At 33.2% G+C, this 72,089-nt stretch overlaps 5 protein-coding genes, 1 long non-coding RNA gene and 1 pseudogene across 10 annotated transcripts; 6 read left to right on the top strand and 1 right to left on the bottom strand.

Annotated features, from left to right (window-relative positions):
• Positions 1-3,363: 3,363 nt before the first annotated feature.
• LOC108469673 (protein transport protein SEC16B homolog) lies at positions 3,364-11,007 on the top strand. Of its 4 annotated transcripts, none has more exons than XM_053018298.1 (15): positions 3,364-3,690; positions 3,840-4,007; positions 4,132-5,717; positions 5,992-6,312; positions 6,617-6,736; positions 6,821-6,943; positions 7,071-7,226; positions 7,588-7,713; positions 7,828-7,962; positions 8,357-8,484; positions 8,568-8,676; positions 8,752-9,075; positions 9,179-9,325; positions 9,461-9,759; positions 10,132-11,007. In XM_053018298.1, exons 3-15 carry the CDS (start codon positions 4,416-4,418, stop codon positions 10,592-10,594), a joined length of 3,753 nt encoding a protein of 1,250 aa, XP_052874258.1. In that variant the 5' UTR covers positions 3,364-3,690; positions 3,840-4,007; positions 4,132-4,415; the 3' UTR covers positions 10,595-11,007. The 4 variants fall into 4 exon arrangements, with proteins under 4 accessions (XP_052874258.1, XP_017626140.1, XP_052874257.1 ...); XM_053018297.1 differs by having other exon boundaries at positions 3,369-3,690; positions 3,832-4,007; XM_017770651.2 differs by having other exon boundaries at positions 3,366-3,690; positions 3,840-5,717.
• A 1,098-nt stretch (positions 11,008-12,105) lies between these two features.
• LOC108467795 (peroxisome biogenesis protein 19-2-like) lies at positions 12,106-15,174 on the top strand. Its single transcript, XM_017768570.2, has 5 exons — positions 12,106-12,406; positions 12,510-12,558; positions 12,764-13,049; positions 14,223-14,539; positions 14,903-15,174. Exons 1-5 carry the CDS (start codon positions 12,367-12,369, stop codon positions 14,946-14,948), a joined length of 738 nt encoding a protein of 245 aa, XP_017624059.1. The 5' UTR covers positions 12,106-12,366; the 3' UTR covers positions 14,949-15,174.
• A 41-nt stretch (positions 15,175-15,215) lies between these two features.
• On the bottom strand, positions 15,216-17,385 carry LOC108468767 (putative glucuronosyltransferase PGSIP8). The gene is given in 7 exon segments (XM_017769624.2): positions 15,216-15,645; positions 15,647-15,787; positions 15,887-16,034; positions 16,134-16,335; positions 16,406-16,515; positions 16,518-16,642; positions 16,769-17,385. Coding segments are annotated over 7 exon segments (1,341 nt in total). The 5' UTR covers positions 17,056-17,385; the 3' UTR covers positions 15,216-15,317.
• Positions 17,386-35,452: 18,067 nt separating this feature from the next.
• Positions 35,453-36,161, top strand: LOC128296256 (uncharacterized). Its single transcript, XR_008286803.1, has 2 exons — positions 35,453-35,548; positions 35,821-36,161. It is a non-coding gene; the product is annotated as an uncharacterized LOC128296256 (long non-coding RNA).
• Positions 36,162-41,684: 5,523 nt separating this feature from the next.
• Positions 41,685-47,195, top strand: LOC108468766 (chaperone protein dnaJ 13-like; annotated as a pseudogene).
• A 4,046-nt stretch (positions 47,196-51,241) lies between these two features.
• LOC108468127 (bifunctional adenosine 5'-phosphosulfate phosphorylase/adenylylsulfatase HINT4) lies at positions 51,242-53,484 on the top strand. Of its 2 annotated transcripts, none has more exons than XM_017768987.2 (6): positions 51,242-51,695; positions 51,811-51,857; positions 51,946-52,022; positions 52,152-52,218; positions 52,859-52,936; positions 53,069-53,484. In XM_017768987.2, the coding sequence occupies exons 1-6, from the start codon at positions 51,609-51,611 to the stop codon at positions 53,169-53,171; spliced, it is 459 nt and encodes a 152-aa protein (XP_017624476.1). In that variant the 5' UTR covers positions 51,242-51,608; the 3' UTR covers positions 53,172-53,484. The 2 variants fall into 2 exon arrangements, with proteins under 2 accessions (XP_017624476.1, XP_017624477.1); XM_017768988.2 differs by having other exon boundaries at positions 51,245-51,683.
• A 2,853-nt stretch (positions 53,485-56,337) lies between these two features.
• LOC108467437 (probable aspartyl protease At4g16563) lies at positions 56,338-58,280 on the top strand. The gene has a single exon (XM_017768047.2). The coding sequence runs from the start codon at positions 56,627-56,629 to the stop codon at positions 58,061-58,063; it is 1,437 nt and encodes a 478-aa protein (XP_017623536.1). The 5' UTR covers positions 56,338-56,626; the 3' UTR covers positions 58,064-58,280.
• The last annotated feature ends 13,809 nt before the right edge of the window (positions 58,281-72,089 follow it).

Here is a 72,089-nt window from a genome sequence, read left to right as displayed (position 1 = left end):
AGCTAATTTAATGATTTTAGCGAATAAGGACCTAATTAATATAATTTCAATGATTTAAAAGTGTAATTAAAATGATAATTAAGAATCACTATCATAGTTTATGGATATAATGTGCAATTAACTTTTTTATTTATTAAAGAGTTTAGTAGTACAAATCAATTATAAATCATACGTGATTATAATTAAAATTAAATTATTGTAGAAAAATTTATTGAAAATAAAAATATGTGTAGGTTGCGAACTTTTAAATTAAAATAAATGTAAATATGATTAACACTGATAAAATATAAACTTAGAATAAAAATATAATTTATTTTAAGTATGAAAAAGCATTAAAGTAATTTTCATTGTACAAGCGTTAGTAAAATGATAATAATAATATAAATTTATATTAATCACTAGATTGAACAAGAATAAAATTTTACATATATAACTGGATAAGAGAAAACAAAATTAAATTGAAATATTATATTGGTAGTTGAGGCCTGTTTAAACAGTCTCCTTAAGACAGATTCGACCACTCCTTTGGTGCTGGAGAAATGTCGGTTGGTTGTCTCTGAGAATACAACAACAATATGAGTATGGCAGTAGCATGATTGCAGTGATCAACGAACAGTGGCCTTACCTTCATCTATCACCGAAAAATAAATTGAATAATATACAGGGAAAATATATCTAAAAAAAGTTGGAAAATTCAGTGTGTATCTTCCTCATCAGATTGTTAGATTTTTAAAATAAATTCAAGGAAAGAATTTTTGGAACTATTTGACTGATGGAGCCAAAATGTGTCTGTGCATCAAGGAGACATTTAAACCTTACTTAAAGGCATTAAGTCCTTTAGATTCCAAAAAGATAAGCCCGGATGAAGCAAGGAAAATTAAGGATATAGATTGGGCTAAAATAGCCACAAGTTTAATCAATTCAAACATTTCATACAGGTGCACCCCTAATGCTAGGGGATTTGAATTTGCACCTTTGCATACAAAGAAGAGTATTAGTTTAATCATTCAATAATTATTAAGTTAGTTCACATATATAAGTATATTCCACTCTTGATATTTAATCAATGTGGGATTAGGCTTTCTATTTTCCTACACATAATTCACAAGTGGCTTACTTTGAGCATAAATTTCTCATTCATCACTCAAATATTTTGAGCATATGGTATACCATTGTAAATATCTCATGGAGTAGAATATAAAAACATAGTTTTATGATTCAAATCTCCACATTTACTAACGAGAATATGCTTCAAAACTTTTAAAATATCCATTTTTTTCCAACATTTTCTTAATTGAGTTGAGACTCGGTTGATGGGTGACACCAACTCAATAAAAAGCTTAATAAATAGTATAGATAAATTGTTTATTTGTATTAAGAATATATTGAATATAAATAATTAAATACTCAAGTTTGTATTTTAACCTTTAAAATTCAAATATTTGTTTATTTCTTAAAATCTATCAAATACATTAAATATTATTTTGAAAATAAAAACTTGAAAGGAATAAATCTTAATACTATTCAAGAATTTTGTTTCAATGTACAATATTATATATGACACTTTAATTTAATTTGATTCAGTTTTCATACATAACACACAACACTATTGATATAATATCTTTTTAAGTTTACATATTACAAATAAAAATAATTATATTTATCCAATATAAAATAATTGATGTATTCAATTCATTAAATATATATAATTGAATCAAAATTAAAATTTTATATATAAATGTGAATTAAAATAAAAACTTGATATCTATATATATAATACAAAATCAAATTTGTTAAATTAAAATTTTATCCATAATTTTAATATTTATCCAAAGGGACAATAAATGTAGATGAGTTCGCAAAGGTAATACAATGACAAATCTAATCAATTGTCGTTTTACCTCTTCTTTTCGGCCCTCACTATTGGAACCATATAAATTAAAAGGATCTCACCCTTCAAACAAGATGAACCTTTGAAATTACATTATTTTTAGAAATTTTTTACTCTCCATTAATTATTAAAGGGTAAATTACATTATTTATTGTTGGACTTAAAATAAAATTTATACTAAATTATTTTTGTCCGTATACACTAAAAACTTTTAATAAAAATTAAAATAAAAACTCTATATAAGATTAGAATTTAGCCTTTGTATTTTCATTTTGAAAAATTTAATCTATTTACTTTTTCTTTTATAAAAAATGGGCCCAAAGTTCACTGACTTAAATTAACAAGCATAGCAAGTACAAACTCATAGATTTCGCTCGGCTACTCCATGTTAAAAGGAAATGTACAACCTTTGTTAATAGCAATTTACAAAGACTATCAACCATTCTATTGCTCGAACGAGTGACCCACTCAATCTTAACATCAACGAAAGACTCCAACAATCCAAAAATTTCCTTCAATCAAGAACCTAAGATTGAAATGTCATTTTTTAAATTTCAAGATTCAGGTTTAATTGTTAATACTATTACTTTTTTGTTTTTTTTAATGTGACATTCTGAAATTAAAAAGAAAAATGCTTACTTACTAGTCATGTACATAAAAAAATGATGTTGTAATAAACTTGAATTTAACAACATAATTTTAACAATTGGACTTATTTTTAAATTTGAAAAGTAGAAATATTAAATTCCTTAAAATAAAAATACATAAACTAAATTCTTAATTTATTGAAAATAAAATACTTATAACATATTTTAACCTTAATAAAAATATATCATTAAAATTTTATTTAACAAATTAAAATATTTCAACTAATTTTTTAGGTAATTTATTTTAGAAATGTTGATAAATATATAATTATAAACAATATGACCTGAAAGATTAATATTACCAATGACTAGGGGTGTAATTGATGAATGGAGCTTGAATACTTCCAAGCTCAAGCTCAAGCTTAGCTTCATCAAACATTTATTCTTAAGCTCAAGATATAATCGAGCTATTCGAGCTCGAGTTCGATTAAGTTCGTTTACTAATTTTTGACTCAATATTTAAGCTTAGGGCTAATTTATGTTTACGTTTTGAGGGTTTTTTATTTTTTAGGTTTAATTTTTATCTCTATTTTTTATACTAATTGTTCTTTTACCGTTATAGTAATTGAAGAGTTTTTGTTAAATTTGTGTATTCAATTTCTCAATTTCTTCCGCTATTTTTTATTTGTTTGTTGCTTAATTAGGTCGATCCTAACAAAATATTTTTTAAGTTGAACTCGAGTAAATTGCAAACATTAGTATCTCAATTACACTCTATAAATTACTATCAAATAAAAAATTAAAATATATCTAAAGATATTTAAAATTTCAAAACTTTTTAAGTCAGCCAAAATCTCATTTACTACTTGCACAAAGTAGATTGGAGCCATTATAAAATTTTAATTACATGACGTTGATTATGAGTAGTTATTAATTACCATAATGGAGCGCAGTGAGTTTTATTTATTAAAATATCTGGCGGTAAAATTATTAACAAATAAGGGGAAAAAAAAAACACAAAAAGAAGGAAAAAAATTTAAAAAACTAAAATAACAAAAACAACCAGAAAAAAAGGCCTCTCGCTCTTCATATTTTTTTTTTCTCTCTCTCTCTCTTTTGTTGGGTGGATGCTGCAAAATCGATTTTTCGTTCTCTCTCTTTCTATCACTCTCTAATTTTTCATATTGTCTCTGCTAATTTTCGGTGGAATCTGTAAGTATTTTCTATTGTGATTTGACTATTTGTTGTTTCTATTAGATTTATCTTGTTCTTTCCAATTTAAAAGCGTTTTTGTCTGGATTTCTTATTCTTTTTTTGTTATTGAAAAAGTTTCACCTGATTTTATGGTTTTAGGATTGCAGAGTTGTCAAAACCCTAGATCTTGCTTGTTTGGTTCCTGTATTTCGTCTGATTTGGGCATTTAGCGGTTGGATCTCGATGTTTTCGTAACCGTTTCAGCTCGATTTCCAAAGATCTTCCCCATTAATTTACGTGAAAGTTTCGGGAGCAAATATTTTGCTTATTAGACGGTTAGTTTTTTCATCTTCTTTTAATTGATTTTGTCGATGGCTTCGAATCCTCCATTCCATGTGGAGGATACGACAGATGAAGATTTTTTCGATAAGTTGGTTAATGATGATGGCGATGACATAGGCCCCACCGTTTCAAAATTTACGGAGGGTAATGACTCGGACGAAGCTAGAGCCTTCGCCAATTTGACTGTCAGTGAAGATTTTGGCAGCGTGTCTGACAATTCTGATGAAAAGGAAAAAGATCCTGTGGATGCAAGTCCTACACCAGCTAGTGCACAAGCAAGATATGACGGTAATGATTCATTAGGATTTGACACTAGGGTGATAGATTCGAATAATCACGGCAACGAAGGGGCGGAGCCGAAGGTTGGATTGGATCTGAATTTAACTGAGAATATTGGATCTATGGATTCTGGGGTTAAGGAAGTAGGGTGGAAATCGTTTTATGCTGATTCTAACGAGAATGGTGTGCATGGGTTCGGTTCATTTTCTGATTTTTTCAATGATTTAGGGGAGAACTCCCCAGGGGAGTTCCCTGGGAAAGTTGATGCCAGTATGACAACGTATGTGTTAGATCAGAATTCGGTTAATAGTCATGGGCAGTATTACGATGGTGGCCAAGTTTATGGAGCTTCTACAGCAGATAATGGAAATGAGCAAGATTATAATAGCATTCAGTACTGGGAGAGTATGTATCCCGGATGGAAGTATGACACAAATACAGGGCAGTGGTATCAGGTGGATGGTTACGAGGGGAAATTTCAAGCGACATTTGAGAGTTCAGGTGGTGATGGCAGTGGGCAAGCAGGGGTTTCTTTCTTGCAGCACACAGTTCAGTCTCTTGCTGGGACTACGATGACTTTGGAGAATGGTGTCCATGAGAGGTTGGCAAATTGGAATCAGGTTTCACAAGTGAATAATGGGTATCCAGAACATATGATTTTTGACCCTCAATACCCTGGTTGGTATTATGACACAATTGCCCAAGAATGGCGGTCACTGGAGAGCTATAATGCTTCTGTTCAGTCAATGTTTCAAGGTAGTAATCAGCAAATTCAAAATGGATTTGCTTCTACTGATGGGCATTCTCAAAGTAACAGTTATGATGTTTATGGTGAATATGGGCAAGGTGATAGCTATGCGTCACAAAGCCTTGGAAGCCCTGGTGGACATGGTAATTGGGGAGACTCCTTTGGTAATTGTAATGGTCCTAGTTTGAATATGTGGCAACCTGGGGCTGTTGCCAAAACTGACACAGTTTCTAGCTTTGCTGGAAACCAGCAACCGGATACATCGTATGGTTCGAATATGGCTATGAACAACCTTGTAAGTCACTTTAAGTCATCCCATAATGCTCTGCAGGAAGTTCAGTCACTCAATAGTGCTAATCAGGTTCATGCTGAGGCCAATGGAGTTACCGGGTTAAGGAGCTTTATTCCTAGTGAGAAATTCAACCACCAGTTTAATCAAACAAATATAAAGAAAAATGAGCAAATGCATTTCTCAAATGATTTCTATGGGGGCCAGAAGTCTGTAAATGTTTCCCAGCAGCCGCTTCAGAGTGACCAGCAGTTTCCTTATGCTTCTAACACAGGGAGATCATCTGCCGGGCGTCCTCCACATGCACTAGTTACTTTTGGTTTTGGTGGAAAACTCATAGTAATGAAAGATGCCAGTCCTCTGCAGAACTTATCATTTGGTGCCCAGGTTAGACTGCTTAATTTTGTGTATATGCATGTGCATGTATATAATGAAGATCTACTTTGTCCGGCAGAGGCTGGTGAAATTAAAAATAGATTCTCTGAAGTTGTCTAATGTTTGAAATTCCATAAAACAAAAATATCTTTCTTTATTGAAGGTATAAAGCTCAGTTTTGAAGCACAGGGAAAGCTTATCGAGTTTAAATGCCAAACAGGAATTGCTCTTGCTATAATGCTTGTTTCCCCTAATGCTAATGTTGTCTGATTGTGTTTGTTTGAAGGGTTCTTTAGGAGCCTCTATCTCTGTTCTCAATTTGTTGGAAGTTGTCAATGGAAACACAAGTCATTCTGGTGCTGTAGTGACGGCTTGTGATTATTTTCGTACTCTGTGTCAACAATCCTTTCCCGGTCCGTTGGTTGGTGGAAATGTAAGCGGTAAAGAGTTGAACAAGTGGATTGATGAAAGAATTGCCAGCTGTGAATCACCGGACATGGACTACAGAAAAGGTGAAGCTTTGAAGCTTCTTCTCTCATTGCTTAAAATAGCTTACCAGCATTATGGAAAACTTCGGTCTCCTTTTGGTGCTGACACTCTATTGAAGGTACACACTATGATTGTAATTTAACTTCTCTTTCTTAACCATCAGTTCTCGCTTTATTTATTTTTCGTTTTTAGCTTGTAAAGATATCTTGTAAAGATGCCTGTCATGTGATTTTTTTTAAAAAAAAATTCAATCCAATTCCCTTAGGCTTTCTAGCTCAGAATTCACTGAATAACTTATCTTCTGAAGATTTCTTTTTCCAGTTTCAACAAAGTAAATTGAGACTCTTGTTTTTCACTACTTTTTTTCCCCCTTTTGCATGTTATATTTTATTTCATTCTAATTGGAATGTATCCTTTGATAGGAGACTGATACTCCAGAATCAGCAGTTGCTAAGCTCTTTGCATCTGCAAAGAGGAAGGACACACCTTATGACACTCTTAGCCACTGCTTGCAGCAATTGCCGTCTGAAGGGCAAATTCATGTATGCCATCAACTTTATTTTACTATTGTTATTTGTTACTGCTATAGGCTGCTTTATCATATTTAATTTTTATGTATGTTCTAGGCAACTGCTTTTGAGGTACAGAATCTACTGATTTCTGGTAGAAAGCAAGAAGCTCTACAGCGTGCACAAGAAGGTCAATTGTGGGGACCTGCACTTGTCCTTGCATCACAACTTGGTAATCAGGTTTGTTTTCTGCTTCATGCTATTGCCTGGGACTTATTCTGATTTTCATGTATGAGGCAGATTTCAATTGAAGCTTCAATATATCTCTTTACCTTTTCTTTTGGGTGGTGGCTTTGAATCATTGCAGTTCTACATTGATACCGTGAAGCAAATGGCAGTTCGTCAGCTGGTAGCAGGGTCTCCTTTACGGACATTATGCCTGCTAATTGCTGGGCAACCAGCAGAAGTTTTTTCTACTGGCACCAGCATTGATAGCTTGAATGTGTCTGAACAGCATACTCAGGTGATATATTGGTGCATGAAATTCAGCTGTAAAGGTTATTTATCAGGAAGGAGAAATGCATATTGAGAGGGCTACTTTATGAAGACAACCAATATGATCTGATCAGTTTTATGGTGTAATTGATTAAACGGATTGCATTTCATACTTATGATGCTTCTGTTGTGTGTAGCTTTTTCTAGAATGATCATTTGATACTTTTGGCAGAGGAATACCTTATTTGTGGAGAATTTGAGCTTTATTCAACTATTGCTGCCTTTATAATTTGTTTTCTTCTCATTTGATGTCCATATGTTTGAATTTATTTTAATAGGAATGTTTTTGACATGTGAAGCTAAGTTCCCCTGCTATCTTTTGTGGGCAGATTGGGGCTAATTGCATGCTCGATGACTGGGAAGAGAACTTGGCTGTAATCACTGCTAACAGAACCAAAGATGATGAGCTTGTAATTATTCATCTTGGAGATTGCCTGTGGAGGGAAAGAAGTGAGGTGCATTATTGTTTACTCTATCTTCATTTCTCCCTTTTTGGCTGCACAGTAGTGCTCTCTAGCATATTTACTTGGTGTTTACTATGGGTCTTACTTGAGAATTTTAATTTATAGATAACTGCAGCGCACATCTGTTATTTAGTTGCTGAAGCAAACTTTGAGTCATATTCGGATAGTGCTAGACTGTGTCTTCTTGGAGCAGATCACTGGAAGTTTCCCCGAACCTATGCTAGTGCAGAAGCTATCCAGGTGCTCTTCAAATTTATTTGACCTTCAATTATTTACTCATTATTTTGTAATTTATGGAAGTCTGGAAAATTATTTCAAGCATAGTGTCAGCACTTTGTCATGTGCACCAGAATTTCGGCTGTGATTGATTTACAGTTTTTGTCTGTTAGGGGAAAAGTAATTGAAAGATTCTGCTTTCAAGCGAAGTTGATTAGGCTGAAACCTAAATAACAAATTTGCTGTGCATTCTCAGCATCTCTCTCACTCTATGTATACATGCATGCATAGAACCTACATGTATGTATGTGTATGCATGTACATGATCATCCTAATGAAATTTTTGTAATTTCTTATTTGAATAAAATGTGCAAATCTTTTCTGTTTATGTTTAACTTTTTCTGTTTTTTTCTCACAGAGGACTGAGTTATATGAATATTCAAAGGTTCTAGGAAACTCTCAGTTCATCCTGCTACCATTTCAGCCTTACAAGCTTGTATATGCATACATGCTGGCTGAAGTTGGAAAAATTTCAGATTCATTGAAGTAAGTATATTTATGTTCTTTTTGCTTTTGATTTCTGAACATACTCTACCTTCAATTCTGTTAACATGATGGGGCTAGTTCAGGTACTGTCAAGCCATATTAAAATCTCTGAAAACTGGACGAGCGCCTGAGGTAGAAACGTGGAAACAATTAATTTTATCTCTAGAGGATAGGATAAGAATCCATCAACAGGTAATATTTAGCTTCTCAGTTTTGCTTCTCATCGATTCTTTCTCTAATCATATTGGGCTTGCTTTCATCTTGCAGGGGGGGTATGCTGCAAATTTAGCTCCAGCTAAATTAGTTGATAAATTGCTAAATTTTTTTGATAGTACTGCACACCTTGTTGTGGGGAGTCTACCACCACCTGCTCCATCAGCATCAAATGGAAATTTTCAAGGTAATGATCAGTTCCACCAACAAACTGGGCCAAGAGTATCTGCTAGCCAATCAACAATGACTATGTCATCTTTGATGCCCTCTTCTTCAATGGAGCCTATAAGTGATTGGGCAGGAAGGGGGGCTGATGGCAAAATGACAATGCATAATAGAAGTGTTTCAGAGCCAGACTTTGGCAGAACTCCAAGACAGGTTTACACATATCTTTGGTTGAAGAACTATATCTGGTGCCAACTGCTGTGTATCATACCCTAAATGAAGTTAATAAGGTCTTGTTGATTTTCTATTTGATCAGGTTGATTCATCAAAGGAAGCAGAAGCATCCACTACACAAGTCAAAGCATCAGGGTCGGTAGGGGCATCTCGCTTTGGTTTTGGTTTTGGCTCACAGCTTCTCCAGAAGACTGTGGGATTAGTCTTAAGGCCTCGCTCAGATAAACAGGTAGTTCCTTCTTTCTTATTGTTATTATTTGTAATATATCTCTAGTTTTTGTTGGTTTTCTGTTGAATGGGCATGCATTATCACTATTGATGTACTAATTCTTTTATTTAATTTATTTTGCATTCTTATCTGAAGGCTAAGCTGGGTGAAAAGAATAAATTCTACTATGATGAAAAACTTAAGAGATGGGTTGAGGAAGGTGCTGAACCTCCAGCTGAAGAACCAGCCTTGGCACCACCTCCAACCACTGCTGCATTCCAGAATGGAAGGTCTGACTACAACTTGAACTCTACATTGAACAGCGAGGTCTCTCCTTCGAATGGGAGCCCAGAATTAAAAAATCTAACCCCAGTTGAACCTGCTTCTGGGGTCCCACCTATTCCTACCATCTCCAATCAATTCTCAGCTCGTGGACGACTGGGTGTTCGAGCAAGGTACTCCATAAATTCTATTCTTTTGTCATTACGATTTCTCATGTTTGAGTTATGATGATGAGGATCAATCTTGGTGGAAGAAGGATCAGGATAAAGAATGTTGAAAGTAAGATAAGGAAGAAATTTAGAGTTTCATTAGACTTAGACAATAACTAGCTTCTTGCCCAGAAAAAGGTAATAACCAGCTAAGCGATAAGGTTTTAGACAACCGTGAATATGCATCTATGAATTCATAAGCCTATAAGATTTCCCAGATCACTGTTATTGGTGAAACTAAGAAAACAATTGTGGTTTAGAAGCTGAACTTATTTGGCTTTGTTGTGTTACTTGAATCCAAGGGAGTATATTTATATGTTTATGAATTCTTGACAGATATGTGGACACATTCAACCAAGGTGGTGGTGGCCAAGCAAATTTATTCCAATCACCTGCTGTTCCCTCTGTTAAGCCTGCAATGGCAGCAAATGCAAAGTTCTTTATTCCCATTCCTGCATCAACAAACGAGCAAATGATGGAGGCAATAGCCGAAAATGCACAAGAAGAAAATGGAACTAGTAATAACCCTACGACATCCAATGCGAATGAGTTCTATGAATCTGCCTTGAATATACAGAAGATTCCTAGCGTGGATAATATTACAAAAACTGCCAATGGTTTTCCACTTCACTCAAGACGAACAGCCTCATGGAGCGGAAGCAACTTTGGAAATGTAGTTACTCCTAGTAAGGCTGAAATCGGACAATTAGGGGAAGCAACAGGAATGTTTCCATCTTCGATTATGCCGGGTCAAAGGAATGGTAGTTTCGGTGATGAACTACATGAGGTAGAACTTTGAGCCAAGAAATGTCAAGATGTACATATCCAAGTTTTGTTGCTGCAAACACCAAATACAAGTCGAATTATGATTCCCTGCCCACTGCATCTTCCAAGTTCACTTCATCAAAATGGCAGCAATCACCTGAGCTGGTTCGGTTAAAAATGGAAACAAAAAAAAAAAAAAAATCATTTCTTTTGGGCGAGGCTAAAACTTGTTAGACCCTTTACCCCTTTCTTCATTATGTTTCGAAATTCAGTTGCTTATTTAGTTGTATTATTAGGTTTCATATTGTATTGTTACAGCCCATGGTTGAAGGAGCTAGTTTTGTTTTTGTTCGTTTTGACTAAAAAGCAACGAAAAGGCCGAACAGGCAAACATTGTACAGTCATTTGTTCATTTGTTGAAAAATGGAAACGTTGTCTTGATATAAAGTATTAGAAAGAAATAAATAATGCCTGAAAGATATCCTCAATCTCAAAGTGTATTAATTTTTTGTCAGCATTACTAATTGTGTAATTCATAAAAAGAGAGAACTATTGCTATAGCTTATCCATAATATTACTAAGCAAATTTCTTTTATTATAAACAATTTAATTAAGCTTTAGCAAATTTCTTTATTTTAACTTTTTATCTCAAACTATTCCGTGCTCCCATTGCCCAAAACATTTTTTAATTATATATATTTTACAAAATATTATTCAATTACACATATTATCACAACTTTTATAATTGTTGATTATTACACAAATTAGAGAAATTATTGTATAAACTCCTTTTACCGCACCATTCATGGTCTATTTTTAATTATTTAGTAACATTTCATCAATTTTTTTCATGTTATTACCACATAATTTTGATATTTTTTTTTTACCTTGAACCTAAATCCCAAATCTAAAACATAAATCCCTAAGCTATGAATCATGAACCTTAAACTTTAAACTCTAAACTCTAAACTCAAACCTCAAACCCAAAATCTCGACCTCGAACTTGAACCTTGAATCTTAAACTCGAGGTTCATGGTTAAGGCTTAAGGTTGAGAGTTCGAGGTTCAAGGTTCAAGCTTTGGGTTCGAGAGTCAAGGTTCAAGATTTGAACCCTAAACATTAAACCAAAAACCCCAAATTGAAACCACAAACAAATTATTATAATTTTCATACATAAAACATTGTGTGTTTTTCTAATTACACAATATTAATGAATTACATAAATTATTACGAATGTTATGTAACACTAATTAAACAAAACATTTTCCAATCATATAAATAAAGAGAGAACTTTACTCAATTGCACAAAACATTATACACAACTCTGTTGATGGTTTTTTAATTAATTAAAAGATTACCAATTATACAAATTATTAAAATATTCAAATATTTTGCATAATCACATAAAAATACCAAATCATAATAATCGAATTATAAAATTATTACCATATTCGTAATATTTTAAACGAATACAGAAAAAAATATTTAATTACACAAATTATTTCAATTAGGGAAGGTTATGCTTGTAAGGTTTTTCCCAAAATTCCAGCCAATGACTGTTGAGCCATCATCCTGTCAAAATGAGTCAATCCCTTGAAGCAATCTGAACCGTTGGATCTTGATCCTCTCACTCAACCCCAAATCGGTTGCACCGCCTAATTGCTCTTCCATTCCAATTCAGCTCAACCCAAATTCCCTAAAAGCCGAAACGAAAACACAAATTCTATTACTTCAACGTTTACCTATATATTATATTATATATATAGAGATAGAGAAGCAGCAAGTTACAAGTTTCTGATAGCAAAAATGGCTGACCACTCTGATGATTTAGACCAACTTCTTGATAGTATGTTTCTATGTCTAAAATCTTTGTATGTCTATATTCTGTGTTTCCCCCCCTTAATTTTCTGTTTCTTAAACTTGTACATTGAATCCATTGTTTTTTTCAGGTGCTTTGGATGATTTCCAGAATCTCAACCTCACCCGTCCTCCTCAAAAGTATCCTCTTTCTCTCATGTATTTTTATATACATATTATGAACAGTTTTATCTTGTTCCTCCCTCCCCCTCAATGCCCTTTTTATGTTTTAGGTTTAAAATTTTGGCCTTAAGCTAAAAATTCTCATTCTAACTTTATTCTCAAAAGTTAGATATTTCATCAGATATCTTGGATTTAGCTTTTAGCTTTTATATTTGGTTAATAGGTTAGGTGGAGGAGATGGTGAAGGAAAGAAGCAAGAATCTGGTTCTTTACCAAGTGGGGTTCAAGGGTTAGGGATGGGTTTACCTGACTTGAAGAGCAAGAAAAAGGGAAAGCAAAAGGTTTTAAAGGAATCCCATGTCACTGAGGCTCTTGATAAACTCAGAGAACAGACCAGAGAGACTGTAAAGGGACTGGAATCAATGTCGAAACCTGGTGCCGATGATTTTGGTAAGGATGCAATGATGGAGGATTGGGTCAAGCAGTTTGAGGAGCTTGCTGGATCTCAGGTATATTTGCTTAACTGTTGTTTTCTTGTTCCTTTTGAGGCTTTGTTTATCTATCTTATATAGATATTTTTTGGTATTGTAGTTTTTATTGTAGAATGCGTAGTAGATATTGTATGACTCGGTTTGGCTTTGCTGTAGTTGTAATTTTGCGCTCATTAGCTTTAAAATTTGTGAGCGAATCGTGTCCTTCTTCATCCTTAATCCTTAATCCTTATTCCTTAAGTTGGAGTCTCACTATTGCTAGTATGTATTAGAATGTTATCCAATTATTTGAGTGATATCTATCAGCTTGAAGGTTAATCGTCAGCTCTGGATACTGTTCTTCTGTTGCTAGTTGGTTATTAAGACAGTTTCATTTTGTTGGAGAGGGAGGAACTAAGTTAGATGTTGGGATACTCCTCTCTCAGGAACACTTCTAATTTACACAATAATCAGTACAAGATTGGCTTGCCTTGTGCCACTTTTCTTTTGCTTATCTACTTTCTTCTTTGCATATAAGAAATGTACATTATATGACTTACATCATATAGGAGTACGGTTATGTCCTTTATATCTGCTCAAAGTACCTCCAATTCATGGGACTTTGAAGTAAACCTCCTCCAGCCCCCTCTCAACCCACTTCCTGTCTGGCTAATAGCATTTCATGAAAGGAAAGGGCAACTTTTGTTGATACATACTGCATGAGAATGAGATTCAATCTAAGGGCTTTGGCTGTATGAACAATTTTCCATTTTTTGCAACATAGGAGGCAGTGGGAGAAGCCCTAAGAGAAAGGTCCGCTTTAAGGAGGAGGTACTTGTGTTTTAGCACTCATCACTCTTAGAATTAAACATGGCTGGCAAGCCTGGCGTGTTATATTGTCGAAGTAAATAGTTTTCATTGGTTAACATGTCCTAGTTGTCTTGCATCTGAAACTTCCAAATTGTTGAGTTCTATAGCCTATTGAGTCATCGAGTAATTGGGTTATAAGTTACTGATTGTTGTTTGCATATACATACATGCATATGGACATATATTGCTTTAAACAATCAAGGAAATACTTTCATTACTACACATATTTTATCATCTAGTATGTTGATTTTAGTTCCAGCATGTCTTATCACTTTGTTTAGGATTTAGGTTTCATTAGTAGCATATGCTAAGGAATGATAATTATTCTTTTGGTTTGACCAGGACATGGAATCAATTGTGGAGACTATGATGCAACAACTTTTATCTAAGGAGATTCTTCATGAACCTATGAAGGAAATTGGAGAAAGATACCCACAATGGCTAGAAGAGCACAAAGCTAATTTGAGTAAAGAAGAATATGAACGTTACTCCCGCCAATATGAGCTGATAAAGGAGCTTAATGGAGTTTATGAAAATGATCCTAATAACTTTACCAAGATTGTTGACCTGATGCAAAAAATGCAAGAGTGCGGTCAGCCACCAAATGATATTGTGCAAGAGCTTGCTCCTGAATTTGATTTATCCAATCTTGGCCAGCTGTAAGTGCTCTTATCATGTGCAATATTCTGGTTTTTGCTCAGCAGACAGCCTGCCTGTCTTTTATTTATGAAAATTATTGCTTCTTTCCCTTGAGTGTTAATATCTGGTGAAAGGTCATTTGGCAAGATAAAATGATATAGGGAAGTGGTTTCCTTAGGATTACCATAGAGTAACTCAACTAATGGATCAATTGTGTTGATATGCTGAATATTGGGATGAAGGTAATGGCTCTTAGTGCCTTACCAAATTCCATATGTTTCTGGGGTAGGATGGCCTGAAGTAGTATTTTGCTGTTGTCGACTTGACGTATGGAGCATTTTTCTTGTATATTCTTAGCTAACAAACACTTTTTACTCTTGCAGATCCCCAGAGATTCTCAATTCACAGCAGAACTGTTGTATAATGTGAGGCAATATCCTGTTGCAGACTATGTTTCTTTCTATTTAATAGATATTCTTTCTAAGTTTTTGGGAAATAAAGTATCTTTCCTTCAACTTTTTAAGTTAATTGATCCTTCAAGAAATGACATGCTCAATATTTTTATCCTAGTTTATTGTTAAAGCTTATGTATATGATTATGCCATGGGATATAGTTATCAGTAATGAGCAAGGGTTTGTTGATGATTCATGAAAATGGGCATGCTATATAGGCTGTTGTGGGAAAATCAAAGCCCTTATAAATTCTTATAATTTTAATAATGGACAAATAGGGAAATGTTGGTGGTCCTACGCTCAGGTTAAAATAAAGACAAAACTTTCAAGTGTACCTAAGATTCTTCACCCAATTTTGGGAAAATTTGTTCTCTTTTCAAGTGAGACCTGAAGTCGTGCCGTAACCTTAACAATAGGGGCATAACAAAATGCATAGCCGAAAACAGCAAACGCTCTTGTAACTCCATCGGGGTACCAAGGACACGCCATCACCAAAAGTGACCCCAGAACCCCTATCAAAGGAACCAAAATTGGAACCGCTGCCGGCAAAAACGAATTAATTGCTACAGATGAAAGAGCAACCGAGCCAAGGAAATACAATGTCCACCCTACTAATGGATGAATTGTACGAGGAATGATGGCGAAGGGAACTATATAGGCTACAATAGTTGAGGCCTGTTTGCATCAAAGATGAGCTTTTATCTGTGTTCCGGTAACACAGCTTGGAGATGCTGGGGCGAGCTAGACGTGTCATCGTGATGATTCCGAGAAAGATTACCGATTGGATCATCACAATGGGCATTTCAGCTGCATACCTGTATCGTATAAGATCATGAAACTCAAAGCAATCGGTCGATGGCTATATAGGCTTTATTTATCTATCAGTGTTTCACTAGTTTTACATATTATCATACACTAGAGTTTGGCGACTATTTTGATGCCATTGAATGCCTAAGGGAAGGACAGGCCAAGACCACCAATACCATGGCTTCAACCATGGAGCACCAGGAAAAGTGATCACACTGTTAGGTCTACATGGTACTCTCCAACCAAGTTTAAGATCTGGATAATATTAAAAATGAAAATCACAGATATCATTTGAGGTTAGATTTGTAGCTCAAATCAAAGCATTATAGATTAGACCATCACTATTTTACTCACAGTAATAGGAGGCATCCATTTGATAGCCCATAGGAAGTCTGTGGTGCCCATCTAAGGTGGTGCCATTTAGGTGGGGATAGAACATTGGCTGGTCCAGCAAGTCAGGGAAGTAGGCACCAATAAACCCCTGGTCTGCACCATCAGGGTTTGCTTTACCAGTTTCCAGTTGATGAATCATGTCTTTGAATACCTCCGAGGATGGCTGCACATAAAATACTTTTTAGAACCCAAAGCTGCTTTTATGGAATTTAGTTGAAAATTTAAATTACTACCTGCAACACAAAGAGGCCAGTATGAAAGATGCAGGGGTTAATGAAGACAGCACAAAACTGGCCACATTGGAACAACTCATCAGTTTTGTGGAGGAAGAGATTGTCAGCACAACTCTGTCATAGTCCACTAAACTCCATGCATATAATTTGTTCAGTGTTAACTTGAATCTCTGTTGACCCTTGTAAGGGTTATTAATGTTCTCCACTCTCACCACCTTTGCCCCGTCTTCTTCTTCTCTACAGAAACACAACAAAAACAGAACCTGTAATCAACTTCTTTTTATTAGAATGAGTAACACTGTTTGAAATAAATATGTTGTTGAAAAATAGACAAGTAAGAAGCAAAAAGTTAGGAAGACTTGCAGAGCACGAAGCCAGCGGAGGGGAACGTCAAGGGAGGCAATGGCGATGAGATCAGCGTCCACTTGGAGCCTAATAAACGATCTGATCAACACACGTGTTGCCACGTAGAACTCATAGTCTCTGGGCGTCCCCATGTACACCATCGTTGCATAAGCGTTACGGTGCTCCTTATTCTTATGTTTCAGATTAACCCCATAGAAGGCTGTGGCCTGCACCACCCCCACCATCACTACCATCACTCTCATTAGTTCAACCACCTCTTTTCCTCTCACCCCGCTCTTACCCATTCTTTTCTCCGCCTTCCTATGCTGTGGTTTACAAATTTTCTTTTCTTTTTTAACAAAAAAAAAAAAAAAAGAACACAGAAAAAAGAGTAGATATAACAGAGAAGGTAAGCTCAAAGCATGTAGAAATGGAAGAGAATAAAAGGCAGTAGGATTATCATAGGAAGGGAGGAAGCAGAGAAGGTAAGCTGCAAGTTGGCATTAAATTTGAAGCTTTATTTGGTTGTAAATACAAAAATGTTGGGAGGTTTTAAGCGACCTCAAGGTCAGACTCAAGAGAACATATTTAGAAATAAAGATAATATGTAAAGAGTTTCAACCAGGGGCGGAGCTGCGGAGAAAGGTAGCTTCTCGCCTCCATTAATTTATAGTATCTTGAAAACAATGCAAAACTATATTTATTGGTTAAAATTTGTTATAAGTCCCTCTATTCTTCACAAATTTGAAATTAATTCAGCCCCTTCACTTTTTATTTCAAGCAATTTAATCATTTTACTTTTTAGATTTTAAAATTTAGTTTCAATTATTATTTTTTTGGTGAAGAAATATAAAAATCATTCATAAAATAAATCAGTTTCACTACAAACAAGCTGCCCATCAATTCGAAATTGCTCAATGATTTCTGTTGGGATCTCCTTGAACCTTATAAAATCATACCGGAATTTTTGCATTACACCAGCCAAAATATGAGCTATAGCATTGGCTTCTCGTGGAACCTTATGTATGGTCACCCGCCACTCTCTTCTACAAAATTCATGTATTCTTATAACCAAATCCTTATTAGATTCAAGATTATTATTATTATATGATTTTTTTAGTTATATCGTTACTAAGTGAATATCAATATCATATTAATAAATTTAACCATTTTTTTGTTAACAACTTGATTTAAACTTTGAAATCTGAAAGATAGATGAATTAAATTTCTGAAAATAAAAATATAATAATTAAATTTTAAATTATGAAAAGTATAAAATTTATGGCATATTTTAGTTAACTATATTTCACCCTTTAAAATTTTTCAATTTTTTGAGCAATAACTTTTATGTATTTCATACATCATTTGATTCGAGTTTGTCATTGTTATGTTGGAAAAATTTGAAGTAGAATTTATTTTAAAATTTTATAAAAGTTCTTTTGTAGAAAGATGAGAATGAACAGGAGATTGTGGGATGATATTTTTTTCTTTTATTTTAATTGAATATTAATTTTAAATATTTTATTTAATTAAAAAACTCTTTATTGTATTTTTAACAGAATTAACTATTGATATCTAAAATGGTAATGAAGTACTTACTTTAATAAAAATATTTGTGTTTAAATAAAATGTAATACAAATTTTTCGAAAAAGCCAAAGTATTAAATAAATATATAATTTTATATTTTAAAATAAATTATGTGTTGGATAGAAGTACATACTTAATAGCACTGCGTGGTGTGACGTGTCATTGTAAAAGTTTAAAAATAAATCAAAATTATGTGAATTAACATTATGCACTATATAAGGGTGAAGTCAGAAATTTTGTTTAGGAGAATTAAAATTAAATTGTAATTTTACGATAATAAAAATATAATTTCACCATTTGAATAACGTATATTTTATAATTTTTAAAATACTAAATCAAATTTTTATTATTTTTAAAGAGATCAAAATACAATTTTACTTTCATTATTTAAAGATTTTGAATTTTAGGAGAGACACCCTATATACCCCTGCACTATATTATTATATATCATACAAATTTAAATACAAAATTTAAAAAGAAAAGACTTTGGATTGTATAAGTAAGAGAGGTGTTAAGCTATATTTGTTTATCATTTCTCTCTCCTTATCATATATGTTGTTAAAATCCAAAGGATTTTACTTTTTTTTTTCTTTAATGTAGTCAAAATACATAACTTATTTTTATAGAACTTGAATGAGTAATAAAAATTGTCTTTAATTAACATTAATTTGGAATTTAGTTTGTGAAAAGTCCTACCTCTTGTATATGATGGATCAATTTTATTTATTTATTTATGTCATATTTTGGAATTCTTTGATCTTGCATTTGAGAAAAATGAATTTTAAAATATGGATTTATATTTCATTTGCTATATAAATTGTTTAAGTAAATTAATTGAGTTTTAATATAATAAATATTTAAATAATTTTAAATTGTATTTAAGAAATTATCATGAATGTGGTGTATATTTTTAAAATCCAAAAAATTTCCTACCTATATTAGTTCTCCAAATCAAATGGTAAAACCTTGTAAGGAAAAACTAAAAAAGAATATATGGTTACCCATAGTAGTAGATGGTAAGGGCTTTATTTAGGCAGGCAGATCCTCGCCTCACCATGCCTCTTTTATATTAAACGGTTTGATGTTTTTTATAATTAGGAAAAGAGAATGAGATTATTTAGGATCGAATTTAAATTTTTATGTTTACAATATGATATTTTTATTATTAGGTTAAAAATTATTGACAATATTAATAATGAATTTGATAGTTATAAAACAATATAATTCCATAATTAAAACGAAAGATCATAAGGGTAAATTACATAAATGGTCACCTGACTATTAAAAAGTCACCATAATTAGGTTTTGACTATCTTTTGCTGTTGGGGATGCAACAAAATTCAAACCCAAAACCATTAACTATAGATAAATATTAATTTAATATTAATATCTCAAAATACTATCTAAATAAATATTAAATTAAATTAAATATTAAATTTATTAAAATAATATTACCTTTGAAAAAGTTAATTTGAAATTAAGTTATTCGGTGGAGTCCCACTACGAGTCTAGTTTTTCCATTTCTCTACCGCCGAAGAACCATCACCGTCAATCATTTACCTGCTGTCGGATCACTGCCGTCGCAACCAACGTGCACGATGGTGTTGTCGTCGGCGCCACTTCCCTTGGCACCCTAAATCATAGCTGTTTTTCCCGAATAGGCTGGCCGGTTTAGTCCTGGGCCAGTGACAACCCGATCGGTCCGATCCAACCATCGGTTGGACCGTCAGCCTAATTTCATTCATGAGGCTCGATTCAACTAGTTTTGGGTTTCAGTCTTAATTTTTTGTTCTCAGGTTCAATTTTTGATTTTGGGTCCGATTTTCAAGTTCAATTACCTATTAAGCCAATTGTATAACTTGAAAATTAATTTTCAAAAATATCCTATTTATTTTAATTAATTTGATTAATTTAATTTTACTTGATCAAAATTAATTTTCTCAAAAATCGTTGAAATTTTCCAAATTAATTTTTCAAGAAGATTTTTTAATCAAATTCTCTAATTGAACAATTCCCGTCTAATTTAATTCCACATCGAATAAATCGACTTAATTAAATTATTTCTAAAGTCGTAGAATTTTCTTCTGAGTCAAATGCAATCTGATCGAGCTTTTGTTGAGCTAGTGGAGTGACCAATCGAACATATACAATTAAACTCGAGTAATCGCAATTATGTCCAGAAGTATTGTCGAAACCATTTTTTTTGAAAAAGGGTCTAATTTGATTTTGAAAATGGAAAAATGAGAATGGAGTCGCCACAAATCCTTTTTATTTAGGTGTATTTGGATCACCTAAAAATTTGGTCGTTTTAATAAAATATCTCGATTTACTAAAACAATGATTTTTTTTTTGGTCTAAGATATTTGAGAAAACGGGTTCGGGAGTCAGTTACGTGCGAGGAAGGATTAGCACCCTCGATACGCCCAAAATTAGTACCTAGTTGATTAATTAATTTATTAATGTTGAAAATTCGAAAAGATTTTGAAATACAATCCCATTTGAAAATGTTTGAATATGCTCGAACTAGGTATTAAGATTCTCTTGTTCCGAAGGAATAAAATATCACATCCAGTACGTTAGGATGCGACAATTTAAACCCTCGAAATCAAGATCGTCTTGTGATTTCCAAGGTTCATGCATTGAAAGTTTTAAAGGATATTCGGTTATTTGGTCAAACGAAAAAACCAAAACCTAGCACGTTAGGGCACGATTTCTCGGATTTTCAAACATAGAATATTGCCTTACTTAAATTTTTTTTTTGAATAATAGTGAATACAACATTTAACAATGTGCATTTATTTTGTTTGAAATAAAATAAAGTGATCTAAATTGAATAAATATGTTGGGGTTTAATTCACGATGCGATTTGAATGAAATAGCTAAAAAAAGCGATACAAAACACGATGTAATAATATATGAATGCTATGAATGGCAATAATATGCAATTACAAGTAAATGTATCATAGTACATACAATGACAACAATCACGCAACATTTATCATTTAAATAATAACATCAATAAATAAAGGTCAATGAATTAAAAAACGATATAGCAATTTAAAGATAAAGCTAATTAGAATAAATAAAATGTAGACACAATTTAACGTGATAATAAATGGGTTTAAAATAAATATCGTGAAGAAAGAATTTTAAAAATAAAAAATTTTAAAAAGATTATATATATAATTTTTAAAAAATAAATAATATATGTACATATAAAAGTGTGAAATACATTATGTATAAAAAATCTTAAAGTAAATAATAATAAAACATTTCAAAATAAATAATAGAGTTTAAAATAAGGTATATAAAACAATTTAAGACAAGTAATAAATAAATTTTAAATAAATAATACCTAAAACGAGCTTAAAATAAATAATGGGTAAAGCAATTTAAAGAATATGGTGTATGAAATAATTTAGAATAATATATCTTAAATAATTTAGAGCAGTTTAATCTTAATAATATGTGAAACTTAAAATAAATAAAATAGTTAAAATAAAAAATCAAAGAGTCCAAATTCACATGAAAAAGGGTTAGATTACAAATAAAATGAAATTTTAGGGTCCAAATTCGAATAAAATGAATGCAAGTATATAAAAAGGACTAAATTAAAATCTAAATAAAATTAAAAGGGGGAATTCAGACATAAAAATGAAACAGCAGACCGATTTGAAACGTGCTGAAACATTGAGGTGTTAATCTGAACAATATCCCAAACCCCAAATAAACGTGCCATTTCAGTTTGAATAGAGGAACAAAATTAGAAAGGAGTTAAAATTAACGGGTCAAATATAAAAGAAAATAAATAAAAGAAATTGGACCGAATTAAAGCGCCCCTAAAATCGAGGGGACCACGGGCATAAATAAACCATTCAGCGAAAACGGGCGGACCCTATGCGGGTACGGGTCGAGTCATGGCTGGATAGCCTGATACGACGCCGTTTTGGTGCTAGGGCTTTGGGTGCAAAACGACACCATTTCCCACTTCTTATTTAAGCCCATTTTTTCTTTTTTAAAATTTCCATTTCAGCCCTCACCCCTAGAAAAATACTGAAAAGAAACTCAAACCCTCTCATTTTCTTCCCTTCTCCGGCGATTGGGCCATTTTGTGGTCCGCCTTACCTCCGCCGTGGCTAGTGGCCGGCGTTGCGAAAAAAAGGCATTCTAACCCCCGTTTGAAGTGCCTTTGAAGGCTAGGCCACCAAAACCCAAAGAATCGAAAGGAGATAGAGCTTGACCCTATTTTTGGGTTCGATTTCTACAACGGAGGACCCTCCGGCGTCGCAACCGTGGGGAAATCAGGTGAGTCTCCTCCTTCCCTTTTTTAGTTTATTTTAAAGTTGATTTGTAAGAAAAATATAATAAACAGAAAAAGATAAAAGGAAGAACTGATGAACACCTTTTAATCTTTAGTTTTCTTTTTATATTTGCTTGCGTTCCCCTAAAAAAAATACAATAAAGAGATTGCAGCCTTTATAGCCGATTACAATTCATTTGTTTTCTTCCTTTTTTTTTTTTCTTGTTTCTTGTTTTTCTCTTTGTTTGTTTCTCTGTTGTTTGTATTGCTTGCATGTTGCAGGTGGTTGTCAAATAAGCGTGGAGGCTGGCGATGGCGTGTGGGCAACGGTGGTAGAGGCGTATGATGGCTGAAGCTAGGTTTTTTGTTTTGTTTAGGTTTGGGTTAATTGGGTTAGGGTTTAGGTCATCTAATTGGGCTTGCTTTTGGGCTTGATGTGTAATGGGTTTCAATTTTATAATTTAGACTTTTATACTTTGAGACTTTTCATTTATTTATGTGTTTGGGTCTTCTGGTGGGCTGGACAAATTTGGGCCCGTACAGCTGCCCCTCTTTGCTCAGTGTCGTGTAACGAGAATGAAGCAAAGACTTTAAAAAAGGGCCAAATTTGTCTAGTCTTATAGAATCTCAGCCTCTTTGGTGCTTCTTCTCCTCGCGTAACCTCATTCTGTCCCACTGCATCTTCAGGGGTATAGGAATTATTTCTTTAATTCGCTCCACTGCTCCACTGCGACTTCAGGGAGATAAGGTTTATAACTTCAATATGCTCCACTGCAACTTTAGGGAGATAAGATTTGTGGCTTCAATCTGCTCCAACGCAACTTCAGGGAGATAAGATTCACCATGGTAGATTTGATCCGACCTACTGCAACTTCAAAGGTATAGGATTTATAGCTTTAATCTGCTCTACTGCAACCTCAGAGAGATAAGATTTGCTATCTTCAGTCTGCTCCGCTGTAACTTTAGGGAGATAAGGCTTGTTATGGTAGATTTAATCTGACCTACTGCAACTTCAGAGGTATAGGATTTGTCGCTTTAATCCACTTCACTGCAACTTCAAGGAGATAAGATTTGTGATTTGTAACTTCAATTTGTTCCACTGCAACTTCAGGGAGATAAGGTTTGTGATTTGCAGCTTCAATCTGCTCCACTGTAACTTTAGGGAGATAAGATTCGCTATCTTCAGTCTGCTCCATTGCAACTTCAGGGAGATAAGACTTGTAACTTCAACTTGCTCCACTGCAACTTCAGAGAGATAAGGTTTGTGATTTGTAGTTTCAATCTGCCCCACTACAAATTCAAGGAGATAAGATTCGCTATCTTCAGTCTGCTCCACTGCAACTTTAGGGAGATAAGACTTGTAACTTCAACCTGCTCTACTGCAACTTCAGGGAGATAAGGTTTGTGATTTGTAACTTCAATTTGCCCCACTGCAACTTCAGGGAGATAAGATTCGCTATCTTCAGTCTACTCCACTGTAACTTCAGGGAGATAAGACTTGTAACTTCAACCTGCTCCACTGCAACTTCAGGGAGATAAGGTTTGTGATTTCAACCTGCTCCACTGCAACTTCAGGGAGATAAGGTTTGTGATTTCACCGATGTTGCTACACCGTTCTCTATGGACATGATCTGTAGAATCGGTTTCATGTACATATGCTTATGCCAAATAATTAGGATGCTATGATCGAAAATGAATCAAATGTTCCAAACTAGATGTGCTATGAATGATATATGAATGCAGAAATGAGAATGATCATTTTTTAAATGCTTAAGGTATCATCGCTTGTTGTTCAGCAGGGCATTATCACTGACGTATTACGCTGCCATTTTGTTCGGCTGGTGTTTTTGACAGAAAACCCAAAGAAACAATCACATTCTGTTCAGTAAGCTTGGCCCGCTGTAATTTTAAAGTCCCTTCCACTGTACCTTCTGGGATATAAAGTTTGTACCTCCCACTGCATCTTTAGGGGAATAACATTTGGTTTCTTCCATCCATCCTACTGTAACTTAAAAGTATAGGATTTGTATCATCTTCAATCAATTTGATCTGTTACACCATTCCCTAGGTGTAATGACCAGATGTATATACCTGATATTTGCATGAATGCAGAGTATTATTTTTCTTTTCCCGATAATGATCTATTTTTATACTTGGGTTGACATTGCTTGTTATTTGTCGAGGTTGTATCACCGAAGAAATGTCTTGTCTTTTTGTTCAACCAATAAAAGGTCCAAAGAGATAATCATCTTTTTCCAATATTTCCAACCCTTAGGCTTGGTGAGTTCTAAACAATAGTCCTGTTTCAGGTTCTTGTATTATTTAGAAGCTTCTAAAGTAATATGCGAAACTCCTTTTATGAAAGTATTATTAGTCCACTAATCGTTATTTCAATGCAAAATACTTAAAAAAGATCATAACAATGGATCGAAAGGAAATTAATTAAGAGCATAGCTCGAAGCAAGTAAGTTAATCAAGGATCGCAAATGCAATTAAAAAGGAAACTTATTGAGACGTATCTTGAAAAGAATAAGTTAATCAAAGATAGAAAATTTAAAATGGGTAAAATGGGAAACTAGGTGCCCCAGATATCGCAACTTGAGCTTCTCTGTACCAACTTCTTGAGGACCATTTTGAGCTCAATCTGTGTTTAGGGGATTCGGAGTACTTTGTCAATCCCCCAAGACGTAGTATACTTCTTCATTGTTAATTCAAGCGTAGCAAGACTACTGGATGCCCCACTTTGATCCAAATTTGAGCCACCCTTTTCGGGTTTTCAACTCAAATCCCCTTTGGTCTCAAGGCGCCCTTTGCGGGTTTTCACCTTGGCCTCTCATTTTTCTTTCTTCTCTTTTTTGGTGAAGTATTTTTGATTGAATCCGTATTCACAAGATTAGGCAGGTTCTTGCCATCACCTTGGTCAGTATCGACGCTCTTCCATAGGAGACTTTTTTTACCACATAAGGTCCTTCCCAATTTGGCGTACACTTTTCTTTGAAGTCTTTTTTGTATAGGAAAGATCTTTTTCAATACTAGGTCTCCCTTTTGAGGTGAACCTTTTTGTTATTTAATTTTGGTACGCTTGCTCATGGTGGATAGCTTTCAACCTCACTTCTTCGATCAAATTCAACTGATCACATCAAAATTGGATCCATCTGGCTTCATCTAACTTCGCCTCTAACAAGACTCAGAGAAAAGGAATCTCGATTTCAATGGGCAAAACTACTTCCATTCCATAAACTAATGAGAAATGTGTTGCCCTGACGAAAGTCCTGGCTGACGTTTGATAAGTATAGAGGGTAAATGGTCACTTCTTTACGCCAATCTTTACAAGTCTCGATCATTTTTTGTATGACCCTTGTTTAGTTGTTTTTATTCTTATACATTTTTTGCTGCCTCTACTGTATTGTTTATTTTGAGGTGAAATGGCATCTGTTCTTCGAACAGACTGCAAACTTTTGACATTGTGCAGTTGGGTATGATCTTTTTTGGCATTTCTTATCGGCACATGATCTCTCCTCCCTTTTTTTTTGAAATTTTGATGACTGTCGACTTTGTAATATTGGCATATGAAGCGACTTTCACCCTCTTCGTGAAGTAATCGACGACCCCAAAGATGAATCGGTATCGATTAGAATCTTTTGATGAGATCGGCCCCATAATATCCATACCCCACATATAGAAAATCTGTGAAGAAATGGAGGAGGCACATAAGTCTTGTCTTCCTCCGTTTGGCATTTACGGCATAACTGATACAATCTCTTTCCATGGTGGATCAACAGTACTCGAACCTCATGATTAGCTTGGCTAACATAAAACCATTAGCATGTGTCCTTCTGACACCCGTGTGGACCTTTTTTAGCATCCACAGGCCTTAGTAGCCCAGGTATATCTTGATACGATCATGCAAAAATATATTTGAACTCTTGACATCTCGGTTTGTCTCTGTGGTGGTATAGGCTTCGATCTTCACCTATTTCTCTTCTTTTAGGTTCGTAATGTCCATTGCCCCTTTGTAAGGTAGGATCTATTTCTTATCTTGTTCTACCATCCTCAACAAATCAGAAGATATGTTACAATCTTTGTCATCTTTAAAATCCTTAGATCCCTCTAGACACATATCTCACTCAAAAGGAGATTCTGGGTCAGTAGCAGCATTGCTTATGTCATTGATATCTTGTACGAAGGAGGGTTCCAAAGAATAAATGATTCTAAGGATGATTATTTGTATGGTATGATCATGAATGAAGAATAAAAGAATATTTGAGATAACATCCAAAAGAACGAAAGAATCTAAGAATAATTGTCTGTATAGAATAAAAGAGTATTTGCTCAAAATGATAGCAAAGATGCATTTTATTGAAATAAAGATTTTGGACACAAGCCTATTTCACAAAAGAATTCTTATTACTTCTAGTCTTAAAGCAACAAGCGTGTTTTGAACATTACTCTAAATCAACTCTAAAAACTACATGAATCTCTTCCGCAGTCCAATTGTTCTGAACACTTCCAAGTATGTAAAGGCAGATGCCTAATAAATTCTCTTCCCCATCTCCCTCTTCGGATACGGTGTTAATGTTTAGATTTCCCATCATTCCTACCGTGTCTTTGACATCTTCAAGGAATTTCAACTCTTTTAATTAATGTGATGCATGTAATGCTATGTAATGTGATGTAATGTGATGCAAGTGCATGAATGCAAAAAGAGGCGTTGATTCTGATTTAATTCTATTAGAACAAAACAAATCTCTTTACATAAAATGGATATTTATACGGTTTTATCCTCATACTCTAGGCTAAGACATCGATCCCTTTTTTTATATCCGGCAGTTAAGATCAAATCTCGTGAAACTTCCCAATGGATACTTCTACTAGCTTATTTTGCTTGATCCGGGCTGCGGCCCATTGCTCATTCATCCCCGTGAGGCTTGTTAGTTTCTTTAAGAAAGTTGACGGTTCTCGAATAATCATTGTTGGCTTGAATCCTCGAAGCATAGTCGTATATTCCTCCACGGACTATCAACCTTTTCTTGTTGTTTTCTCGGACCATATTCGGACGACCGTATTATATTCCACTTTATCAAGAAATCCATTCTCCATGACAAGCTTTTCTATTTAGCAATCGAATGTAGCTCAACACCTTTTTTCTATGATGAAGATGCAATGCAATCAAAACAAAAGAAAACATGTTAGCACAGGAGAAATAAACAAAATAGAGTACCTATCAGTGTGACCACTAGGGGTTCGGAGTGGCTCTACTTAGGGTGGGCTCTTAAGACTCGCTATATGGGGTTTGGTTCTAAAGACAGGGTACCTGAACCAGCAGATTCCTCAATCTTTACCCATTATAGGCTCATATAGAATGAGTTCTATTCAGGGGGATACATTTCCCTATGGCTATACGAAGATGAAAATCTCACGAAGACATAGGTACGGATGTATCCCGGAAGTAGTCTACTAGCCCATGCGGAGGTGAAAACCTCACCAAGGCATAGCTTCTCACTCCCACCTAAAAAGGTAAAATCGACCGATCATGCGATGTAATGTGCAGAAGGATACCAAAACTCAAACCAATACAACAATTATAAACCATAATGATGAGGATCGTAACAGAGACGGGTGAAATACAAAGAAAAGATCTCCAAGAGGAAAATACAATACAATCCTAAAAGAAACACATCAGTACAACAACATAAATGATAAACAGAGCACCTATTCAGGTGACCTCTAGGGTTTGGTGTGGTTCTACCTAGGGTTGACTCTTAGGGCTCATTATATGTGGCTCGGTTCTAGAGTAAGGGTACCTGAACCAGCAGATTCCTTGATCTTCACCCATTGTAGGCTCAAATAGACCGAGTTCAGTTTAGGGGAACACATTTCCCTATGGCTGCACAGAGATAAGAATCTCACGAAGACATAGGTACAGATGTATCCCGAAAGCGATCCACTATCCTGCACAGAAGTAAAACCTCAAGAAGGAGTAGTTTCTTACTCCCACTTAAAAGGGTGTAACCAAGCGGTCATGCAATGTAATATGCGAGGATATTTGTATAAAAAAACTCGAAGTAATAAAGAAAATAGGAATAAAATGATGAAAACCATAACAAAAACGGATGAAATGCAATGAAGGGGTCGTATATTAAAACCAAAGTTTCTATTTTCGACCAAAAGACAAAAGTTAATCAACTTGTGGCTTGACTCTCTTATTTTGTCCCCAGTGGAGTCGCCAAGCTGTTGAAACCATTTTTTTGTAAAAAGGGTCTACTTTGATTTTGAAAACGAAAAAACTAGAATGGAGTCGCCATCAATCCTTTTTATTTAGGTGTGATCGGATCACCTAGAAATTTGGTCGTTTTAATAAAATATCTCGATTTACTAATACAATTATTGTTTTTTGGTCTACAATATTTGAGAAAACAGGTTCGGGAGTCGGTTACGTGCGAGGAAGAATTAGCACCCTCGATACACCCAAAATTGGTACCTAGTTGATTAATTAATGTCTTAATGTCAAAAATTCGAGAAGATTTTGAAATACAATCCCATTTGAAAATGTTTGAATATTCTCGAACAAGGCATTAAGATTCTCTTACTCCGAAGGAATAAAATATCACATCCAGTGCGTTAGGATGCAACAATTTAAACCCTCGAAATCAAGATCATCTCGTGATTTCCAAAGTTCATGCATTGAAAGTTTTAAAGGATATTCGGCTATTTGGTCAAACGAAAAAAATGAAATCCAGCACGTTAGGGCACGATTTCTCGGATTTCCAAACACGGAATATTGCCTTACTTAATTTTTTTTTGAACAATAATGAATACAACATTTAACAATGTGCATTTATTTTGTTTGAAATAAATTAAAGTGATCTAAATTGGATAAATATGTTGGGGTTTAATTCACGATGCGATTTGAATAAAATAGCTAAAAAAAGCGATGTGAAACATGAGGTAATAATATATGAATGCTATGAATGGAAATAATATGAAATTACAAGTAAATGTATCATAGTACATACAATGACAACAATCACATAACATTCATCATTTAAATAATAACATCAATAAATAAAGGCCGATGAATTAAAAAACGTATAGCAATTTAAAGATAAAGCAAATTAGAATAAATAAAATGTAGACACAATTTAACGTGATAATAAATGGGTTTAAAATAAATATAGTGAAGAAAGAATTTTAAAAATAAAAAGAAATTTTAAAAAATGATATATATAATTTTAAAAAAATAATAATATATGTACATATAAAAGTGTGAAATACATGATGTATAAAAAAATCTTAAAGTAAATAATAGTAAAACATTTCAAAATAAATAAATAGAGTTTAAAATAAGGTATATAAAACAATTTAAAACAAGTAATAAATAAATTTTAAATAAATAATACCTAAAAACGAGCTTAAAATAAATAATGGGTAAAGCAATTTAAAGAATATGGTGTATGAAATAATTCAGAATAAAATATCTCAAATAATTTAGAACAGTTTAATCTGAATAATACGTGAAACTTAAAATAATTAAAATAATTAAAATAAAAATCAAAGAGTCTAAATTCACATGAAAAAGGGTTAGATTGCAAATAAAATGAAATTTTAGGGTCCAAATTCGAATAAAATGAATGCAAGTATATAAAAAGGACTAAATTAAAATCTAAATAAAATTAAAAGGGGGAATTCAGACATAAAAATGAAACAGCAGTTAAAATTAACGGGTCAAATATAAAAGAAAATAAATAAAAAAAATTGGACCGGATTAAAACGCCCCTAAAATCGGGAGGACCACGGGCATAAATAAACCATTCAGCGAAAACGCGTGGACCCTATGCGGGTACGGGTCGGGTCACGCCTGGATAACCTGATACGGCGCCATTTTGGCGCTTGGGCTTTGGGTGTAAAACGACACCATTTCCCACTTCTTATTTAAGCCCATTTTTTTTTAAAAATTTCCATTTTAGTCCTCACCCCTAAAAAAATACTGAAAAGAAACTCAGACCCTCTCATTTTCTTCCCTTCTCCGGCGATTGGGCCATTCGGTGGTCCGCCTTACCTCCGCCGTTGCCAGTGGCCGGCGTTGCGGAAAAAAGGCATTCTAACCCCCGTTTGAAGCGCCTTTGAAGGCTAGGCCACCAAAACCCGAAGAATCGAAAGGAGATAGAGCTTAACCCTTTTTCGGATTCGATTTCTACAACGGAGAACCCTCCGACGTCGCAACCGTGGGGAAATCAGGTGAGTCTCCTTCTTTCCCTTTTTAGTTTATTTTAAAACCGATTTGTAAGAAAAAAATGTAATAAACAGAAAAAGATAAAAGGAAGAACCGATGAACACCTTTTAATCTTTAGTTTTCTTTTTATATTTGCTTGCGTTCCCTCCAAAAAAATACAATGAAGAGATTGCAACCTTTACAGCCGATTACAATTCATTTGTTTTCTTCATTTTGTTTTTTCTTGTTTGTCATTTTTCTCTTTGTTTGTTTCTTTGTTGTTTGTATTGCTTGCGCGTTGCAGGTGGTTGTCAAAGAAGCGTGGAGGTTGGCAATGGCGTGTGGGCAACGGTGGCAGAGGCGTACAGCGGCTGAAGCTAGGTTTTTTGTTTTGTTTAGGTTTGGGTTAATTGGGCTAGGGTTTAGGTCATCTGATTGGGCTTGCTTTTGGGCTTGATGTGTAATGGGTTTCAATTTTATAATTTAGACTTTTATACTTTGGGACTTTTTATTTATTTATGTGTTTGCTGGGTCTTTTGGTGGGCTAGACAAATTTGGGCCCGTACAAGTATTATTCTGATAATTCGCAATTTACTTAATCATTAAGTCAATCTGAAGTACCATGATTGAAAACTATTTATTGTATACTATTTACGAAAATAATTCATCCAATTGTTCCGTCTAATGACCTCATAATATGAGTTACCCTCATATGATATCATTGATTCCTTTAATTAAATTCGTTCACTCAATACAATTTTATTTTATCTCATCGTCACCATTGTGCCTTCTTAATATGATCATTGTCAACTAAAGGCTGTGATAAATTGTTCGTTCGAAAATAAGCAATCCGTGACCATGTTCCTTATTTTTCAATCCACACAATGCTAATGAGAGGATATCATTAACTCTTTAATCGAGTTATGAATTCCATTGTTGTTAGTAAAATCATGCCATACACAAGTTATGTACGCAACATATTGACTATCAGCTCAATCATCTTTAAAGTATAAACCTCCACTTATATCAAAGCACATGAGTTACTTATGCATGATTATTTTCTAACTCAGGATTTAGGAAAGTCACACAATGAATGTCACAAGTGAATTAATTCACAAATGGGCTTAGAGTTAATTGAATTTAGGTCCAATTCAATGTATTATTCTTCCAAGGAGTACATCTATATCTCCACTCGTGAAGTCAACTGCTTCGATAACTAAGATTAGCTATCTCCCTAATTGGGGGAATTGTTTGAAATGACATATTTAATGGCATACTTCATAGGCACTAAAGAGCAATAAGATGAAGGAGGTTTTTTTTTTTCACAACAAAATATGGTAATAAGATCCTAAGAAGTTTTCAATGAAATATTATCAAGTTGTAAACGCATTGGTGAATTTTGACATTAAATTAACCAAGGAAGGAGACCAAAAACCTATGAATGCAACTTATCATAAATTTAATGGGTTGTATTAGGTACTTGACATGTACTCGTCTTGGTGTACTCTTTGGAGTTGGTTTAGTAAGCAGGTATGGAGAATAGAAAGACTTCTTACTTAAAGGTAGCTAAGCGAATTCTCAAATACATCAGAGGGATAGTTGATTATGGGTTACTATTTTCATCAAAAGAAGTTACAGAACTTGTTGGTTCTAGCGATAGAGACTAGGCCAGAAGCCATATGATGATCGCAATAGCACTACCAGGTTCATGTTCCACCTTGGTGGCATTGCATTCACTTGTCTTCAAAGAAGCAATCTATTGTTGCTTTATCAATTTGTGAAGCATGATGTATTGTTGCAACTTCTTGTATTTGTCATGCTATTTGGTTAAGAAGGCTATTTCATAAGGTTCATCATGAAAGGTCTAAGCATATTGATATTCGGTTTCATTTCATAAGGGAACATGTCAAAGCAAAAGAATTTAACCAACTACTTCAAGTGAATTCTTGCAATCAAGTTGTTGATATATTTACAAAACCACTGAAAGCGGAAGTTATTCGATACTTAAGAAAAGTTGTACGGAGCTAAAGCTCATAAAAGGAACACGTTTAAGGGGGCAAATGTTGGAGTTTTAACTTGAACCTTCACTATTCAAAGTAGAAGTTTGAAGGACCGCACTTAACTGTATATTTACTTCCGATTTAAGGATATATTTTCTTCCTATTTAAAGGATGAGAAGGGTTAGAACTAGAAGTAGGCTAGCAACGTATAAACACAAAATTCAACACGTTTCTCATGAACTCGATGCAAAACATACTAGAAATTAGATTTCTAGGAAGCAGTCTTTAAACTCCCAAGGAAAAGATTACAGAAATAAAGTGGTAACATTATATATAAACCAAAATAACAAAGGATCAGAAAAACAAGAAAAGAAAGTATGGAATGAGGAAGCTCATCTAATAAATGACGTTTAAGCGTAGTGAAGGCATCAAAAGAAGTAGTCTCAACAGATGCTGGTCACCTATCCTCCCATTGGCTACTATCCCGCAGTATCTGTAGAGCTTGCTAGTTGCTACCATATGCGGTTGCTGCTAAGAGCTGGTTCAATATCGAAGGCTAGCTATTTGACCCATCTGCTATATTAACGGCCTAACGCCACGGTATATGTCGTATAAGTTATAACCTTTACCAATAAAACTGAAATTGAAGGTAGTTTAAGTAGAAAGAATATGCCAAACCAGATAGAAGAGTAGCCAAAAACCACCATCTGCAAAGCCATGTACACCTTATGGCTATATATGCATATATTTTGTGTGTGTGTGTGTGTGTGTAAAACTTGGGAAAGTTTTGGTTTTAGCTTTGATTTCATTACGATGACTGCTTTGTTAAATAACTTGGTTTACTAATTTAACTAATGCTTATTTATATACACTTAGGGCTTCGTTTTAACAATAAAAAAGAATATTTGGAACTGTCGATTAATTAAAAGATACTTTATTTAACTTTATAAGAGGTTCATCCAATAAAAGGAAAAGTACAAAAAGTAAAAAATCCAGTTCAGGTCACAACTGGTTTTAACCATTTTCTGAAGAGAACTAATGGAGCTGTTTAAAGAAATCAACAGAAGCCGACAACATTTCTAACATATATATCATTTCATTAACCATGACAATTTAAGTCATGGGAAAGGCAGAAGAATCATGAAAATCATTCTTCCTAGGGCATTAAATAAAATACAATACAAAGAAAACAAGTGAAAAATCTAGGTAGATATATTTTCATACTCTCATGTTCACTCAGCCTAAATGAACATCTGTTTAAAGTGAAAGTACGGTGAGAGTATGGAAGCTATCCTCGTCGGAATCTGCCACCGGAGATCTTCTCACATGGGTTATTCGTTCGGAAACTAACCGAAGAGCTCGCTGCCATCGCTCACCATCGCCCGGAGATGGCTGACGGTCACCGCCAGCATCGAAAGCTATCTGACTCAACTGAAAAAAGAAGAGCCTGGTTGCATAAAGCATATCAATGTAAACTCGACGAACAATCCTGAATCTGAAGGCAAGTTTGACCACAAAAGGGCAAATGAAGCCTGCAAGTAAAGGAGCACTTATACTATGAGCGGGAGTTAAGAGGTGGAGTTTGGCTAATGCTACCAAGCAAATCCCCATGGAAGCTAGCTAATCAACTCACAACAAAAACAAGAAAAAGGAAGAGTCTCTACGTAATGAAATATTGACAAAATGTACCAGAGATCAAGCTCAAAGTAAAACAATTTATGGCGGCTTTGTCCGTGCTGGAGTCGTTGTGTGTTTTAAAACTTGTCTTTCCGTATATATTTTTTCCTTTTGTGTTTAAAGTTTTGAGATTGTAATAATTTATTTTGTATTTATATTTAAAAATTGAAAAAATAAAATTTTAATTTTATTATTTTAAAAATAATAGAATTTAACTTAATGAATATTTTAACTTAAAATATGAATATAGAATTTAGCCTATAAAAATATATATAGTATTTAGCTAAATTTTATTTTTATATCTTTGACTGACAAGATATTTATATAGAAGTTTTAATTAACACTAATCTCAAAATTAAATGTTGAATATCCTAATAAAATAAAATGTTGGATGTTAATATTAGCTTTTAAGTAAAGTAGTAAACACACTTGAAGAAATATTTTCAGCAATTATGATTGTATGAGTACAATTTTGGTTACCATCATCATTATTATTTGTTTAATATGCCCATACAATACATGCAGAATAGTAGATCATGCAGCAACTCGACTAGTAGCGTCCCCCCTAATTATTTATGTCACAAATATCTATTTGAATACATTTGAAAGAGAAGTGGGGCCTGCTGGGAAATTTCCTTGAAGTTTCGGATGGTCCTCCCAGAGAATGATGTTTTCAGACTTGTTTGTATCAATGTGGGAATAATGCAGACGACATATATACATGTCTTTATATTATTAATTATATTTGTTGTTCAGCCAACCTAACCTGTGTGTGTCCTCGATTTCCGCCATTAATTCACCATATCCAGCTTTCACCGCAAAAACATACACATTTGCTTGCTTAGTTTAGACTTGCAATGATTATCACCACATATTTTTCAATGCTCATTTTAAAAATTAATGGTGAAACGTTGTTTGTAACTTTGTTTTGGTGAATTACATACTATTGGGTCATGTATTAAGTTACTGAAACCAATTAATTGTAGCCCTAAAGCTCTGTGACTTTATCTATGATGATCAGGTGACCATATCAAGTTGGTGTGGGTGTCTTTTGGTGAATAATTCTTTTAATTTTGGAATATGGTTTTTGTGATTTAGTTTTAACCCATATTCAAGTTTATCCTTTGACGAGAACAATGTCAGAATTTCGTATTAATGTACATAAGACAAATGATGGTTTCCTCTCAAGTGCCTATTAATTAGTTGTTTTTATGTTATTGAATAATCTTCAAATTACTAATATCTTGGCCTATTTGACTCTTTTTTTTTTTTTCCATTTTCCAATAAAATAAGGGTTGCATGGCCACCACACAGTCGAGATAAACGAAGCCACACTCAGCTTACAGAAAGAGGCCACAAATGATCTTTACCAAAAGCCTTACAGAAGACTTGGGAAAGGAGACCATAGACGGTCTAGTAATGCCCTACATCAAACGGCAAAGACTAAGATAAAAAGATTGAATTCAACAAGGTAGCAACCTAGCCCCAAGCAAGATAAAACTAAAACGGTCTTCGTTACTAAGCACTAGTAAGGTAGAGGGCGAAACCCATCAAGAACGAGCAATGGAGATGGTTGGAAACCACTCAACCATTGTAGCCTTTAAACGACATTAGACGTCCTACAATTGCTCCACTAACTCTGAGCGCTAGGAGGTAGGGGTTGTTTGAACATGGGCCCAACAATCCTGATAAGAAACCATCCATTCATTGGTTTTTTTTTTATAAAAATAATTTAAAAAATTTAATTAATTACAAAAAAGAATTTTTTTTTAATTAAACACCAAAATGACTTAAAATTTACAGTAAAAGTTGGTAGAACCAAATGGTTTGGCACCACCAACATGCTACATCAGCATCTAGGATAAGAAAATTATTTTTTTAGTGGAGCTATGTAGAATGGCGTCACCTGTATAAATACAAGGGAAATATTATAATTTTTGAGAAAATGGGAGGCTTTAAAAACAATTTTCTATTTTCTGGAGGAGCTAATTTAATTGGCGCCACCAGATTTCGATGGCTGACACACCCTGCTTGTTTTTTTTACTTTGTTTTTTTTTTAACTTTTGTCCTATTTTTTCTTTTTTTAAATTTTATATTTTTCTTATTTATTTTTCTTATTAATTTTAAAAAGCTTGAAATGTGTATTTGAAATGTTTTATAATATATATTTTTAAAATTTAAATATATATATTTGAAATTATTTTAAAATTTTAAATATTATTTTTAAATATTAAATATATTTTTAATAATATAAAACATTTAAATATTTTAAAAATATGACCTTTCAAATTTATTATTAGTTTTATAATATTTTAAATATTTTTAAATTTTAATATATATTTTAAACATTTAAATATTATTAATTTTTACAAAGTGATTAAATTTAGTAATTTTTATATTTTTATAAACATTTAAATATTATTAATTTAAACATTTAAATTTAGTAATTTTATATTTTTGAGATAGGAAAAGCTTAATTTCTTTTTTGAGTGATTAAATTAAAAGAAAACCAAAGTTTAGAAAATTACCTATGGATGAATCTGCTGTAAATTGAAAGTTTTTGATAGAAAATGAAAGATTATTGATAGATAAACCACTTTTACAAAGTGATTTTTAGTGAAAACATGTGTAGGGACTAAATTGCAAAGTAGTGAAATTATTGGAAAAATTCTAAAATTTATGAAATACATGTGCTGTAAAAGTTATATTGGAATTTTGAATAAGCTTGGAATAAGGAGTAAATTGCATGAATTTCAATTTCCGAGCCTAGGGACGAAATTGGAATTAATTAAAAGTTTAGGGGCAAAATGATACTTTTGCCTAAAATGTGAAATGGGCTTGATTGAATGTAAAAATCATAGAATTGATGATTAAATTTATTTATATAGATCCAGAAGTGTCGAACAAAGAAAAAGATCGAGGGAAAGAAAAAGTTTCGGTTTAGTAGATGCGATCAATTGTCAAGGTAAGTTCGTATAACTAAATTGAGCATGTAAATGTGTTGAATTGATTGTTAAACTATGTGCATCATGTCTTGTATTTGGTAAGTACATGTAATGAACAATTATTGATTTGTGGCTTATATAAATGATGAAATAATGCATGAATCCGTTTGAATATTGATTCCCGACTGGACAGGTGATTACCATGAATATGAGATCTTGCATATGTTGCAGTAAAGGTTGTTCTGAAAGGATAATCTTTTGATCTCATTATGAAAAGGAAACTAACCCGAAAGGGTAATACTTGAAAAGGATTTGTGTACCCAAATGGTACAACTTGGAATGGTTATGTACACTTTGTGTGTACACTTGGAAAGGTTAGGTATACTTTGCGTATACCATATGAAAAGGAAAGGTATACTTTGTGTGTAGCACTTGGAAAGGAATACACACTTCAAGTGTACAATTGGAAAAGGAAAGGTTCATCGGAAATTCAATAATTCAGCGGTAACGATATACATAGTGATATAAAAAGAAATGGCATGATGAGCTCATCTATGCATTTTAGTGTTTTTAAAAACTAATCAATTGGTTGAATGATTGTGTATAGGCCTTATTTGCTAATTGACTAAGTTAATGGATATATTACTTAATGTGTAAATTACTTGATGAACATGAATGGTAAGTGTATTTTGGTTATATGAACTTACTAAGCATTAATGCTTACTAGGTTTATTTTTTCGGTTTTATAGTGCTCAAAGCTCGTGAAGGTTGGATTTCGGGTCGGAGTTATCATCACACTATCTACCCCTTGATTTTAGTAAAAATGTTAGACTTATTTTGATATAATGGCATGTATAGACTAATGTGGACAAGTAATACTTAGAAATGATGGTTTGTAATCTAGCCATTAGAATGGCTAGTAATGTATGTTTTAATGATGATATGGTATGGTATTGTATCATGAGTTGTTTTTGGTTAATCAAGTTAATTAAAACCATCCATGAATACAAATTGTCAAATTTTATGTAAAAGTAAGTTTAGAAGTATGATTGAAAATAGGAACATATCAGTTTGAATATTGGAAATTAGTTGAAATGGATGGTATATACTTGTAAGTTTTCATGCAGGGAATTGGTTAAGTTTGGGCGAGAAATAGGGCTAGGAAATGGCCTTATTTCGTCCACACGGGCAAAACACACGAGCGTGTGTCTAGACCGTGTGTGACACACGGTAATTCCACGGGCGTGTGAAATGACCGTGTCCCCTGTATCCTTAAAAATGGTGAAAAATGGCTTAAAAATAGTGAAAAATCAGTTTACCACACGGCCTAGCCACATGGGTGTGTGCCCCTTTGATACTTAAGAAATTGCATGTCAGAATTCCACATGGGCTGGCCACCCGGCCATGGGATCCCCATGGGCTGGCCATACGACCATGTCCCAGACCACACGAGCGTATGCCCCTATCTTCAAGGTAAAATTTCCAAAGTTGCCGATTTAGTCCTGAACCGCTTCCAAAGCATTATTGGGCCCCGTAGGCCCATATTAGGGACTTTATGGTAAAATATGAAAATTTTTTATTTGGAATGCAAATATTTTACTCGGTTTATATAAATGCTAGTGTATAAGTCTGATAATTCCTCGTAATCATATTCCAGTGACGGATACGGGTTAGGGGTGTTGCAATTATATTTACGTATTTATTATAAAAAGATTATAAGTTATACATAAAAAAGCAAAGGGTTGAAAAAACCATTCATAAAAAAAAAACAAATCAATTAAGTCCTCATTAAAAATTTGTACCAAATAGAGCCCTTATCAATGACAAGTTAATCAATTAAGGCCTCGTTAATTGATAACCCGATAAAATAAATTTATTTTACTCTTGTTTTATGTAGAATTGGAATCTCTTCTTTTATAATTTAATTATTTTAGGTATAAAAGTTGTGTTTAATTTTTTTCGTTCAAGTTCAATTTTATCTTAAGTTTGTATTATTGTGTCTATTTCCAAACTAATTGTGCATATGGTGGTTGTTAGGGTTGTGAGGGAGCTTGGAGATATCTTTTAGAAAAAAATAAAGTGGAAGCAAACGTGAAGAAAAATCGTCCTTAACAACCTACTCATCACTTGTGTGGTAATGTTTCCCTCTTAGGCGGCCAACTTCAAACCACAAAGAAAAGTTTACTTGGTCATCTTGCTTTCCACCTAGACTTTAGTAGATAAGCTTCTCCACTTCAGCAGTCTAAGTTAATTCTAAATTTGGTGTCTTGACTCCATCAACTTTAATGAATGGATGCTTCCATCCAAGAAGAGTCGATCTACAATCTTACTCATCAATTGGCTTGATAAAAGTCATCATTCTCGTCTTCTAGTAAGCATAATTAGCATCATTGAGCATAGGCGGGGTGCCATTGATAAACCTTCCATTGCAAGCAAATATCAAACCCAAAAAATTCACTAGATGTGTTTAGTGAGAGGCTATAATACCAAATGAAATTTCTAATATGATATTTGTAAGAAAAACACCAGCAGTGCTGAAAGTAGTGCTAAAGACTAGAGTCAACTGCTTCAGGCATTGATTATAACCAAGGAAAGTAAACAAATGACTCACTATGTTTGCGTAGTTCAGTTTTCCTACATCTACCGGGCCTTTCCTAGCGAAACAATCCACTATCTTAGCAACGCATAAAGTAAGTGATTTTAACCTCTAACACTTACCAGATTAGATTAATTACTTTTGTACCTAAGATATAGATGACTCTCCACTAAGTTTTCCCCTGAAAACTTAATTTTGTACTCAATGAACTCACAAAAAATGTTCCTCAATGGACAAGATTAAGTGTCTCAAATCAGTACATCACCTATACAAGTCTCCTCCATTTGTAAGGAATCGAGGCTTGCTAACATACTATATAAATTACAATAAATCTTCTCAAGGAACCATCAAGATAATAAACATAAAAAATATCTCTAATGAGCTCAAGATAAGTTTGAATATTCAGGATATACTTTCAAGTATTTTCCAATTTGATCCAATGTCAACAAAGTTGGGAAGTTGATTCCTTAATCCAAATCCAAACCAATCTCTAAGAAATGTTGCTATATGTTGTTTGGATACCAATGATGGACTTACAATCTTCTAAAGTGTCAACTAGAATTAAAGCTTAAAGATTTTTTTGGCCAACTAAAACATGGTAAGTTTTTGAGTTGAACAATGTTAGACACCAGTTGCTATTGCTCCTTGACATTGCTCAAAAATTTCCTCAACAATAAAAATACAAAAAAAAAAACTTTACCAAAAAGAGTACTAACAAAGCTACAATTTTCAAAAGAGATATGGATTTTCAAATTTCTAGAAACCTTTTTCAGTTTGACAATTGGATGCCTAGAAGTTGATTTTTTTTCATGCATTAACCTCTCCCGGTTTCTATATGTAGTGAAGTAACTTGCCCACTACATGAAAATTTATTAAATAAGTATCATTTCAATAAAATGCTTATGCCAAATTTTTTTAATTATATATTTTCTAAAAAATATGAATCAAGATTTTCAATGTAATTTTATTATTACATGACTACCAGTTGAATTTTTTAAATTTCAAAATGTCACAAGAATGAGTCTAATAGAAGAATTTTAATAATAGTAACAATGAACCTGAATTTTTAACTCCAAAAATCAATAGACTAAATCCTTGAAAAAAAAGTAGAAGTTTAAAATACAATAATAATAAAAATAGGGTAAACTGTATAAATAGTCAGTCAACTATTAGCATATTTCTAATTATATATAAATTGATAAAAATTGAAAGTTGTTTAAAATTTTTAAATTTTCTAAAAATTAAATAAAAGTAGATAAAATTTTAAAAATAAATAAAGTGAGAGAAAATTATCAAAAATTATTTTTATCCTCCAATTTTTCTTGTATTATTAATATAGAAATATCCATTATCTATTCTTTAAAAAAGTAATTGCCCACTAAATGAAAAAAAAATCTAAAATGACAAAAGAAACAATTTTCAAAATATTAGGGATCAAATTGTAATTTTTTAATTAAGTGATCAAAACAAAAATTTTCTATTGTTTAGTGGCTAATGGCATGTTTAATCTTGAACAAAAATGAAAAAAAATTATTTTTTCTCTAAAAAAATTATTTACGTAACATAGAATAGATTCCAACTTTTATTAACTACTTCCAAAATTGAAGAAAAAAAAAATGAAGTAAGATGAAGCTAGCGGACCTTCAAACAGAAAACTATATGCATTGTTACACTTATCTCCAGATGCCTCCGATAAAGAAGTTCATAGAGTTATCGACAATGGGCTCAAGTTTATCACCACAAATATCAAGCTCCACATGTAAGTTTTCCTCATCCAACAAAAGTTTTAGTACTTTTTCAAGTCGAGATTAATGTTTCTTTAAAAAAATTTGGTTTAGATGAAAAAAACTGCTACGGAGAATTTCCAAAGGATATGTGAAGCATATAAGATATTATCTGATGAGAACAAGAGGCAAATATACGATATTTATGGTATGGAAGGTTTGAATTCTAGATTAGAGCTTGGCCTAAAGTTGAATAAAGTGGAAGAGTTAAAAGAACAACTCGAAAAGTTAAGACGCATGGAGGAACAAAAAGAGATGTCGACTCATTTTCTTTTGCCTACGGGTACAATTTTGGCTAATTTATCACTGCCTCAATATCTAAATGGTGATGGCATTATGGGAGGGTATTGCCTCCATTTTTTTGTGTTCTTAATTTGATTGATTTAGTTGAATGCTTGTTAGTTCATGTTTCTTTATAATTGCATTACATTAATATAGCGTGTTGAATTGTTTTTCTTTAAACTTTGGAATGGTTATGACTAGTTAAGTTCATTCTTAATTATCAAAACATAATACTCTTACAATTGGTGGAAATTTGGGAGTCAAAGGAAATTTCAGTGGTAGGGTTGCCTCAGCTGTATTTAGGCATGCAATTTCTTCAACTTCTTCCATAGAACTTATGGGATCAATTGCCTTACGTAGTATTATTGGGGTGCAGACAACACGGTAGGCATTTAGGGTTTAACTCTATTTGTTTACTATGTAGTAGTTTTTACTTTGTATCCTCATTCTCTCCTCTTTTTTTTCCTAACCAGTTATCATTACACTTAACTGCCATAATGGCCATTTCAAAGTCTCTACATGATGGTTCAATTAATCTTTTAAATTCCTGAACTCATCAACTCTTCGATAAAGCAAGTGGAAATGTATGCCTTTTTTATTTTTAATTTAAGTTGGATTATCATTCTTCACCGGGAAATTGTGAAAGGCTAACTCTTAATCTTAGCTGATATGTTTGGGGCTCTATTATTAATCAATTGGTTTTTGGTCTTCATCACTTTTACAGATAGTGCAAGGTCCAGAGTCATATATTATGGTTGGATGGAAAATGAAATAAGATAATATGTTTGCTGGTGGAGATGTGAATGTGAGTCAATGTTCACTATTTTTTTACCAAATTTATTGTAGAATAACTAAAAAAAAAAGAAAATACCAGTGTAGCTTCCTTTCAGAAAATATCAAATTTTATATAAATTATAATAGGCTAGAAGATACCCTTGATACCCAAAAGACTTTTTGTATAGTTTTTATACTTAGATTCTCTTGTTCCTGGACTAGGGTAGACCCTTAAAGCTACATTTTTTTACGCTCTTAACTCAAAATAGTCAATAAGCATCCAGAATTTTCTAGTGAAATATTAGTGTCTTATGTTTGTTTATGCATTAGAACTTGACTTTGAATAGAGATCAACTATGAAATTTGTCAAAAAGCTTATAAAATTTAGAGCTATAATTGGTAGGCACATTGATGCTGATTATCATTTATCAATATTATTGTTTCAACCTCCTATGGGGATAAGGACAAATGGATGGTCCTTTTGAATATTCTAATGATACCATATCATTAGTACTCTTGCCTTTCTTAGTCCACCTTTTCCACTTATTTTCCCTAATGCCTCGTATTCTTGTTTATTACTTTTTTCCAGCATGATCCTAGTTGCATTTATTTTTAATAATTCCATTCACCTTAAGAATTGCAGTTTGTCACTCATTCTTTTAGGATATCCACTTGCTATACTCATTGTTGTTCCTTAAAATCTCATGTTCGTATTGTAGGTAGATATAGGCGGTATGCTTGTATAATTGACAGTGATGATTGATATGCTAGGCAAGTTGGTATTTATTCTTTTATGTTGTTTATGATGATAATGAATTTCTATTGTATTGTGTAGATAAAATCTAGTGTACTTTTAGAATGACATGTTTCTTCCCCTTTACTTATGAGCTTTACATATATGATATATTGCATGATCTGAACAATGAGATATGCTTGGGTGGTATTCAATATTGTAATAAGGACGATACTCAACAAATGCATATTAAAATCTTTTGCATAAGTGTCATTTTCTTACTGAGTATTTGTCCTAGTAGCAGATAGAAACAATTCCCCTATTATCATTCCATTGGAAGTGGATAAGTGGTTTAATAGTTCTTATAAAATTAGACATTCAAAGGGGATGTTTCCCAATATGAGAAGGAGAAAGTATCATACGCGTTCGATAAGAATCGGGCTAAAATAATTGAAACACAACCTGAAGTCGATGTACACTTTGCTTAATTTATTTGTAAACTCAATAAAGTTGTTGAGATGTACTTAATTCTAACCTAAATAATCAGTTTGCTTATTTGTATTTGTTAAGCAAACTAACAAAGCAGCATAAAGTAATTAGGCTTTCAAATATGTGCTTATTCCAAATACTTCAATGGAATACAAAAAAGCCATAAAAGTGTATTATTGCTAACATTCCCTTTATACACCAAGATACCAAGTTGTTTAATGCTCTCACTTAGCTGTAGCACTTTGAAGAATTCAAATTTACTTCTTAAATTGAGTAACTATTTTTGTTTAGTTAGTTAGAATGGTGGTTGCTAAGCTTAAGAATCTGCATTGACTTTTGTTTTCTCCCCAACACTTCTCTTGAGGTTGAAATCAGTGGTGGGAGGAAAGTGTCGAATTTTAGCACTATTCGCATGTTGTATACAATTGGGATTTGGGTAATTACTTCTGTCTTGCACATTATAATGCCATAATTTGGTAAAGTCCTAATTATTAGTAATTATAGCAATGACGAAATATTGTATTCCTACACCCAACCAAGGGTTATCATTTTGTTGGCACTATTGTTTTATATATACTTGTCTAGTTAGTTCATGCTTTATATGTATGATAAAAGGCAAAAATCATAAAGGTCATTAAATCTTTTCTTTTGTTGCCCAGAGTATTTTTTAGAAATTTGAGTTGCATCGTGGAAGTCAAAAGTTAGTTATTCCTATAAGAATATTGATGTCATTTTACATATTTCATAGGTTTTTTCTATCTAAAGCATAAAATTACCTTTTTTTTTAAAAATCATAGATATTATTTTTTTCATTTGACACTTTGATGTGTAGTACTTTTCTTCCAGTGTGAAGTTTAACAAGGATTGGTTCGAAATTGAGATTTGTGCTTGTGTAGAATTTCATATGGGATCTAATTGTCTATCTTTGCATTATTTTCAATTCTCAAAACTGAAACGCTTTAAAATTGAACCAGCAAGTATGTTATGTAACTTTATGATATTATCGTTTAGAAAATTTTGTCTGGCTGTCGATGTGTAATAGAAATTATAAGTCCGGTTGTCAATATGTAGTAGAAATTAAAATATGTAATTGCAAGTGTATATGACTTAATTTTCTACTGGGTGAATTAGAATCAAATGGTGTACACTTGAGTAATATATCATTAGGAAAATATATATGTTGTTATGATATAATATGCCATGGGTTAGACACAAATGTGTATATGGATGAACTTTTATATTCATGTATTGAAGCATATTAATTGTTAATCAAATGTTGTATCTAAGCATGGTTTAAGTAAAAGAAATTGTAGACTTACTGCAAGGAAGAACTTTAGAAATTTAGTTTTTATTGTTGGGATTTTTTTAATAAAGATTAATCTCTCGTAGTGATTAAAAGTCTTGCATTTTAATTTGTTGCTTATGTTGTTATGTGCAGATTTTGCTTTCCAGGCACTTTAACTATGTGTTAGCTACTGGGGCATTTGTAATTCCAACATCAATTTACTTTCTACTCAAGGTAACCACTTCTATTACTCCTTACAGTTTAGGCCAATCGCTTATGCAGTTTGAATGGTGTTCTTTATTCCATTTCCTTTTGGATAAATTGAATAAGTTATTTAGATATTAGGTGCATGGATATACTCTTAGTTCTTGTATAAGAACTATTATTTTAGAAGTTATTTTGTACCCAATTCAAGCTAAATATCATCTACAGAGGATAAACTAGTTATGTCTCTAAATTTTCTTGCTTTTGTCTTTTGTAATTTTATTTGTTTTTACATAAATGACTATCATTATATGTACACATCAGAAATTTGTTTTTAAACCATATTACCTTAAGAGGGAAAAGCAGAAGAACTTAAAAAATATAGAAAGGACTGCCACCGAGGTATTTTTATGCGAATGCATTAGGATTCCTAATTTTATTACCTTTTGGCCTCTTATTACTTTCTTCTAGATACTTGAAATCTTCTTTTGTTGTATACTTACTATGTAACTTATTTCTAGTTATATGCTTATGTAGTTGGTCATAGTATTTCTCATATAAATGAAAGTTGAGATATAATCCACGTTGTCTTTCACCATAATTTTCAAAGCCATGATTGAATTCCTATATGTTTTGGCAGGAAGGTGGTGCATATAACAATTTTGAGATTAAATATTGGTGTTGCATACTTTTTTATAAGCAAATAAGTTGTGTTCAAATAATTTTAAGAATATATTTTTACTTGGTGTGTATAAAGGTCCGAGAGGCAAGGAATGCAGTTGCAAAAGCTCAATAGTTGTTAGAAAATGTGGCCAACAGAAAAAGAAATAAGCAACAAGAAACAGGTGGACTTGTTATTACTAATGCAATTTATGAAAATCGTAAAGCTTTGAAGAAAGGAGATGAGCTGAGAGAAGCAAACAATGAATTAGTCTTACAAGTGTTGGATGTAACATTATCTCTAAATTTCCTCGTTAACAATTTAGGGAAACTTAAAGCTTGTTTCTTTGACTATATGATAATGTATGTCATTTGGTTTATTGTGATAATGCCTTATGTTTAATTAGCCAATAACTCAAGAAATTTGGAAGACAAAATTCCCACTGAATAAGCTATGGAAGTTGTGCACCAAAAACCATCCAACATGGGTTCTTTCAATTTTAAGACTCTTGAAACATGTATTTTGTAAATACAGAAGCCAATTGGATAATTTGACTATGGATACATTTTAGTTTGTTTATTGGCTTCATATGCATCTGAAAATCTAGTAGTTGATAGATCCCATTACCAAAACTTATTTTTTGTATTGACACAGTTTCATGGTGGTGTAAAGAAGTCAGGCATTATGGGCTTCTACGATCCTTGCCCTAGGGAATCTAAGCAATTACATGTTGAGTACACTTATTGTAGTGACAGATATGAGGTACTATGGACTAATCACTTTTATTTTTTTGAACAAAATTATTTTGATAAATGGTAACGAAGAAGGATATTGACCAACTTGAAATTTTAGAATCAGGTTGTTGTAGATGATTACGAGGAGTTGCAAATACCTAAATTGGTGCACAAAATCTGAATTTACAAATTTTCACATGATTCTCTTTTTGACTCTGACAATTTTGTACACTGGACATGCTTCAAGGTACCAAAAGTTTCAGTCATATAAATTTATTAGATTGGATCGTTCACAGCCTGAATAGAAGCATTGAAGGGTATTTTATTTGGTGTAATTTTGTGATTGCTGAATAAATTCCTTGTTTATGTGATTTTGCCTCTAATTCAAACACCTCAGCAATCCTTTCAAGATTAAAGTTGGTGAACCTTCCCTAAATATTTCAAGATTAGGAGATGCCTCTGTTTTCTGCCTTAGATTAGTCTAATCATTGTTTTATTTTTATTTTTATTTTTATTGTTGACATATCGATAACATACTTTTAGAATAAGAGAATGGTTTGTAGATACTATGGATTTTGTAATTATTAGATGCCACGAATTAAGAATAGTTGGGAAAGCAACTAAATTAAACCCTGTTTTGTGTGCAATTTACTATCACCATGTAAAGTTGTTAACAAACAAATTGGAATTGTTCAAATAAAAGCATAAAAATTCAAAAAACTATAAAAAAATTTAAAAAATATATATCCTAAAAGAACAAATGGCAAATCTTCTAATCATGTTATTCCCTTATGCCCAACTTTATGCAATTTCCTTTTATGGTTTCGAGCTCACTTTCTTTTACCTTTCTTCTACATAAAAATTGCAAATTTGATGACAAATCAAGTTAAAACATTCATCGTTTCTCTAAAAAACTTAGTCCTTCACTTATTCCACAACAATCCCACCATTTTTCATTAATCAAACGTGAAAATGGCAAATCTATTAAACCCTTAAAGTTGTATCCAAGTTTCCCATTTGGGTATTTATTGAATCCCATTAGTTCAAATGGGTTAGCTACCATGAGGATCGAGGAGGGGGGAGTAGAGACTTTTTCTTCGGTGAGAATTTTGTGGGAAAGCTTTATTTCCTCTATCTTTTTTCTATATTTATTCAAATATTTTGGAAATATATAATATGGAATTAAATTTTCCCTTTTTATTTTATTTTGGAACAAAGCTTGATTTGAGGATTAGAATGAAATGTTTTATGATGTTTTTCTTGGTTTAATGGTGTGAAGTTAATGTTCTTTCTTTATACGGTTTCATTTCTCTTTTATGATTTTTATTTTTTTACATTTTTATAACTTTTTGAATTTTTATTTATTTTCAAAAAAATTAAATTTTATCAAAAATCAATTTTAAATAATTTCCTATTTTATCTTTTATTTTTATCTATTTTTTCATTTTCTAAATTGGGACTAAATTGACAATTTTTTAAACAATGAAAGTTAAATTTGTTGAATTTTTAGAACTAGGATTAAATTGATAGAATATGTAAATATTGGAGGGATAATTTTATTATTATGCCAATAAAAATCCACATCATACTCGTATTATGGACTTAACAATAGAGAGACAAAATCAAATTTTGAAAATGTTTGTGACTAAATAAAAAATTAATTGGGTGACCAAAAAAAACTCTCATAATTGGATGACTATGCATGTAGTTTACCCAAAAATATAATACTAACTATTTTAGGATTTTTTATTATAACTAGTTGCAATGCACAAATTTATTGTTTTAATATTAAAAATATATTTAATAATTTACATTATTCTTTGTTACATAAACATTTATTTTTTATAGTATTTATTTAAAGTTTTCATTTTAAGTTACGCCACATAAGATATTATGTGTCATTTAATAAGTAAATTAAGACTTTAGTAACGAAATGACCTAATTGATATAACCTCAATAGTTTAGGGTGTAATTAGAATTATTTGAAGTTTAGGGACCAATTTAAAATGAGGATCATAGTTTGAGGATGCTTGGTGCAATAAACCCAAGTTTTCTTCTTAAATTTAGCTACGTGTCATTTAATAGTTAAATAAACTGTTTTAATAACTAATGGACTTTACTGATATAACATTGATAATTTAGGGATATATTTAGAACATTTGAAACTTAGGGACCAAATTATGATGAGAATCATAGTTTGGAGATGCCTGAATTTAATAGATGTGCATTTTATATTTAAATAAATAAAACTAGAAATTCTATCACACATATATGCATGTGAAAACCAAGAACACATATATATGTATAAAAATCATATACTATAAATAAAAGATATATGGTTTGAAACTAATAATAATAACAATACAAATGCAATATGTGTTAAATGAGATGTGCAATATGGATGGGTGAAAACCTTTTTGTAATACTATTAAAATGCACCAAAAATTTAAAATGAATCATTGGTTATAGTGGTAAAGTTGAGGTTTTATACATGCTAATAGCATTAGTTTAAATCTCATTATTTGCCTTTTTTATTGGTTTCATTTAAAATGTAAAAAGGAAAAAGTACCATAGCAAGAATATAACTTATTTCAAATAGTAAGGATAGTTTAGTAATTTTCCCAACCCAACTGGTGTCTGATTGACTTGTAATTGTTCAGTTACCTGATTAGTTAAAAGACTTGGTTAGTCAAGACACAAGACAGCCTAAGCATATTTATATGTTGGCCTTTTTGATCTGGACCTTTTTGGATGTTGTTTTAATAAGCAAATAGGCTTCTTGGATGTTCTGATTCCAATATTCAAAGCTGAAATTAAGGTAGTTGTATTTACGAAGAGTTTAAGTGTGTTGAAGAGTTTAAGTTTGACTTGAATTATGGTAAGAGTTTTTTCTCAATCTCAATGACATGTTTAATGGCTATTTTTAAGGAGATTTATTCTATTTAACTTAGGACTTCGTTAATAAATATTTTTCACTAGATGTCACTTACAAAAAGTCAAGTTAATCTCGATTTATTTGAGCTTATCCTTGTTGCCTGTGAAGCCTATAAATAGGTTATTATGCCGCATATTTGAAGGTGCCTTTTAGAGTGCTTTTGACTGGTTATTTATTCATTTCCTATTTGGTATTTTTGCACTCTTGTGTTAGGCTTTTATTAGAGAGTTTATATTTGATGTAAGTGAGGTTTTTGGGTGAGTGGTTTGTAACAATTGGGATCGGTGGTGGAGCTCCAATTACTTCTTTGTGTAATGGTAGATTGGGCTTGAACCAATAGGTGATCCGAAAGATTATTGAATAAGAATCATTCACTGAACGAAGCTCTACAAAGTAGGATTATTTTCGAACTGCGTTAACAAAGGACTATGTGCAAATCTCTCTTTTCATTTTTTTTCGTTGACTGATCAATCCTGTAACTGAACGCGACATTCAACAATCAATCTAAACTTATAACAAACCTACTAGTTTTTTTTTAATACTATTAAAGTGTACAAAAAATTGATTATATGCAATATTTATGGGTAAAAAATTGTGCAATACTATTAAAATGTATATAAAAAAACAAAATAAAGCATTAATTATGCTAATAGAGTTGAGGTTTTATGCACGTTGGTAGTATGGGTTCAAATATCATTGTTTGTAAATTTTTAATGATTTTCATTTAAAATCTAAAAATACAAAAGTATCATTATAAGAAGGAAAATTATTTCAAATATGTAATGACAAATTAATAATTTCCTCAACCGAGTCGAGTTAGCGCAGTTGTTGATACAATGTACAACAAGGAAGACAGGATGAGATTGTGGTGGTCCAAAAGAGATAGGTTCACCTTAACAAGCGAAAAGCTAGAAAAAGATGAGAAGATGGGGAAAAGGCTATGAGGACTTAGGAAGCTTGGTTGTAAAAAGTAAATGCTCAGGGAGAAGGATCCATTTCTCTTTGTTTAGGAGGGTATTTATAAGAGATGTCCTCTTGTCTGTTAGTATGACGAGCCAAGTCGTTATAAAGGAGGTTGTCATCATAGATTATGTGAAGGACGTACACGATGGGATCCATTCTATTGTTGCTTTAGCCAATACAAATTTGTTACACTTAAGTAGATCCTAGTAGTCACTGGAAAGATTATTTACATTTGGAGTGTTTACATAAAAATGAGTGACCAAGCCACAAGCCGCAATGAGCAAATGGCTAGATGAATGGAGGATATTTCTTTTATCAATAAGTAGCTTCGCAGCAAATAGCTAATGCGGGAGGTTGGACAATTAAAGATAACTCGAGGGATGGAGGGTAAAAGTCGGAGGTTGGACAATTAAAGATAAACTTTCTAGAAGTGCTAGGTGTGTAGCTTGGGTGGTGATATAACAATAATATAGATTAACAATACAAAAGGATTATTGTAAGAATATAATTTACTTTAAATATATAAGAATAGTAATTTCCCAATGGAATTAGTGTTTTAATTTACTATTTACACCAACTCTACCTGGGTTTAAATAATAACATAGATTAATCCTTCATTTCATAGATTATTTTAGTATAGATAAACTAAAGGTGGAAAATTTAGGGATTTAGAAGTGGTCTCGATTTGGGGATAAAATGGCGAGAGCGATCTCACCATGCATCTTCTGTCAAATTGCTGGAAGTTCCAACTCCACGCCCCTCCTTCATTCTGTTCGTTCCTTGGTTATTTTTTTTCTCTTTATATAATAATCCTTTTGGCTATCATTTTAATTCCACTTTCGCCTTCTTTTCAACTTGAAACTTTACCTTCTAATTAAATCTGTTCCACGCTTTTCAGGATGATAAGGTCGTTGCATTTAAAGATATCAACCCTTCAGCCTTCAGGTTTCATCAACTGATTGAAATGTAGAATGCTTTGTTCCATGAAAATTGTGTAATTTTAACCCTGAAATTACTGATTTTAACTTTATAGGCATTACTTGGTAGTCCCTGTGGAGCACATTCCGACAGTCAATGATCTTCAAAGAAGAAATGAGGATTACACTTTGGGTAAAGTTCCCTTTGGGTAAAGTTCCCTTTTTTTTTTACTTTTTTTTTTTATTTACCCTTTTCTCCTTTCATTTTATTTTATTTTCCTTAGCTAAGTTTATTTTTTTTCATTATGTTATTATTCTTTAGTAAGTCATATGATAAATGTGGGGGAAACGCTGTTACGCCGAGATGCACCTCAGTCAAATCAATACAGGTATTGCTTCTTATAATGCAAATAAGTTTGCTATATGAATCTCCTGTGATGTACTAGCTTATGGAATTGATCAATGTTGAATATTGCTTATGAGTTTTCATTTCCTGACTTGACTGCCATGTTCTGTTTATAACTGCATTGCAATGTTACTGTAATGGTTTTCTTACTCTCTGCATTAAAACTCGAAATTCAGTTTCCCCTTCAAAGTCATGTAAATGCTTGATAACTTTTGCAATCTCATTCTTGTTGGAGAAAGGTAGTATATTTTTTAGTTATGTTTTATTGCATGAGCTGGGTGGCAAAGGAGCAGATGTTGCCCTTTGTGAGGAGAATGACGGGGAAGAGTATCAAGAATGTTAGCCTTACGTTGCTCATCCAAATCTATTTAAAATCCATGATGGATAATGCTCCCACTTCAATTTCAAATCTGCTTGTAAATCATAAATAAAACATTGAATGGAAATACAGTAGTATTATTTACCTAATGTTTAATAATTCTTGAACGAAGCATGTCCTGGCCTCATAAGTTACCTCAATTCATGTTTTATTTGGGAAAAAATAAAACATTTCTTTGTCTCTGAATGTGTTAACTCAAAGAAGGTTTATCTTCTGATCCTCTTGATCCTATGGGTTTTGGCAGATTTGGTTTTCATCAGCCTCCATTTAATAGTGTTGACCATCTCCACCTCCATTGTTTCGCTCTTCCCTTCATACCTAGGTAGGTGTTTGGGAGTTAGTAGTTTAATCTTCTTTCTTTTTTATTAAATTATATTTTTATTTTATGCTGAAATTTCCCAAATAAGTTACAAAGGCTTTAAGTGCTCATTCTAATTCTTAAAATATATGACAGATGGAAACAATTAAAATATATGTCTTTGGGACCACTTGGTGGGTTTATTGAGGCTGAGAAGTTGTTGGAGAAGATAAAACCTTTCTCACCAATCCCTCCATAGGTGCAATGGAATCACAGTTGGATTTCTCTCCCATATTGAGCTCTAGGTTTTTTTTATATATGTGAAGTTCCTTGAGAAGTCATCATTATTTGTTCAAGATAGAGAATGCCATTAAAAACTTATTCTTCATAAGCTCTATGAATATTTGTTGTTATACTAGAGAAGGGTCATTGTTCTTAATAATCAGACATAAACTTCTTCACAGGATCATATTCAAAATGTCCACAGATTTTTCAATGTCAATTGTGTATTCCAGATGTACAAGTGTCTTATGAATCTGCAATTTATGATGCTTGAGATTCTTGTAGCATAATCAATTCCCATATTCATAATTTTGTTTCAGGTCACATTGTTTTAGACTAATGATAAATTTGTCTGTACACGAAATGCTAAATTTATGGCTAAATTGACTCTTGTCAGCTTCTAAAAAACTTACAGGAGCAAAAGTAGAGTTTTGATACTGGGGAAGATGAACTGATCCCCTGTTAATCATTTTTACATTTTTAAGCTTTGGTCATATATGTAATAACTATAGAAGTTTTGTGAAGCAAAAAAAAATATATATATATATATATAGAAGTTTTAATGGTTAGTACTGCAACCTATATGATAAATGGTGGTAACTGTTAAAGAAGGTAACTTTTTTCTTTTGGTGATTACCAAAAGTTACTGCTCTTGATAGATTTGGCATCCATTGTGCAATTTGTATGACATGGTTATTTCATCTTGCTATACTAACACACTATTTGTAAAGAATTGTTGTTCATAAGTTTCAACTTAATCTCTATTATTATCCTTGTTAGTATTGTAGGTTTACTTCAGCTCCACAATCAGGAAATACTTCAAAAAGTTACTTTAGTTCTTTTATGAAATGCTTAATTGTTTTTAGTTATTTCTTTACAAGAATTCAAGGAGAAGCATAACAAATATTAGTATGAATATATGGTAGGGCAGTGAAATGCATGTTACTTAGTGACTGAATCATTTAAGAAGAATTTATCCATCATATGCAGTTCTGTTTGGTTTGAATTTATTTGTAAGGCCCTCAACAACGGGTTTGACAGTTGCTTAAATTTCTAATAAAAGTCTAATTCGGGTTCTATTTTTGGGTGTGGGGATGATGATCTTTGTTAGATATTATTAGTTCATGATCAACACCTTCCTTTATTCATATGGTAGATAAATTGCATTACTGGTTGCGTCCTGTGCATGAAGTAAGTTGTGTTCTTCTTAAACATTAATAACTTTGGAGGCTTATCTGAGGATGCTACAATAGGGAAGTCAGAGTTTTAATGTGATTAATGTGACTTAACTCTCATCATTTCTTTCTGTCTATGAAAACCACTTTTTTGAACCTTGAGATCAAACAAAATACGATCTACTCACAGGCATCTTGTGTAACAAGATTGAAGACAGCTTGCAGAGCCTTTAAAGTGCTCTATGTCATGGCTTAATACTGTGTTTACCATATGCTGGAATCCTACTGACCTGGTTGATGAAATGATGGCAAAAGTAGCCTATTTTTTAACATTCAAGGAAACAAATTCAAGTGAGGAAGTAAACCCAGTTCGATGAATGGAACGAACCCAACACAATATTCACACAACTCCCATTGTTTATAGTTTCTTATGGAGTTTGAGGATTGAGGAAGGCACCAACAACTTACAAAGCAAAGGATTTGGGTGTATGCTTGTGCTGTTTTGAAAGATTTGATTTTTGTTGTGCAGATGAATCTAACTGAACTCTGGTTCCTTTTGCTGTAAGCCTGAAACTGTACCAAAAATAAACTAATAAGAAATCCCATGTCTGCCTCTAAAAGAATACAATAGTGTATGTTTTTTCTAGAGTCTATATTTCATTCCATACAGAGGATGATGCTTTGCTTAATCTTTTTTCTTAATTTGTCATTTAGAAAAATGATTTATGTTATTATCTTCTTCTCTATCAAGCTCAATCGTTCTTGCTTTAAACACCCAAGCCCTCTTTAAATATTCTCTTTCTCTTTTCTTTTTTTTCTCGCCTTTTTTTTAGAAGTTACTTGCTGGGAGATACAAAGGTGAGAGATTTAGGTGTATGGTAGTGGAAGATACATGCACCATCCATGTTTTGCCCTTGATAGGGTAAAAGGACAAAAGATAGCGCCCAACTCCCAAACTTCAGAGCCTAATGCTTAGCTAAGGGCACTCACGAGATTTCCCTCTTTTCTCTTGTCGCATTAATGGATTACTTTGTTTTCTTTCAATACCATAAATCATCACAACAGATATCCTTCCATTTGTTTCCTAGACCATTAATCAAGTTATTAGTGTCCTATGTATGTAGGTCCTTTGATTGCTACAATCATGTAACATCCCAAATACCATCAGATTTTTCAGATGAAAAAACACAAACTTTCTTCCCAACATTATTATTTCATAAACTATTGGATAAGGTTTGTAATTTAAGTACTGAATATGAGAAATGAAAATGAAAATTCATATAATGACTTTTAGCAGATAACAAGTAAATAGCAGTGCTGGCAATATCTATAAAGAAACTGATAAAAGAAGACTCATAAAGTAGTTTGTTTTTCTTACTTGCATTGGGTAATTTGATTATGTGCTGCATTTGGAACACTTTTATCAATGTTTTGCTGCTTCTTCCCAAGTTATTCAGGTTTATTGCTGTAATACTAACCAAGGCTGCCTCAAGTAATTGCTAGTCAGCCCATGCAGTAAAACAGAGTGGTTATTAAAACTTTAACATTCAAAGATATTGATTAAATTATCTTTAAACTTTTAACATATTCAATATTTTACATTATAAATTACGACTCTCACTTTGGACTTGGGTTATTACTTTATTTTGCTAACAAATTTCAATTATTTTTCATTCTTGAATTGACAAAAATGCAGTCCCCACTCTCCATAATTATGAGACAATTGAAGAGATTGGTGGGAACTCAAAACCTTTGTATTTCATGCAACTTCTTAATTAATTGATTTTTTTATAATTCAGACCTCGTTGATTTCATGGGAATCATTTCCAAAGGCCTCGAATTGCATCATCTTGAGAAGTAATAAGTGTTAATTTAGAAATAGGTTTAAACTTTTGTCCTTGTTCAAAGTCTCAAACACATGCAATAGTTGAATATAATTTACGGCGAAATGATTTGAACTAATATGAATAAAGTTATTTCATTTTAACAAGAAGCCATTTTCATTAAAAATGAAATCCCCTGTTTTATGAGCTGCAAAAAAACGTTAAGAATTGTCACCCGCCAACAAACCAGAACCTTCCCCTTCTTACCACCCCACCCTTTATAAACATCACCTTTCTTTCACTTGTCCCAAAATTCAAATCATCTCTCTTTCTCTCTCTAACTTTCCCTCCTCTGTTTCTTACATGATCCAGCTATAAGCAAAGCAACAAGACTCTGTTTTTGCTCTGTTGTTTTACAATTCTGAACTCAAGCCATGGCAACTTCTGTTTGTCTGCTATACTTGTTTCTCTTTTCCACATGCTGCCTTACGGTTTCAATGTCAGAAACGCTACTTCTTCCTTTAACTCATGCATTCTCCAAAACCCATTTCACCACCCCACACCACCTCCTCAAAACCACCTCTGCTCGCTCCGCCGCCCGATTCCGCCACCGCCATAAGCAAGTTCCACTTCCTCTTTCCTCTGGTAGCGACTATACTCTTTCCTTCACTCTCGGCTCCCCTCCTTCCCCGCCTATTTCCCTTTACCTTGACACAGGCAGCGACGTTGTTTGGCTTCCTTGTTCTCCATTTGAATGCATCCTCTGCGAATCAAAAGCACCACCACTCTCTCCTCCACTTAACCTTTCCGCCTCAGCCACTGCTGTCCCATGCAAATCCTCCGCCTGCTCAGCTGCTCACTCTTCCCTCCCTTCCTCTGACCTTTGCGCCATGGCACGTTGTCCCCTCGACGCCATCGAAACCTCCGACTGCAACTCCTTCCCTTGCCCTCCTTTCTACTATGCCTACGGTGACGGCAGCTTAACCGCCCGTCTCTATAAAGACTCTTTAACTCTCCCAAACTCTCTCTCTGTTCAAAACTTTACTTTTGGTTGCGCCCACACCACCTTGGCTGAACCGGTTGCTGTCGCCGGCTTCGGTTTCGGCCGGCTCTCTTTGCCGGCTCAGCTTTCCTCCGTGTCTCCTCAACTTGGCAACAGATTCTCCTACTGTCTAGTTTCTCATTCGTTCGATTCTGACAAAGTTAGGCGACCAAGTCCACTGATTCTTGGTCGGAACGAGGAAAAAGAAAAGCAGTTTGGTAATGAGATTGTTGAGTTTGTCTACACCGACATGCTTCACAATCCTAAACATCCTTATTTTTATTCTGTTGGGTTGGAGGGAATCTCTGTCGGGAAGAGGAATATTCCGGCGCCGGTGAATTTGAAGAAGGTTGATAGGAGAGGAAGCGGAGGGGTGGTGGTGGATTCAGGAACAACGTTCACGATGTTACCGTCGAATTTATATTACTCAGTGGTGAATGAGTTCGATCACCGAGTCGGACGATTTAACGAGCGGGCGAGTGCGGTAGAAGAAACAACGGGGCTAGGTCCGTGTTATTACAATGACAAGGTAGCCAAAGTGCCTGTAATTAGATTGCATTTCGTGGGGAATGGATCCCGTGTGGTGTTGCCTAGGAGGAATTACTTTTATGAGTTTTTAGACGGTGGTGATGGGATTGGGAAGAAGAGGAACGTGGGATGTTTGATGTTGATGAACGGTGGTGATGAAGAGGAGTTGAGTGGTGGACCAGGGGCCACTCTAGGGAATTATCAGCAGCAAGGATTCGAAGTGGTTTATGATTTGGAGAAAAGGAAGATTGGATTTGCAAGGAGAAAGTGTTCTTCTTTGTGGGATAGCTTGAAAAATTAAGTTTACTTTTGGGTAAAAATCAGTGAATTGTTTTTCGTTTTTTTCCCTGTGGTTTATATTATTATATGCACTTCAATTTTTGCTTTATAAACTCTACTACCATCCTGTATATTTAAATATTGATGAAGCAAATATTGAAGTGCAAGGAAAATAAAATGTAAATGTTTGTGCATATCGGAGACTGAAAATAAAATAATAATACATCCCATTTTACTAAGTGTTTTGGTTGGTTGAGATTGCTGCAAATATGTTATAACCCAAAAACCCCACTTTGGGGGACGCCATAAATACTTGAATAAAGATGTAGGAAATAGTTTTACCAGTCAGCAGAGTTTTGATGGTTAGATTGGGGGGCTAGGGATGTGGACCAGAGATTGATCCTTATCTACACTGCAGCTTCGTATCAAATATCTAACTCGGGATATGTTTGCACTGCTGAGAGATAACCAAGGCCGGGGGTTCTACATACAAAAAATCTTCACATTTTGATTTTGCTCATGTTGCTGCTACACTGATTGTAAAAAGTTTGTGATTCTCCTATTCTTTGAACAAAATGTATACAAATTGTTGTCTTGTAATTTTATTTACATTTTATAACTCTTTTTTTTTGCTCTTTATAAATTGATACTTGGAATGGAGTTAGGTGTAAAAGGCACCAATTACTTTCCCTAATTCCCACTTCGTCTGTATTTTGTGAGAGTGGTTCCAGCCTTGGACTTGAATACTTTTTGACCCGAATTTAAGGTGGCAAAAGAAGGAAGGGTACCACAAAGTATCTGCCAAGCTCAGCATGGCGTAACCCTTCAGCCACGAAATGAATAAAGTGGGTTTTGGCAGGAGTCGATATCAGTCTTTCTCTGACAATTCCCCCCCCCCCCCAACCCCATAATGTGATTTTCTATTGGCGCTGATTTTATCCGATGTACCCTGTCCCATCAACGCAATGCATGCATATGCTTGGACTTGGTCCTTCTTGCTACATGATTCTCCATGTTTTGGACGTATGAAAGTTAAAGGACAACGATATATTTCTTTTAGATTTAAATTAAGTTCCGTTGAAATATACGTAAAAGTTTTTTAAGTTCCGTTGAAATATATGTAAAAGTTTTTTAAAAAATTATTTGCAGCTGTTTCCTATATTTATTTCATATAAGATAAGATAGTCAACTTAAAAAAAAATTCATTCAACATAAAATTATCCTCTTATACTCGTAAAATATCTTATCAATTTTTTTAAAAAATGTTTTACAAATTGATAAGGCTCTATTTATTATAATACTTCCATACTCGACCCAAATATCGGGTCAAAGCACTAAGGTGTTACATTCTCTACTACAATCTTCACTTATCAAATATTTTTATAAATTTTCATAACTTATCAATTTAGTCCATTTTTGTCATAAAAGTTTAATATTCACAAATTAATCATATTAAATTATTTTTCTTTTTCGTTACACTTTAATCACATAATTTATCTCAATATCTTATTTCACATATCAAATTTCGTGTATTTCACTTCTATTATTTTATCCACATATTTTCTCAAGTTTAACAATTTAGTCTTTATCATCGTAAAATTTCATATTTTTCCACAATTTCACTTTCACAACACGTTATGCATATTTTATCATCTCATAACACATTCATCAAACTTTTATCATAATTTCTGATTCACATATTAAATTGTTTCGCACTTAAACTTTTGTACATTTTTCAATTTAGTCTTTATTGCCATGTAATTACTTTTCACCATATAATCACTTTAATCAAATAATTCATTATAATATCTTATTTCATATAACAAATTTTCATGCATATTACTTCTCTTATTTCAATTATAAATTTCACAAAATTTACAATTTAATCCTTAACATCATGAAGATTCATTATTTGCTATAATTTCACCTTAGCATCACTTTGTGATCATCTCACTATTTCATTTAAATTCTTTATCATAAATCTCAAATGTATTGTTTCCATTATAAATGTAGTATTAATTGAACTAAGGCTAAGGAAAGGGTTAGAAATTTATTAAGTACTTAAGGTCTGCGAATACGCCCTTCAGCGAGACCCTGATTAAGGCAACATCGGAGGTTTAATAGACTCTTCGATAGAGTATACGCCGCCCCAAAAATAGATGAAAATAGTGAGTCGTATTGTTAAACCCCTAGTTTGATAGGAACGATAAATATATTGTTATCTTATTCTCTGATTAAAGAATTTAGTTGACCTAATGAGGACTAGTCAGGATTGAACAAAGTTTTTGAAAATGAAAGGACATGCATTTAAGATAAAAGAGAAAACTATTAGTTACGGGTAACGAAGGAAAGTTAGTGGAAGGAAATAAGCTTGCCCACTAAGTTTCCTATTCATGTGCACTTATATAAAGCCAACCTTAGCTTCCTAAACAAATTCTATACTTTCTTTGGCACTTCATACTTCTTTTCAACAATTCTCTCTGCATTTTCTAGGAAAACGTTAGAGCCAAGGCCTGTTTGAAAGATTAAAGTTCATTGTAATCAGCTAACTTCACCTTTGTGAGACCTGGTAAAAATGATTAAGCCCTAACTGTTTTCGTGATTATTTATAGGGCCCTAGGGCTTCATGCTTTAGGGACAGATTAAAGATTAAAGGAAGGAAACTTCCAAATTCTGGGTTTCTTGATTAAGTGTTCTTGAAAGCTTGTTTAGTTCTTCTAAAAAACATGATTTGATAAGTTAACTATTTATGTTATAGCTCAAGAAACTCCCAAAAGCTCTCTAGACAAGGGCAAGTCACCTACTGTTTAGTCTTTACTTCATCTTTTAGTGTGTTCCTTCATACCACATATGTGTAATGTACAAGTCTGGTTCAAAGTAAGTTTACCTGTTTGGTGAAAAGTCTTGTAACACCCCCAGCCAATGTCTGTCGCTGAAATAGGACTACGAAACATTATCGAATAAAAGTAACCTAAAATTATTCATTGTTAAACATTTCAATAAACATAACATAATCCATTAATATACATGCCTATCGTCCCTTATTCGAGCCCTCGAGGTCTTAGAATCACTTTAGAAATGATTCGGGACTAAATCGGGAACAATTGAAACATTGAAAAAAAAGTTAGAAAAATTCAAACTGTGGGGGTCACACGGCTAAGACATATGCCCGTGTCTCAGGTCGTGTAACATTCAAAATAGGGACACACGGTCGTGTCTCAGCTCATGTAACTCTCTTACTTGGGTCATACGGCCAAGCCATACGCTTGTGTGTCAAGTCGTGTAACACTCGAAATGGCCTCACACACTTGTGTGCTAGGTCATGTAACTGCCTGATTTACAACCTTTAAAGCCTACAGGGGACACATGGCCGTGTCACATGACCGTGTGTCACATACGGCTGAGACACATGCTGTGTCTTAGGCCGTGTGGACAAGTAATTGGCCAAAATCAAGTCATTTCTTTCACCTATTCAAACATGTACCTACAAACCATTTGGATATATAACCAAGACCTTAAAACATGTCCAAATATACATAAAATGACCAAATCCCTATACCAATATTCCATACAACCAATATGCCAATAAGGCACCTCAAATACAATCCATCAAACCTATCTGAACATATGCTTACTTGGCTATTCATCAACCTTACACATTTAACTTATTTCAACTCAAAACATACCTTAATTAACCACATTGAAAATACACCATCACATACCAAATTGGTCATTCAAAACATGTATCATCTTGGACATAATAACACCAACCATCAAGGCACCAAAATACCATAAGTACATCAACTATAATAACACTTATACATGCAAAAAAAAAAAAAGAACTAGATTATTAAACACAAGTCCATCTATACATGCCATGTAACGGCCTAATTTTCAGTGGTGTCGGAAATGGTGATTTGAGATCACTAAATTCGGCAAATAAGATTGAACAAGATAGTAATTTAATATTTATGAGTCAAGTAAGAATTTAGAAGAATTTGTGAAATGGTGAAATTAGTGAATTAAAAGAATTTATTAGGTCAAACGGGTCAAAAATGAGGTATCGAGACCTCAAAGTTGAAAATCGAGCTATAAATATTTTTATAAATATTTATGGAGTGTCATTGAGTTAGTATTAAAGTTTCGTTAGAAAATTTTAACGTTTGGATGGCTAATTAATTGAAAAGGATTAAATTGAAAATAGCACAAAATTTGTTAAATTGTGAGTAAATAGCTTAAGTATTTAAAAAGATGGATTTAAAGAGCAATTAGACCCAAAGGTTAATGGCTGGACGGTTTGGGTATGAAATAAGCAAGAAAACAATGTGAACAAGGGCAAAATTGGAAATAGATAAAAGTTAATAGTTAAATAATGATGTAATTGAAAAATCTAGACATTTTCTTCATAATTTCTCAGCCAAAACACCATAGAAGGTCTGGAGAAAGCTGGTTTTTCATATTTTTACATCATGTGAGTCTAATTCTTGCTTTTTCTTGATAATTTTATGTTTTTATGACTTTTACAATTAGGTCCACTTGTAGAATTCATTAGTTTTTGATTTTATGGGTGAAATTGGAAGTTACCCTGGATGGATAAGGGAATTTTATGATGAATTATTATGAAATTTAAGTTCTAATTTCATATTAAGGTGGTTTTATTAAGTGATTTTGATAGGAAATGATATTTAGGACCTAATTGTGAAAAAGTTGTGAATTGAAGGTTGCTGTTGAAATTCAGAATATAAAAGGTTTTGAAATAGTTTATAATGATAAAATAAAGTGTTAATTGAGAAAAATTAGTTCAATTGATGGGTGAATTGAGTAGGGACTAAATTGTGAAAACTCAGTAAATTTTGGGGTAAAAGTGCAATTTCGAAATTTGAACAGCATAAATTGTGAAGTGAAATAGAAATCAAATAAATGCTAATGAGTAGAAATATTTTATATTATAGATCAAGAATTCAAAGAAGAACGAGGAAAAGAAAAAGTTGTGGAATAGTCCCAAAATTTCAATATCTTCTACAAATTAGCCGGGTAAGTTCATATGGTTGAAATTAGATGTTTATTTGTGAATGATTGAAGTATATAATGTGTTATTATATACGAATTTGTTGTGGGATTGTGTAGATTTTGTTAATGAAAGAATAAATGTGGAAATGCAAATTAGGAAAAACGCAGGATTGAGTACGTTCGTATCGTGACGTGTGATGAATTGACGGATAAGACCATGGTTGTTCCATGGCAAAGTGTGAAATGTAGGTATGGTATCATCCATACTGAGTTGTGAAATGTAGGTATGGTATTATCCATACTGAGCTGTGAAATGTAGGTATGGTATTATCAAATCCATACTGAGTTAAGAAATGTAGGTATGGCATTTCCCATACCGAAGTTAAAAAATGTAGGTATGGTATTTCAATGAGGAAAACCATACTGAGTTGTGAATCGTGGCATTGAGCAACGACGTACTCAATTTCGTAAGCCGTTTCCTAATTTGATTATAAGAAATAAAGAGAAGTGATCCAAATGAAAGAGATTGAGTAGTTGTTCTTGTTGAGCTCAACTATGTGAATTATTATAACAATGGTTGTGAATCGCAGGAAACTTTAGTAAATGTTTTGGTATTGTTTGGAAATATTATGTTTGGTAAGCATTACTTTTAACCTATGAACTTACTAAGCTTCAATAAGCTTACTTGTGTGTGTTTAATATTTTTATGTAGATTGACTTGAAGTGAAGTGGGTAGATCGGATCAACACAACAAAGCACACTATCCGATCAATTCGGTAGCTTTTGTTTTATGTTTGAAGATTTATATGGCATGTATAGAGTTTGAATGAATTGAAGTAAAGATGTTATAAACTAGTTAACAATATTTGTACTAAAATAGTTTTCGGTAAGTAGCAGTAGTTTGACTTTGAAAAATCACTAAAAATAGTAGAAATAGAATTAAATAATGAATAAATTATGGAATCGAATCTCGATGAGTCTATTTTCATATGGAAGAAGCAAAACAGGTATATGAGCTATATTTTATGAGATGTTTAAATTTTTGTGAAACAGGGCCAGAGCAATTTCTGGATCCCTGTTCTGACTTTGGAAATTCACCATAAATTTTACAAAGATAATTAGAAGTCATACTTTATATGTACAGATTCCTTATTGAGTCTAGTTTTATTAGAGACAAACGGCATAGTCATTGAAGCTCTGTACAGAGAGATATCTGATTCGTAATACACAAAGGTCAGAGTAGTCAAACCCTGAAACAGGGAGATTTTAAATAATAAACTGTACTAATTGGCTTGACCAAAATTCTAGAAAAAATTGGTAAGTAGATATATGAGTATAAATTCAGAGAAAATTTACGGATTTGGATTTCGAGTTTTATAACTCGAGATATGAATTATTTAGCAACTATGACACAGTTGGACAGCTTGTCTGGAAAGTGTGATATAAATTGTTTGAATTTGTTTAAGTGCTCAAATAAGTTTAGTAATGCCTCATGCTCGACTCCGGCGACGGTCTCGGGTAAAGGGGGCGTTACATTTATTGGTATCAGAGCTTCGGTTCAGCCGATTCTCGGAATATGTATGATGTGAAAAGTATCTAGAATTACATGCCATATAAATCTGTGATAGTGTGCTGTGTATGATCCGATCTAATCCTTGTTTTTATTATAGATTATCTTCGATTTGAAAAGATGTCGATAGACCGAACAAACCGAGCAAGAAGAAGTTAATAGCAGAGTACAAACCTCTGAACAAGGAACAAGTAGTGAAGCTCCAATTTCATTGATGCGAGAACAAGAACTCAAAAATATGATTTATGGATTCATGAATCAGTGGTATAATGAGAATGTGCGAGAAAGAAATCAGACTCCGCAACCTTCTCCCCCTATCTCAACATCTGTAGTACCCCCGGTTGCTCCTCCACCTCCACCTCCTCCGATAACTGAATCTAGCAAAAGAACACCAATTGAAAAACTCAGAAAGTTTGGAGCTGAAGAATTTCGAGGGAGATCGGACGATGATCCGGTTAAAGTAGAGTATTGGTTAAAGAGTTTGGAGAGAGTTTTTAAACAGATGATGTGTTCTCCGGAGGATTATTTGGGATGTGCAATTTCGCTATTGAAAGAAGAAGCGTATAATTGGTGGGAAACCATTGAGGCAGTGGTACTGCAGATAAACTTACAGGAATTCTTCCAAAACGAATTTAAGAAGAAGTATGTGGGAAAGAGATATTTAGATAAGAAGAAGAGAATTTCTTGATCTTCGACAAGGGAATAAAACAGTGGCGAATATGAAAGAGAATTTATCTCAAGAGATATGCTCGGGATGTTGTACCGACAGAGGAAGAAATGTGCATTAGATTTGAAGAAGGGCTTAATGATGAAATCGAATGATGATTGGAGGTACAGAGATTCGGAATTTGTGATTTCGTCGATCGAGCTCAAAAGATGGAAGAAGTGTATAACGAGAAAGATGCAAAGAGAAAGAAGAGGTAAAGAGGTATACAAAAGAAGTTTCTCTAGACCAACTTCGACTTTTTCGCCAAAAGTTCGAAATGATTCGGTCGACCTGTTATAATCCCGAACGATCGAATAACAAGAAACGACTCAACAAGATGTCGGAGTAACTAAGAAACCAGCAGCTAGTGTTAGTAGTGTGCAAAATATTCCGAGACTTAGATGTAAAAATTGTGGTAGATTTCATATTGGTGAGTGTTGGGGAAGAGCCGAGCTTGCTATAAATGTGGTGGAACTGATCATTTTATTCGAACTGTCCTCAATTATTAAAAGAAGATAGAGAACAAGGGAGAAGCAAGCAAATACTCCTCGAAAGGTAAACGTTCAGTCAAAGTAGTGCTACTGGACTGTTCATTCGGAACGAGAGATCTGCAGCCCGATCGAGACAAGAGTACCTGACGTACATATGCTATCCGCAAGGGAAGAAGCTTCGCTCCGGATGTGATAGCTGGTAATTTCTATCTTTTGATGATTCTGTATGCTTTAATTGATCCCGGATCTACACATTCATATATTTGCACCGCATTAGTGTCGAAAAGAAAATGATTATTGAGTCCATCGACCTTGAATTGCAAGTCACTAATCCACTAGGGCAAAGTGTGTTGGTTAATTTAATATGTCGGAATTGTCCACTGAAAATACAAGGTCGTGAATTCTCTCATTGATTTAATGTTGTTACCTTTCCGAGAATTTGATGTTATTCTTGGAATGGATTGGTTGATTGAACACGATGCCATAGTGAATTGTAGAGAAAACGGATTGATTTAAAATGTCGATGGGAAATAGTTTCATTGAGTTTGGGGATAAAAAGAATGATGTCGATTATTTCACCTTTTACTCGAAAATTGATTCGGAAAGGTAATAAAGCATTTCTAGCTTATATTCTTGATACTCGGGGTTCTGAATTGAAGATGGAACAATTGTCAGTTGTTAATGAGTTTACTGATGTGTTTCCTGAGGAATTATCTGGTTTACCCCCAGATCGTGAGGTTGAATTCACAATTGATGTAATTTCGCATGCACTCCAATATCAATAACACCGTATAGAATGGCACCAGATGAGTTAAAAGAGTTGAAGACACAGTTGCAAGAGTTATTGGATAAAGGGTTCATCAGACCGAGTACATCACCTTGGGGTGCACCTGTCTTATTTGTGAAAAAGAAAGATGGTTCGTTGCGATTGTGTATTGATTACAGGCAGTTGAATAAGGTAACAATTAAAAATAAATATCCATTACCTCGTATCGATGATTTGTTTGATCAAGCGAAAGGTGCTGCAGTTGTTCTCAAAAATAGACCTTAGATCCGGGTATTATCATTTGAAGGTTAAAGAGTGTGATGTGCCAAAGACTGCTTTTCGAACTCGGTATGGTCACTACGAATTTTTGGTAATGCCTTTTGGTTTAACGAATGTCCCTGCTGCATTTATGGATTTAATGAATCGAATTTTTCAGTCTTATTTGGATAGATTTGTGGTGGTATTTATTGATGACATATTGGTCTATTCAAAGACGAGAATCCGAACATGCACAAGACTTGAGAATTGTACTACGACTTTGAGAGAAAAACAGTTATATCTGAAATTTAGTAAATGTGAGTTTTGGCTTCATGAGGTTGGATTTCGGGTCATATTATATCAGTGAAGGAATTCGTGTGGATCCAAGTAAAGTTTGGCGGTGGTGAATTGGAAAACACCAAGAATGTAACTGAAGTGCGAAGTTTTCGGGATTAGTAGGATACTATCGCCGTTTTGTAAAGAATTTTTCCATGATTGCTTCACCAATGACTAGTTTATTACGTAAGAATGTTGAGTTTATGTGGTCTCGATGAATGTCGCAGAGCTTTGATCGATTAAAGAAAATGTTAATGAAGCTCCGGTCTTAACTCAACCGTAATCGTATACCGTATGTTGTGTCTGATGATGCATCTTTAAGTGGTTTGGGTTGTGTGTTAATGCAATCGGGAAAGGTAGTGGCTTATGCTTCACGGCAATTAAAACCACATGAAAAGAATTACCCTACACATGATCTTGAGTTAATGCAATTGTTTTTGCCTTAAAATTTGGAGACACTATTTATATGGTGAGAAGTGTTATATGTATACGGATCACAAAAGTTTGAAATACTTAATGACTCGGAAGGAACCGAACTTAAGACGAGACGGTGGTTAGAGTTCTTTGAAAGACTATGATTTGGTTATTGACTATCATCCGTGGAAAGCTAATGTAGTTCTTGATGCAATCGAGTCGAAAGTCATCCTTGTTTGCACTTCGGCAATGAATGCTCATTTGGCTCTTAATGAAGAAGGTGTTGTATTAGTAGAATTGAAGGTAAAACCAATGTTTCTTCAACAAATTCGAAGCTGCGAATGAAGATCCAAAATTGGTCTTTGAAACGACAAATGGTTCGGGATAATTTAGATTCGAGTTCAAGATTGATGATGAAGGTATATTGCGCTATCATAATAGGATTTGTGTTCCCAATAATTCGATTTAAAGAATGATATTCTTTCGAAGCACATAATAGTATGTATTCTATTCATCCGGTAGTACAAAATGTATAGTGATCTGAAAAAGACATATTGGTGGCTGGTATGAAAAGAGAAATTTCGAATTTATTGCAAAATGTTTGATTTGCCGCAAGTTAAAGCGAGCATCAAGTGCCAACAGTTTATTACAACCCATTATGATTCCTGAATGGAAGTGGGAGCATATTTCAATGGATTTTGTGTCGATTGCTGTGACTCGAGAAAGAAAGATTCGATATGGGTGATTGTTGATAGATTGACAAAGTCAAGACACTTTATTCCAATCGAATAGATTTTTCACTTAATAAGTTAGCGTAATTGTATGTGTCGAGATTGTGAGACTACATGGAGTTCCAATATCTATCATTTCGCATCGGATCCGAGGTTTACTTCAAGATTTTGGAATAAATTACAAGAAGCCTTAGGCACCGGATCGAATTTTAGTACAAGATTTCATCCTCAAACAGATGGACAATCGAGCGAGTGATTCAAATTTTAGAAGATATGTTAAGATGTTGTATACTCGAGTTTGGTGACAGTTGGGAAAGGTATTTACCGTTGGTGAGTTTGCTTACAACAATAGCTATCGTCTAGTATAAAAATGACACCATTTGAGGCTCTTTATGGTAGAAAATGCAAGACTCCATTGTGTTGGTCCGAATTGAGTGAATCAAAAATAGTTGGGGTTGATTTGATTCGAGAAACCGAAGAGAAAGTCCGGATTATTCGAGATAGTCTAAAAGTCGCCAGATCGTCGAAGTCATATGCGGATTTAAAACGAAGAGACATAGAATATGCATGGGTGATCGAGTATTTTAAAAGTTTCACCATGGAAAAGGGTGTTACGATTTGGTAAAAGGGAAAATTAAGTCCGAGATTCATAGGGCCATATGAAATTGTGGAAAGGGTTGGTCCTGTGGCTTATCGTTTGGCTTTACCTCCGAACTTGAGAAGATTCACAATGTGTTTCATGTGTCTATGCTAAGGCGGTATAGGTCGATCCTTCACACGTAATTCCCCATACCGAAATTGAGCTTCAACCAGATATGACTTATTCGGAAGAACCGGTGAAGATTTTGGCTCGTGAAGTTAAGGAATTGCGGAACAAAAAGTACCATTGGTTAAAGTATTATGGCATCGACATGGTATGGAGGAGGCAACCTGGGAAACAGAGGAGTCAATAAGATCACAAGATCAAATCTATTTTCAGTAACAAATTTCGAGGACGAAATTTTTAAAGGGGAGAGTTGTAACTACCTAATTTTCAAGTGGTGTCGGAAATGGTGATTTGAGATCACTAAATTCGACAAATAAGATTGAACAAGATAGTAATTTAATATTTATGAGTCAAGTAAGAATTTAGAAGAATTTGTGAAATGGTGAAATTAGTGAATTAAAAGAATTTATTAGATCAAGCGGGTCAAAAATGAGGTATCGAGACCTCAAAGTTGAAAATCGAGCTATAAATATTTTTATAAATATTTATGGAGTGTCATTGAGTTAGTATTAAAGTTTAGTTAGAAAATTTTAACGTTTGGATGGCTAATTAATTGAAAAGGATTAAATTGAAAATAGCACAAAATTTGTTAAATTGTGAGTAAATAGCTTAAGTATTTAAAAGATGGATTTAAAGAGCAATTAGACCCAAAGGTTAATGGCTGGACGGTTTGGGTATGAAATAAGCAAGAAAACAATGTGAACAAGGGCAAAATTGGAAATAGATAAAAGTTAATAGTTAAATAATGATGTAATTGAAAAATCTAGACATTTTCTTCATAATTTCTCAGCCAAAACGCCATAGAAGGTCTGGAGAAAGCTGGTTTTCATATTTTTACATCATGTGAGTCTAATTCTTGCTTTTTCTTGATAATTTTTATGTTTTATGACTTTTACAATTAGGTCCACTTGTAGAATTCATTAGTTTTGATTTTATGGGTGAAATTGGAAGTTACCCTGGATGGATAAGGGAATTTTATGATGAATTATTATGAAATTTAAGTTCTAATTTCATATTAAGGTGGTTTTATTAAGTGATTTTGATAGGAAATGATATTTAGGACCTAATTGTGAAAAAGTTGTGAATTGAAGGTTTCTGTTGAAATTCAGAATATAAAAGGTTTTGAAATAGTTTATAATGATAAAATAAAGTGTTAATTGAGAAAAATTAGTTCAATTGATGGGTGAATTGAGTAGGGACTAAATTGTGAAAACTGTAAATTTTGGGGTAAAAGTGCAATTTCGAAATTTGAACAGCATAAATTGTGAAGTGAAATAGAAATCAAATAAATGCTAATGAGTAGAAATATTTTATATTATAGATCAAGAATTCAAAGAAGAACGAGGAAAAGAAAAAGTTGTGGAATAGTCCCAAAATTTCAATATCTTCTACAAATTAGCCGGGTAAGTTCATATGGTTGAAATTAGATGTTTATTTGTGAATGATTGAAGTATATAATGTGTTATTATATACGAATTTGTTGTGGGATTGTGTAGATTTTGTTAATGAAAGAATAAATGTGGAAATGCAAATTAGGAAAACGCAGGATTGAGTACGTTAGTATCGTGACGTGTGATGAATTGATTGGATAAGACCATGGTTGTTCCATGGCAAAGTGTGAAATGTAGGTATGGTATCATCCATACTGAGTTGTGAAATGTAGGTATGGTATTATCCATCTTGAAATGTGAAATGTAGGTATGGTATTATCAAATCCATCTTGAGTTAAGAAATGTAGGTATGGCATTTCCCATACCGAGTTAAAAAATGTAGGTATGGTATTTCAATGAGGAAAACCATACTGAGTTGTGAATCGTGGCATTGAGCAACGACGTACTCAATTTCGTAAGCCGTTTCCTAATTTGATTATAAGAAATAAAGAGAAGTGATCCAAATGAAAGAGATTGAGTAGTTGTTCTTGTTGAGCTCAACTATGTGAATTATTATAACAATGGTTGTGAATCGCAGAAACTTTAGTAAATGTTTTGGTATTGTTTGGAAATATTATGTTTGGTAAGCATTACTTTTAACCTATGAACTTACTAAGCTTCAATAAGCTTACTTGTGTGTGTTTAATATTTTTATGTAGATTGACTTGAAGTGAAGTGGGTAGATCGGATCAACACAACAAAGCACACTATCCAGATCAATTCGGTAGCTTTTGTTTTATGTTTGAAGATTTATATGGCATGTATAGAGTTTGAATGAATTGAAGTAAAGATGTTATAAACTAGTTAACAATATTTGTACTAAAATAGTTTTCGGTAAGTAGCAGTAGTTTGACTTTGAAAAATCACTAAAAATAGTATAAATAGAATTAAATAATGAATAAATTATGGAATCGAATCTCGATGAGTCTACTTTCATATGGAAGAAGCAAAACAGGTATATGAGCTATATTTTATGAGATGTTTAAATTTTTGTGAAACAGGGCCAGAGCAATTTCTGGATCCCTGTTCTGACATTGAAATTCACCATAAATTTTACAAAGATAATTAGAAGTCATACTTTATATGTACAGATTCCTTATTGAGTCTAGTTTTATTAGAGACAAACGGCATAGTCATTGAAGCTCTGTACAGATAGATATCTGATTCGTAATACACAAAGGTCAGAGTAGTCAAACCCTGAAACAGGGAGATTTTAAATAATAAACTGTACTAATTGGCTTGACCAAAATTCTAGAAAAAATTGGTAAGTAGATATATGAGTATAAATTCAGAGAAAATTTACGGATTTGGATTTCGAGTTTTATAACTCGAGATATGAATTATTTAGCAACTATGACACAGTTGGACAGCTTGTCTGGAAAGTGTGATATAAATTGTTTGAATTTGTTTAAGTGCTCAAATAAGTTTAGTAATGCCTCGTGCTCGACTCCGGCGACGGTCTCGGGTAAAGGGGGCGTTACATTTATTATAACCTTGACCAAACTATTAAAATCTATCGATATAATCATCGGATAGTGTGATAGATCTCCAACAAGCTTTCAAACTAATT

The sequence above is a fragment of the Gossypium arboreum genome, chromosome 8 (assembly GCF_025698485.1).
Source record: "Gossypium arboreum isolate Shixiya-1 chromosome 8, ASM2569848v2, whole genome shotgun sequence".
Lineage (NCBI taxonomy): Eukaryota > Viridiplantae > Streptophyta > Magnoliopsida > Malvales > Malvaceae > Gossypium > Gossypium arboreum.
This window is presented reverse-complemented; position numbering and strand designations above follow the sequence as displayed.

Coding starts and splice junctions, on each gene's coding strand:
- LOC108469673 (XM_017770651.2), top strand. CDS start 4,044: ATGGCTTCGAATCCTCCATTCCATGTGGAGGATACGACAGATGAAGAT. Junction 6,313..6,616: donor GTGCTGACACTCTATTGAAG/GTACACACTATG, acceptor ATCCTTTGATAG/GAGACTGATACTCCAGAATC. Junction 9,076..9,178: donor TTGGCAGAACTCCAAGACAG/GTTTACACATAT, acceptor CTATTTGATCAG/GTTGATTCATCAAAGGAAGC.
- LOC108467795 (XM_017768570.2), top strand. CDS start 12,367: ATGGCTGACCACTCTGATGATTTAGACCAACTTCTTGATA. Junction 12,407..12,509: donor TTTAGACCAACTTCTTGATA/GTATGTTTCTAT, acceptor TGTTTTTTTCAG/GTGCTTTGGATGATTTCCAG. Junction 12,559..12,763: donor CTCACCCGTCCTCCTCAAAA/GTATCCTCTTTC, acceptor TTTGGTTAATAG/GTTAGGTGGAGGAGATGGTG.
- LOC108468127 (XM_017768987.2), top strand. CDS start 51,609: ATGGCGAGAGCGATCTCACCATGCATCTTCTGTCAAATTGCTGGAAGT. Junction 51,696..51,810: donor TTCATTCTGTTCGTTCCTTG/GTTATTTTTTTT, acceptor CACGCTTTTCAG/GATGATAAGGTCGTTGCATT. Junction 51,858..51,945: donor ATCAACCCTTCAGCCTTCAG/GTTTCATCAACT, acceptor TTAACTTTATAG/GCATTACTTGGTAGTCCCTG.
- LOC108467437 (XM_017768047.2), top strand. CDS start 56,627: ATGGCAACTTCTGTTTGTCTGCTATACTTGTTTCTCTTTTCCACATGC.